Genomic DNA, 72089 nt, shown 5'->3' on the forward strand with positions numbered 1-72089 from the left:
GTCCATGCCGCTCTCCCTCCACTGGAGCCTTGGGGGAGTAGCTGCAAAAAAAATCCTGTGCTCTGGATTTAAAAACAAACAACAACAACAGAAAAGACAAGCAAGCAAAAAAACACTACAGTGGGGCCTTGCAAATTTTCTGTTGAAAAATCAGCTGAAAGTTGTATGGGCACTCCCTTGTAGGACTAACTGCTTTTCTCTTGCTGCTTTTAAGATTCTCTCTTTGTCTTTAGCCCTTGGCATTTTACTTATGATGTGTCTTGGTGTGGTCCTCTTTGGATTCCTCTTGTTTGGAACTCTCTGTGCTTCCTGGACTTGTAAATCTATTTCTTTCACTAGGTAGGGGAATTTTTCTGTCATTATTTCTTCAAATAGGTTTTCAATATCTTGCACACTCTCTTCTCCTTCTGGCATCCCCATAATTCGAATGTTGGTACACTTGAAGTTGTCCCAGAGGCTCCTTACACTATCTTCATATTTTTGGATTCTTTTTTCTTTTTTGCTCTTCGGATTGGGTGTGTTTTGCTTTCTCATATTTCAAGTCATTTATTTGATTCTCAGAATCCTCTCTACTGTTGAATGCCTGTAAATTATTATTTATTTCAGTTGGTTGATGTTTAAGTTCTGACTGGTCCTGCTCAAGGGAGAAGAAATTGGGAAAATAAGCAAAGTAATTTTTGACACACCTGTATCCCTAGCACAGGCTGAGATAAGTTGGAAGAATCTAAGAACAGAGATATTTGTGCCTCATCCTTATGGGTAGAGCCCATGGTGGTAGCCACCTCCTGGAGTTTCTAGGCACCATGGCCCGGTGTTTGTTCTGTTCTCTACACTGCATTCACATGGGAGGCTCCATGATGCTGTGCCCCGCCTACTCACTCAGATTCATCAGACTTGAATAGAGTCCAAGAGAAGGACAGAAGTAGCAAAAGTTTCTCCAGCTCTAAGGGTCCTATGGAATAAGCATGAAGGACACTGTAGCAGTGTCGTGAATGAACCAATGACCAAGGACAGAATTCTGTACCTATCAGCAGATCCAAGATATACAATCAAAAAAGAGCCTCTCCTGCACAGACCCAAGCTGAGATTCCTTGGCAATTTGGAGTCTCTGGAATGTAGAGATGCAACCTCAACAAAATGGAAGAAACTAGGAATTGCCTGAGAGGAAGGTTCTGCCACCTGAAGGAATGCAAGGTTGCGAAAGAAATTAAATTCAATTACAGAAAAAGAGAAAGTTGCATCCCACAAGGAACGTCAATAGTATCTATGAAGTTTTCCACCTTAAAAAAAAAAACTGAAACAAATAAAGTAAATTTATTATTTGATCAGGCTTGATGGCAGGTGTTCTTTACACTATTTGCTCTCTTAGATGGTGAACTATATTACAATAAGAATACTTTAAGGTAAAATATATATATTCTAATATTGAATCTGTGAACTGAAATTTGTACCATTAATTCTTATCTGTTATGAGCTAGGCAGTATCTTTAATGCTTTAAAGCATCCCTCTTGGGTAGATGTAAATTATATTTTTCACTTTACAAATTTATAAAGTAGAGCTAACTTAAAAAAAAATAGTATGAAAAGACTACTTTCTTAGCCACCTTGATCAGGAAGATTTTTAAAATATAGAAATTGTTTGTTTATTTTTTTAGGAAAATAATTTTTTTAAAAAATCATTTCAAATACAGTGGGGCCTTGACTTACGAGTTTAATTCATTCCGTGACGGAGCTTGTTAAGGAGCTCGTTAACTCAAATTACTCTGTCACCTCAAGGCAAAAAATCGGCGGAGAGATGGATCTTATCTCGGAAAAACTCGTTAGTCAGGACACTAGTAAGTCAAGGCCCCACTGTACTCAAAATGAAAAGGCTCAAACCAAGGAAGATTCCAGTGGGGCTTTCAAGCCAGGACAGAAATAGGAAGAGATCGGGTGATCAAGCAAGTCAATCTAGAAAGCAGTATCTTTTCATGTATAAAGTGGAAAATACTGAAGAAATATGGGAAGTATGGGAAGGAAGATGGAATGGAAGTGAATAGGGGTGACTAAAGGAAGGTATGTGAGGTGTTGATGGTGGTAATTACGGTAAATATTCAGCTGAACACACAGATTGTAAAAATATTGATGTTTGTGTACTTTCATGCAAATAGTCACTCTCTGACGTACTCCCCACCTCTTCCTCTCTCACCCTTCCCCAAAAGGCCCCCACCCTCCCAATGAGCCAGCAACGAGCCAGTAAGACTCTAAGGCTCAGCTCCAGAGCTGGGGCCCAAGTCTGGAATGACTGTGGGTGTCTCTGCCAGACTGGTCATTAGCTTTTTATATTATACACTAGAGGCCCGGTGCATAAAATTCATGCACTGGGGTGGGGGTGGGGTGTCCCTCACCCTGCACCCTCTCCAATCTGGGACCCCTCTAGGGATGTCTGACTGCCCATTTAGGCCTGATACCAGTAGGATCGGGCCTAAACGGGTAGTCGGACATCCCTCTCGCAACCCAGGACTGCTGGCTCCCAACTGCTTGCCTGCCTGCCTGCCTGATTGCCCCTAACTGCTTCTGCCTGCCAGCCTAATCACCCCCTAACTACTCCCCTGCCAGCCTGATCGACGCCTAACTGCTCCCCTGCCAGCTCTATCGACCCTAACTGCCCTCCCCTCTAGGCCTGGTTGGCCCGGTAACTCCTAACTTCCCTCCCTTGCCAGCCCAGTCACCCCTAACTTCCCTCCCCTGCCAGCCTGGTCCACCCCAACTGCCCTCCCCTGCAAGCCTGGTTCCCCCCAACTGCCCTCCCCTGTAGGGCTGATCGCCCTCAACTCCCCTCCCTTTCAGGCCTGGTCCCTCCCAACTGCCCTCCTCTGCTGGCCTGATCACCCACAACTGCCCTCCCCTGCAGGCTTGGTCCCCCCAACTGCCCTCCCCTGCTGGCCATCTTGTGTCCACATGGGGGTGGCCATCATGTGTGTTGGAGTGATGGTCAATTTGCATCTTACTCTATTATTAGATAAAATAGTAATAACCTTATTGATAATCTAAACTCTACTCACTTTTCTGAACTCGTTAACAAAGGCACATTTGGGCAGCCTCAGACTTTTGAGTGCTGGGAAGTATTGGAAGAATACCTACTTCTTAAAACCTGGATACCATTCTAAGTGACCAAACATTAGGTTCCTAATCCTAAAGTGGGAATCAGATGGAGCCACCTAAAAGTATGAAGAGGACCTAGATCAGGGGTCCTCAAACTTTTTAAACAGGGGGCCAGTTCACTGTCCCTCAGACTGTTGGAGGGCCAGACTATAGTTTAAAAAAAACTATGAACAAATTCCTATGCACACTGCACATATCTTATTTTGAAGTAAAAAAACAAAACGGGAACAAATACAATATTTGTATTTGCATGTGGCCCACAGGCCGTAGTTTGAGGACCCCTGACCTAGATGGTAGGAACTGGAAAAAGAAACTGTGCCATGTGCCTTGAGAAGATGAGAACACAAAAGGCAAACAACTTCACAATCTCACTAGACTACATACGAATCCGAATTCCAGGTCCTGTAAATTGTTAACAGGTGCTATTATTTATCAACTTTAAAATGTTCCATTACCCCCAGTTAACGTAAAAACATTCAAACCTGTAAAGAATTTTTGTGAATTTATTTGAGCCAAACTGTCGACAATTGCCAAGAAGCAGAATCTCAACGGATTGGGATGATGCTGTGGAGAATGGCAGTTCTTCACCTTGTTTTATAAATTACAATAAAAAAAGGAGACATAAGTGGGCTACATGAAATCCATTGGTGATAGATTAGGGAGGCCAGAGAAAGCTAATGGGGGACTTCTGGGATTGGATAAAATGTAAAATGATAGACACATACTTCTTTTATGTAGGTGGGTGCAGAATCGTTAACAGTAAACAATTAACATGACAATAATAACAATGACGGCATTTATGATCTCCTTCCTGGCGCCCAGGCACATTTGGTTGTGCCCTGAGGAGTCCAGAAAAAGGGAAATTACAAGTTACCCTGACATTTCATAGGTGTGTTATCTTAGATGCAAAAAGATGATAGACTCAGTTAACATAAAGATTGACCTTGTCAGGGAAGATACTAGCCTAGGACATGATACCCACTATAAACTGCTTTTAGTTAAAGTTTTAATTTCAGACCATCCTTTGTGGTTACTTTAGGCCTTTGAGTTTGCAAGACTTCCCTGAACTTGTCAGGTTAGCGTGTGGGGCCCCTTTTGTTGTCCACACCCCACAAAACTCTTTAAGAATCCTATATAATAAAGAGGTAATATGCAAATTAACCCTCACACCCTCACAAGATAGCTGCCTATGACCAGGCTGGCAGGGGGGTTAGAGGGACAACCAAACGACTGAACAGCAGGCTGTGTGGGTTGACCAGGCCGGTGGGTTGACCAGGCCGGTGGGGGGGGGGGGCGTTGGGGGCAACCAGGCCAGCAGGGGGGTCAGTAAGAGGTGACCAGACCGGCAGTGGGGGCAGTTAGGGGTGATCAGGCCTGCAAGGTGGGGGGGCAGTTTGGGGTGACCAGGCAGGCAGGCAGGTGAGCGATTAGGAGCCAGTGGTCCAGGATATTGAGAGGGATGTCCAACTGCCGGTTTAGGCCTGGATGGGGCCTAAACCGGCAGTTGGACATCCCTTGAGGGGTCCTGGATTGGGGAGGGTGCAGGCTGGGTTTAGGGGACACCTCCCCCCCCCCCCACACACACACAAGAATTTTGTGCACTGGGCCTCTAGTAAATAATATTCATGTATTTAAACTCCAGTTTTCTCATCTCTAAGATGACTGGTTTGCACAATCTGTGTCCCTTTATATTTTTAGTAACATATAATACATGGGCTAACTTCTGAGACTGCCTCTTTAAAAACAATAGAGGGCAAATGATTGCCATTCACCCATGTTTTAGTAAATGATTTGGAGAAAGTTACTAACTTGCCTCCAAGCCTAACATTATCTATCTGGGAATCAAAGAAAAAATATTTTGTTTTGTTTTTACATCATCTATTCGTTTCAATTCTAGTACTATGCTAACAATGTTCTTCTTCATCTTTTTATTTCTCATAAAGTTGGAGCCTATTCTCGAACTCAACTATTATAACCACAAAAGGATCTGTTTCTCTTTTGTGCCAGCTTCTTGTTGAGGCAGGTTAATGAAGGTTTGTGGTTTTCCCTCTCATTAGGAATTCATTTTGGCATTGACAACGCTTCACTGATCATTATGATTCTGTGTGCTGCTGTTGGTTCCACTTAGATGTAGACTTCCCCGTCAGGCTGCTTTCCCTCCTTTTAGTACTAGTTAAGCATTCACCCACAGGCCTCCCCAGAAAGTCTATCTCTTGCTGGAATGCAGGACATGCTCTCTCCCTGTTCCTGTTGACGTTTTCCACAGTCAAGATTACTCATCACAGCTGAAGACTGAATAACAATAGATGGGAACTGGTTTCCACATTTTTCCATAGAAGTTAACCCCAACTGCTTTGCAGCTAACATTTATGAAGGAAGACATAGATGAAGAGATTGGGTGCTACACAGGACACTGAACATGACAAGACCCTTTTCTAGCATAGCATGTTTAGTTAACACACAATTTATTCAAAGAATTTAGAAATGAAATTTGGTAGAAATACCATTTTAAGAAAAAAACAACTTTTGGAAGATCTTTAGTATTCTAATGATGATTAGCCGGCACAATTAAAGTCATGCCAATATTTGTGACATTCCCCCCACCACATGGTTTAAAACTCTTGTTTTTAAAAGTTGTATTGCCTTTTGCTATCAACAATAGGCGGTCTTTTGTAGTTCTACTTTACAGATAATCAACTAGGTAATCAACTCAAAGAGTTCCATCCTTTATTTTCCCTTTTCTCCTCTTTTTGTGCCCTCCCCATAGTCCCTTTTCTAGACTGTCAGCTCTTTTAATGTAACATGTGCCCTTTCGGGTGTATTTCTGACTATTTTTTATTTCAAGTCATAATTTGACTTTTGATTGCATGTGGAAACTTAGGTTTAAAAAAATCCTTTCCATTCTTGGATAGTAAATTTCCTAAAGTAAAAATGACTCATCATTGTTTAATTCATCGTGTGAGAGAAGCCCCAAATTCAGGAACAGATAACATATTTTAATTACCAACAATTTCAAATATTTTATACCTATGGCATAACCTGTTAGCATAAATTCCCTTTAGAAAAGATTCGTAGTAAATTTATAGAAAAGGTTAATATTTCATTTCTTATTTCACATTATTTGGAAGCCATTCCAGAAGCGATTGGGAAACATTCAATTATTCTGCATGCGTTTATCCACGTTTCCATCCACAGCAACTACTAGGAGATGTAGACCAGTGACACTAAAGCACGCCACACACGCACCGCCCAGATTCCTGCCTTGTGTTTAGATGTGAACGGCACCTAAAGGTTCCGAGCCATTTTTTTTTATCCCTTCCTCTGTGAGACAAGGAGATGGTAGTGTCTTAGACCACGATGGAACATGGACGACGAGAAGAAATGGCTTAGAAAGGGCAGAATCCTTTCTACAGCTCTGGCTTCCTTACTGGGCATCTATCTTGCAGGCGTGTAGGAAGTCTCCACTCTCCACGCCTGCTGCGATGATGCACCGAGCAAACATTCGCTCTCCTCGGGACGCCTCTCAGTGGTTCCCAGCTGGGAAGATGTTGCCCCGGGTTTAAAATATCTGCCCCAGCAGCCCAGCGTGGGTGCAGCGCTTCCTCACTGCTCTGTGCTCCCTGCGGGCGCTCCCCGCCCTCCGCATCGGGAACTTTGGGGATGTGCCTAGACCCGGCGCAGCGCAGGTCCTGACCAACCCGGAGCAGAACAAACCCTTGGCGGGCGGCCAGGAGGCTCCCTCCCAGCCACCGCCCCCCCCCCCCCCGCCCTCCTCCGCCAGCTCCATCCCCCCCCCCCCCCCCCCCCGGTACAATACAAGATCTTTCTTCCTCTGTTCCCTTAAATCACAGCCCGGGGAAATCTCAAGAGCCTTCATCCAGCCACGGGCCAGCATGTCTGGGGGCAAATACGTGGACTCCGAGGTAGGCTTGGGGGTGCGCGCCCGCCGGGCGCGGGGGTGCCTGCCTGTGCTATCTCCCTCTCCAAGCGTCCGGCGGCTCCTCCGGCCCCAGCCCTCTCTCTACTTTGGAGAACTCTCGCGCCGAGCGGCTGCGGAATGGGCCTGGGCGGGGAGGTGAAGAGGGGGCAGGAATATTTCAAGTTTTCCTCCTGGGAAGGACCGGGGGCCCTGAGCTAGAGGCGCCCGGAGAAGGTGGTCGGGGTTTGAGGTTGGGTCTCCCTGACGGAGGACGAGTTTCTCCACGGGTCCCGGTGCCACCTGATGGCGGGACCCCCCTGGCCGGCTGGGAGGCAGGAGCTGGAGCGCGGGGTGGGAGCCTGCTCACCCGCCGTCCCGTCCGGGGGACAGTCCCGGCGACTCCCCGCCGGGCGCCTGGCCCTCCGGGCGGTGCGCGCCGTGTTTGCACTTTGCAAAGCTCTCAGGCCGCCTCAAGGGCTCCTCCTGCACCTCGGCGCCAGGCAGGGGTGTTTGAAGAGGGACGCACCTCCCTCCCCGCAACTACCACCACCCCTTCCACCACCCTCCAGCCTGGGTGTGGAGCCTTCGTTCCCCCAAACGTAGCGGCCGTGGCGCCAAGGGTGGGTCGGAGCCGTGGTGCAGGTGAGAGATACCAGGGAGGTTAGGGGGCTGACACCGCTCCGCCCTGAGATTGGAGCGAGCGGAGCTGGGGGGAGGGGGGTAAGGGGGAGAAGCAAAGGGCAGAAGGAGGGTGGAGGGCGCGGGCAGGTGCCCGGGAAACGCTGCCGGGAAGCCACGAAATGGGGGCATTCCACGAGTCCGGGGGTTCAAGTTGAATCTCAAGGATGCAACTGGAATTGTGGAGAGAGGGGGAATAGGCAGGGGCCGGGGACGAGAAAGCTGAACAGGTGAAGCGCTCGGGGTATGAAAGAGGGGGGCTGCAGGGAAGTCAGGGGTCGGCCCCATCGCCGCCCGGGTCTAGGCGGGGTCCCTGGAGCCAGGCGCGCCAGGGCGGGGGCCGGGCGGTGCGCGGAGGGGGTTGCCCTGACCCCTGGCGGCGGGCGCGGGAGGCTGGCGCTCCCTGCCGGGTAAGGAGGGGTGTGGTGTCTTCTCCCCGATCCTCTTAAAAAGCTGGCGGCGCCGAGGAGTTGCCTGCGTGCGCCGCCGCTGCGGGAGCGGTTTGTTCGATTTTGAGCCTGGAGGTTTGCCCCGCCGCCAGGCTGACTTCTGATCGCTTGTTTTTCTTTTGGAAAATTTCTTCCAACTGTTGGTGCCCTTCTCTCTCTCTCTCTCGTGGCCGCCCGCCCTCTGCAGGGACATCTCTACACTGTTCCCACCCGGGAACAGGGCAACATCTACAAGCCCCACAACAAGGACATGGCAGACGAAATGAACGAGAGGCAAGTGTACGACGCTCATACCAAGGAGATCGACCTGGTTAACCGTGACCCCAAGCATCTCAACGACCACGTGGTCAAGGTAAGGGGAGGTCTGTCCCCGGAGGGGATGCTGTCAGGGCCCGGACAGCTCTCTTCTGGCCAGCAGCCTGTGCATCCTTTTCTGCCTTTACCGCGCGCGCGCGCGCGCGCACACACCCCGTTTTCTGGGCTTGGTCTCCCCTCCCCCAGCCTGCTGTTTAGTTCAGGTGGAATTTAGCTGACTTGGGCTTTGTAGGCGTTCGTGTAACTGCACTCTTCTCCTGGCAAATGAAGCTCCTGATCGCAGCGACAGACCCCCCTGCTTGAAAGGGTGAAATGGTTGTGCAACAGGTCACCCCCTCCATTCCCAGGTTGAAAGTCTAGTGAAGGGTGGTGCCCGCTGCACAAGTAATTGACGTACTCAGGTCATTTCTGAGGTCAGGTGCCAAAGGTTCCCCTCAGCAAAAATCAAGTAACTAAAGTGATTTTCTTAAACACAATCAAGTGGGTAGAAGTGCTTTCATCTAAAGATTATGCAAATATAATCATAGATACTCATATAGATCCATATATGAAGAGCGTTTTAACTGTAAAAAAACATGGCACTTGTGCACAACTGAACAAAACTACAAAATCACAAATAATGCAACAGCTCTGGGTTTCTCCCATTGAAACCTCTAGGTAGATGTGGAAAGTTGCTTCTTAGTGACTACCTGGGTCAGCTTTCGCTGAGCTAAAAGGACATTCCCGTTGCAATTCCCTTTTATACTTGCAGGATGTACTTGGTGAGATTAAACATAGGTTAACTGAACAGGTTATTGGCCAAACTTAGATCTGACTTGGGGGCTCAGTTTTTTATTTCATGATGTTATTTAACTTTGACCCTTTCAGAGGAATTTATTGTCTGCACCCATCTGGATTGTGAAATTATGGGCGTGAGCCATCTTTGGCAGAGGGTTTTCTTTGAGGGACCAGGAGGGCCAAGAATAGTCCTGGCCTGGGAGATAGGGTGTGAAGACCCAGTTCTGTACCATCCCAGAGCAGCCAGCGGTGTGAATGAACCACTTCGCCCACTGGGCCTCCCATCCATGGATGGAAGAAGCTATAGTTGAGACTGTTCACATTCATGAATAATAGATTTCAAAAAGGGAAACAATTTAAGCTGTAAGTAGGAGGAAAATGTAACTGTCAGAATGGACTTTCTTGGCTTGCTGGTGGAGGGAAAGAGGAAATTTGGAGCCTTCGCAGGTTTTTCTACTAGCCAGGTCATGGGATATTTAAAGGTAGCAGCAATAACCAGAGTAGCTTATAAACTGAAAATGGGAATTGCTATAAACTATTTACTAAAAACATTACCTTAAAGGGGGTAAAGGCATTTTTTGCTTTTTCCCCTTCTCCTGTAGCTTTGGGCGAGAAGGAGAGATGCCAGGAAAAGAGGCAGAAGTCAGGAAGGGCTGGCTGCGCTGGAGCCTCCCTGTTGTTCCACACAGTGTGAGTGGGGTTCCTGGAGCGAGCAAACCTCCCTGATGAGTCAGAGAGGCCAGGAGTGTGGATGTGGCTCTCCACACATAGCATGACTAAGCTGAGAAAGAAGAGCCCGCTGGGAAAAGAGACTTCAATGCGGATGGAAAAAGGGCATAACAGGCCTAGAGGAAATAGCAGTTTACAAAGTAGCATTTCAGAGAGCAAGTGTGGGGATCCTCATATTAGAGAAATTAAAAGGGAGGGCTAGGGCAAGCTCCTGCTGGCTTCGAGAGAGCAAACCCCACCCACTTGCTCATAGAACTGTGAGCAAAGCAAGACAGACGGAAAAGATCTGCCTTGAGAAGACTTGGGGAGGCCCACTTACTCAGATGCCCCACGTAGAGAGGACTTCAGGATGCCCTGCAGAGAGGGAGGGAGACCCAAGAGTGCCCCGTGCCAGAGGGCGGAGGAAGGGGGCTTTCGCCTTACAGAGACTCCTAGTCCTTTTCTTTGAGTACATGCATAAACACAACAACGACAGAAACAGGGTGATCCTCCTTATGTTACCATGACAATAAACAATGAATTTCCCTAAATTTTATTTTGATGGCACAGATTTCTTAAGATAATAAAGACATCCAAAGCCTCACTGTTAATGCATGGAAGCTTAAAACTTCACATGATAATAAACAACAATCAATTGAATCTATGATTAAAGGTACCAAATCAGGTAAGGAAAGTTCTGTTCTGAAGGCAAGCAGCTCTGTAAAAGCAGCTCTGTCCAATTCTGTAGCCACTTAGCCACTTGAAATTTAAGCGTAAGTAATTTACATAAAATAAAATTTAAAACTCAGTTCCTCCGTCACTCCAGCCACAAAGAGTTCCCAGCACATGAGACTAGGGGCTACCACAGGAGACAGCATAGTAGATGTAGAGCATTTGGGCAGCACCAGACGTGAGTGTTCCCTGCATTTTACAAAAGGTTCCTATGCCAAGTTTAGAATAATAACTCTGGATGTAGAAGAAATTAAACCCTGATGTACAGTGAGAAGAACAGCATAGTATGATCTACAGCAAGCATGTCAAACTCAGAGCCCGCGGGCCACATGCGGCCCACAAGGGATATTTTTGTGGCCCAGCCAATATAACGGTATGTAAGAAACGTTTTAATAAAAATTTAATAATCTAATTTTTACAATAGCCTGTTATAGGATATTGTACACGTTCACTAATGACTGATTACTATAATCGAGTTGCATTCATTTCCCTTACCCACCTTACACACAGGTGCACCATTTTAGCAGCCGATTGCCACGTCATTAGTCTTGTACTGACGTGTTTGGTGTGCGCAATAGGAAATATTTCACTTTCGGAGAACAAGAAAAATAGGTTTATTTGCATCACGCTTATTGATCTGTGCAGTTATTCAGTGTCTGGTAAGTTAATGTTCAAGAAAAAATATTAGTTTTTATTAAAATGTTCTTTTATTTTATGTTAACGATTACTCTTCATTTCAGCCCTTTGTATTCAGCATGTCTCCGTAGAAATAAACCTACGTTTCTATGAAAATTGAAGCTTTTGGGGTTTTTTGCCGCCACATAAACTTAAACCTTGTTTATTTGGCCTGTGTTGCCTTTGAGTTTGACATGCTTGCTCTACAGTATCCTCTCCATCCCACAAAACAGCTATGTAGGGAGGGGAAGAAAACTCAGAATTGGCTGTGTCATGAATTTATATTTCAAAAAGGTGTTTTACCACCTATTCCACTGGCTTTAATGGCATAAAGTAGTCTATACCATTTAGTTCCACTGAATTTGTTTCTTATATTACTAAAGGTTTGCTGCTCTATATTATGAGATATCTGTATTGATATTTATCTAAAAGGAGTGGGCTATGAATGCTTCTTTTTTTTTTTATTTATTTTTTTTTGCTTAAAGTATTACAAAGGGTATTACATATGTATCCATTTTATCCCCCCGCCCTAGACAGTCCCCTAGCCTCCCCTATCACCCAGTGTCTTATGTCCATTGGTTATGCTTATATGCATGCATACAAGTCCTTTAGTTGATCTCTTACCCCCCTACCTCCTGCCCCCCAACCCTCCCCGGCCTTCCGACTGCAGTTTGACAATCTGTTTGAGGCAGCTCTGCCTCTGTATCTATTATTGTTCAAAAGTTTATAATGGTCTCTATTGTCCACGAATGAGTGAGATCATGTGGTATTTTTCCTTTATTGACTGGCTTATTTCACTTAGCATAATGCTCTCCAGTTCCATCCATGACGTTGCAAATGGTAAGAGTTCCTTCCTTTTTACAGCAGCATAGTATTCCATCGTGTAGATGTACCACAGTTTTCTAATCCATTCATCTACTGATGGGCACTTAGGCTGTTTCCAGATCTTAGCTATGGTGAATTGTGCTGCTATGAACATAGGGGTGCATATATCCTTTCTGATTGGTGTTTCTGGTTTCTTGGGATATATTCCTAGAAGTGGGATCACAGGGTCAAATGGGAGTTCCATTTTCAGTTTTTTAAGGAAACTCCATACTGTCTTCCATAGTGGCTGTACCAGTCTGCATTCCCACCAGCAGTGCACAAGTGTTCCTTTTTATGAATGCTTCTTAAAATTTCCTCTAATTAAAGTGATCACAACTTCAGACCCTTCTCCCTCCAAGATTTCTATGTCTTCTTCTTACGTTCCCATTTTCATCTATATGTTTATTATTATGTACATATTTGGAATTTCTAGATAAATAAAATGGCTTCAAATTTATAATTCTGATATCACATTAGCCATCAATTAATTCACTTATTCAAGTCTTCTATGCTGAACTAAACACATACTACAAAGGGTAATCCCTAAAATAATTTCTAGAAATCGCAAAGATTAGAATTATGCGACAAGATACATACAGATGAAAAGTTTAAAAAAAATACACACGTACAATATCACAACAGTAAGTCACTGCCACATGGTAACTAAGGGGTTTTTTTTGGTTGGACTGCCAGGAAACATATAACTAGATATTAAGCTTTATTGACTCATGTTATTTATTCTCTCCCACATAAGGATTTTAATTTTCACTTTCATTTCCAATGGGCATGCTGTTTTATGCAGTTGCTATAGTGAGCTCTCTCATCATCATTTTGGAAATAGACCAAATATATATTACAATAAATCAAAAATAAGTGATAGTGACTATTGTATAATAAGGTTTTTAAAAAGTACATGATATGAATTATCTTGATTTTGGTAATCATCCTACAATGTAGATGTATTTCAAATGATCATATTGTTTACTTTAAATATATACAATTATATTTGTTAATCATTCTTCAATAAAGTTTAAGGGAATGTTATTAAGTGTTAGGGAGGCCCTACTTTGGAGAGGGCATTAGGGAGAGAGAAGAGGGATGCACTAGAGAAAGGTTAATGGAGAAGAGCATGAAGGAGATGCAGTCTGAGTTGGGTCACACCGGACAGATGGAATGCAAATATCTGAGAGAAGCACAGGGGGGCATTCTAAATGAGCAAAGCATGGGAGCGAGAATGTCTCTCCGAGGTCATGAGCCTGCAATGCCTCCTAGCCCATTTTTTATTGGAAGAGACTTTAGTGACAGAGTGGCCGGTCATAAGATGAAAAGGCTCATCATGGCCAGGTGGCGGAGTCCTGAACCCAGTACACATGATAAGTGTCCACTCTATCGGGTCAGCAGTGCAGTCAGGAGCACTTCAAGCACAAGGATGGATGCTGAAGGGAGGCATTTTGGAAGATGACTGGTAAGGGCACAGGATGTAATAAAACATAGCTAGTCTGGATGAGCAGAGGACAGTTACACTATAATTGCCCAAAATGGGGAGGGCAGTATGTGATAGCATTGGGAATAAAATCATATAAGCACAAAATGACGGAATTTTAGGATTAGAAGGGAACGGAATGGTTATATGAGACTAACTTCCACTTCCTCTTTTTTAACATTAGCAGGAATTTAGGGCTAAAGAAGTTTAAAATGTTATCCATGTTTTCACTTGGTTACTGTCTGAAAAGATATTTTGAAATGTATCACAAGGGAAGGAAAGACAAGGTTATGTGATTCCCCTGGACGATTGTCATGAGGAGAGAAATTAGTTGAGATCATTCTGATGTTAGTTCTGAGACAAATCAAGACATCTGAGAGGAGATCCTTGCTGGGAAATACAAATATGCGTTTGTAATTTTCTTTTCCAAAGCTTGAATGTAATGATTCTCAAATAGACATGAAATTTTTTTAGTAGTCAGCAAAAGGCATGCACATGGTAATCCCTGTGTTGGTTTCAAAATAACAGCCTCTGTGATTCCTTTCAACTTGAAATCATTCTAGGGTGATTGATGATTAATATCAGTATAATAGTAATTTTTAAGTTTATTCGATATAGCTATAATCAAAGCATAAGGTTTAAAACAGCGGTTCTCAACCTGTGGGTCGCGACCCCTTTGCGGGTCTAACGACCCTTTCACAGGGGTCGCCTAAGACCATCGGAAAACACATATATAATTACTTATTGTTTTTGTGATTAATCACTATGCTTTAATTATGTTCAATTTGTAACAATGAAAATACATCCTGCATATCAGATATTTACATTACGATTCATAACAGTAGCAAAATTACAGTTATGAAGTAGCAACGAAAATAATTTTATGATTGGGGGTCACCACAACATGAGGAACTGTATTAAAGGGTCGCTGCATTAGGAAGGTTGAGAACCACTGGTTTAAAAGATCAGATTATCTCAAAGAACTCAGCACATTGGTAATATTATCTTCTGTTGGGACTATTGTTTGTGTGTTTGTTTGGGGAGATGGTGATTAATATTCTGTCACACATGAGATTTTGCATGGAATTCAGAGTCCCCAGCTTATAAAAGAGCATTATAATCATCTTATGTGGGAAACTATCCTCACATCACTGAGCAAAGAACTATACTAAAATGGGGGATATTATTCATTCATAAGAATTTGAAACACTTTCAAGTTCAGCCAACAGTGATATACATTTTAAATGCTTATGGAAAGTCTTTTTTATGTTCTCTACCTCCTAGTTGTGGTAGAAAAAAAAATTGAAGAGTTAGCTCCATTTTGGTTCTAGAATAGGATGTCATATTATTTAAGACAAGATACACCAAATACCCTTGAACTGTAAAAAAGTTTGTAATGTGGGTAATTCTCCCAATTAATAACAGTGTTGGCTACATTTTAAAGGGGCTTAGCCCTGGCCAGTGTTGCTTAGTGATTAGAACTTGGGCCCTGAGTTGGATTCATAGTCAAGGACGTGTACTTGGGTTGCAGGTTCCATCCCTCACCTCAGTAGGGGCGGGAGTAGGAGGCAACCAATCAATGTGTCTCTCTCACTCTCCCTCCCTCCCTTCCACTCTCTCTCTAAAAATCAATGGGGAAAATGTCCTCAGGTGAGGATTAACATAAATAAGTAAATGCATACATACATACATACATACATATATGCATAAATGGGCTTAAAGTACGAACAGCTGCAATTGTAAGCAACATCTGGGAAGTCCAGTATGCAGCCTGCCCCCTCAAGTCCATAGAAACAACAGACACTTGCATATTTCAAGCGAAACTGCTTTTGAGTTTGCCCTAGTTTCAACATAAGTTCTCTGTGATGAAATGGTCAGAGAACTGGTCCCCAGGAGACCTGGGCTGTGTGCACCTGGGGGGTTCAGGGCCTTTTCATGACTCAGCTGGCTGGGCTTGCAGTGGAGAAAGGGCAGGGCTGCTATTTTCATACAAAGATGGTTTATGCCAAGAAACACTCTTCCAATGTCTGGACCTTGTGTGTGTATATATATATATATATATATATATATATATATATATATATATATATATATATAATCTTCGTTAATGTACATAGAGCTCCTAAAGAATAAATTCGCATGCTTTATTTCTTTTTAAAGAAGTTTCTAAAAAATAAGCCTTCGGTCCCTAGAAATATCCCTAACACATAGGTACTCAAAGGCACCCTGACAGAGTGGAAAGAGTATTGTGCCAGAATAAGAAAAGATATTTTTGCAACTTTTTTTTTTCTTCTAAAACTTGAGTGTGATAATATGCAGGCACAAAATTCTTTTTCTCTAACACAGCAGTTCTCAACCTGTGGGTCGCAGCCCCTTTGGCGGTCGAACAACCCTTTCACAGGGGTCGCCTAAGACCATCCTGCATATCAGATCTTTACATTACGATTCATAGCAGTAGCAACATTACAGTGATGAAGTAGCAACGGAAATAATTTTATGGTTGGGTCACAACATGAGGAACTGTATTTAAAGGGCCAGAAGGTTGAGAACCACTGCTCTAACAGTCAGGAAAATGAATGCATTTAGTAATCGGATCAGTTGGTTTCAATATAAGGGCCTAATGCTTTTGTGGCCTCTCTCAGCTAGAAAGCTTAGAGCAGGGGTCCTCAAACTTTTTAAACAGGGGGCCAGTTCACTGTCCCTCAGACCATTGGAGGGCCGGACTATAGTTTAAAAAAAAACTATGGACAAATTCCTATGCACATTGCACATAGCTTACTTTGAAGTAAAAAAACAAAACGGGAACAAATACAATATTTGTATTTGCATGTGGCCCGCGGGCCGTAGCTTGAGGACCCCTGGTTTAAAGTCTCAGTAGTGTGTACTGCACACCATGGAAGGACTGCAATAAGGAATAAGATGGATAGGAGCACCATCCAGAGTTTATGGCTATCTTCTTGCCTCCCTTCATGCAGTTTCCTTTGAAAACGTTTGCTGAAATTCCTTTACCAAATTTTGCTGTCTGTTAAAACCTTATAACCTTCAGGGTTTAGTTCAAAAATTCCTCATCTCTAATGCCTCCAGTTGTTCCTGAGCCAGTAAACAAGGCCTGGGCAAAATAAGAGGCATATTTTTTATGCAAGCTGCCCATGTTTGAGCCCTATAAAAAGTGCAATTCAATTATGGACCATATTCCAGTTCTCTAAAACTCTCTCTTCTTATTGAAAATTCGACATTTGCAGCCTTTTTAAAACCTCCTAGCATCTTTACAAATCCAAATTTGGCTGAGCAGCTGACTCACCAAAATTTTTAAAATTTTTAAAATTTTTTTAAAATAGTAATTTTTAAAAATACTGATGCCTGGGCCCATTACAGGTCTACTGAATTAGCACTTCTAGAGATGGGGCCTAAGAGTCTTTGTTTTTCAAAGCTCACCAATGATTACATTTGTGAGGTCAGGTTTAGAAGTAATTGTACCCAAGTTTGGCTTAAAGATATACACCTTAGATGGTTTCACCCAAAGATAACAGATGAGTCACCCTGTATAGTAGCTCCAGATGTTCTTCCTGCCAGGAAAATACTTGGGAGTCAGGCCCATTTAAACCGGAGAGTTTTGAAACACCATAGCAGCGGTTCTCAACCTGTGGGTCGAGACTCCTTTGGGGGTCGAACTACCCTTTCACAGGGGTCACCTAAGACCATCAGAAAACACATATATCATTACATATTTTTGTGATTAATCACTATGCTTTAATTATGTTCAATTTGTAACAATGAAATTGGGGGTCACCACAACATGAGGAACTGTATTAAAGGGTCATGGCATTAGGAAGGTTGAGAACCACTGCCATAGAGGGTTCCCAAACCAAACATGCTTAATGGTCCTCCATCCCTTGAGGCCACTTGGGCTTATAGCCAACTGCAAGCCCAGAGCCGCATGGTGACATAGGAGGGGGGTGTTCATATGTCCTAGGTTGTCCCGCATAAACCAGTTACTACTGGCCAGCCCTGAGTAACTAACTATTAGTAATGTCCCCATTCATGCCTAGAAGTGCCCAAGTTTGGAAGAAAAACCATATGGTCACAAATGGGTTGGCAATGACCTGCCACTGACTCCTATACCTGGAATCACAGGTAGCCCCTACATACACTATTTTTTTTAGCTGAATGAGCAAAATTTCCACACTCCAAACATGTTTTCTCTCTTCTCCACTCTCCAGTGTTACCTCTCTCCTGCCCTTCATCACAGCCCTCACGCTGCACTAAAATGCAGAGGAGGAGCCCTTAACCGCCAATCTAACCTCACCCTTTAGCTTCTTTCCTGGCAACCCAAGTTTAATAAAACTGACATCCTTTCATCATATATTTTGTCAACTACTCAATCAAAGATTAAAATGTTTAAAATAGTTTAAACTCTTTTTCAATGAGTTCAGGAAACAACAACAAAAAAATGGCATGCTTTCATATGAACCATTGTTTAGGGTGGAGGAAATGTTTTTTAATTTTGTCTTAAAGGAAATCTGCATGACCCATGTACTGTGCAAATACCCAGGGAATTAACTGGTAGAACAGATTGACACCTGCACAAAATACATACTTCCTGCCTCTCACGGGAACATGTTGATGGTTCAGATATAAAACACATCTTGTTTTCTTTATTGAAACTTGCGAAGATGTCTCTTATTGGTCATTATGTCAAAGCAGAGGAAGTGCATATTCCTAAAAACACAACTGAGCTGCCCCTTCGCCACTGTGAGCTGTTTAGGTCATTAAGAGGCAGGCATTTTGATGATGTGTCTCTGTGCTTAATCTCAGAGTAGGAATTTAACAGTCACTCCGCTCTGTACCTCACTTCCAGTCTTTGGGAATCGACCTTTCCTGCCTTGTTGGGATTTCACCCCGCATCTGCATTTCTTGAGGTTTGGGGTTTTACCTTTGTCTTTACATTGGTTTGGTTCAGTGGATAGAGCATTGGCCTGTGGACTGAAGGGTCCCAGGTTCAATTCTGGCCAAGGGCACATGCCCAGGTTGTGGGTTTGATCCCTAGGAGGGGGTGTACAGGAGGCAGCCGATCAATGATTCTCTCTCATCACTGATGTTTCTCTCTCTCTCTCTCTCTCTCTCTCTCTCTCTCTCTCTCTCTCTCTATCTCCCTTCCTCTCTGTCTGAAATCAATAAACTACAAAAAATAAAAAATAAAAAGTTTATCCAATTAATAAAGAAACCCAAAAGCATTCTCTCTCTATTTACTAACGTAAAGAGAAAACGTGTTCTAATATGTGTATATATTTATTAAGATTTTTAGTCTCCATGTTTAGCAGAATACAAATACATGTGTCCGGTGGCAGCCCAGGGCCTGGAGGACAAGGCTAATTTCCCAAGTATCTGGGAGCCAGGCAGGCAAGTTCCCAGGGTTCCAAGAGATGCCCTCCGGCTGCTTGGCATTGTCCCCTAGGTCCAGAGGTGTTAAGGCTGAGAGTTGTTCTCAGGCCACATGAGAATCCCCCTGCCAAGAAAGATATAAACAGACTCTCTGTTGAACCCCTGACATGTCTCATGTCTCCCCCCCACCCCAAACAATGGCAAACATCAGAGGAATGTCTAGGTCAGGAGACATCCCTGAAAAAAAAGCTAAAATCCTCCAAGCCTGAAGGAGACAAGTCTTGAGACCCCAAGCCCCTTCTTCCGTCTTTTTGGCTTTACTGCTTTTAGATATTAGGTACACAGACCTCTGAGATTTTACTAGCTGGAAGGTGGCGACCATTAATCCACTACTCCAACAAATAGAAGTCTCTTTGTACCTCAGAGGTGGTCTCGCATAGATTTCCGATCTCTTCTACAGAAAAAAGAAAAAGTGAAAATGCTTAAGTGCCTCTAAAAGGGGTCAGACATTATTCATTCCACTATTGATGATGCTTGTGCCAAGTGAAGGGACCACTAGCTCCTTTTGCAGATGTCTTTCTCTCATCTCCTATGAGAGGAGATGGATTTATTGTAATATGTATAAAAGTAATACTTGTCCATTTGACCCCAAATAGTTTACGTATCAACAAGCTAAGTATAAGAAATCAGGATTACGATTCAGTTAAGAATAGGCAGAACTCAGAAGTAGCCATCAAAAGAGGGTGGTGACGCGCAATGTGAATTTCAGGTGTGACTGGTATCTGATATATAGCCAAGACCATGGTTTTTGCACATTTACTATTTTATTAATGACTAGAATGAACAAGTTAAGAGGACTCTCAACTTACAAATGACACCAATTACAATGACCTTATTAGTATATGTGATAAAAAAAAACAAACATCAGCCAAAACCGGTTTGGCTCAGTGGATAGAGCGTCGGCCTGCGTACTGAAAGGTCCCAGGTTCGATTCCGGTCAGGGGCATGTACCTGGGTTGCGGGCATATCCCCAGTAGGAGATGTGCAGGAGGCAGCTGATCGATGTTTCTCTCTCATCGATGTTTCTAACTCTCTATCTCTCTCCCTTCCTCTCTGTAAAAAATCAATAAAATATATTTTATAAAAAACACAAAAAACATCAAAGTGATTTTGACAAAATGCAAATATCCCATAAAAATAAGATAAAGACTAATTCAAAGTAAGATAATGTTTTATGAGCAGAAATAAAACATAGAGATATTAAGTAGGAAACAAATAGGTAAACACATCCTACAGTATATAATAAAAGCCTAATAAGCTAAGTGTCCAATCGACCAGTTGGCCGTTCAACCAATCAAAGTGTAATATGCTAATGATATGCTAAGGCAGCTCAACCACTCGCTATGACATGCACTGACCACCAGGGGTAGATAGTCAACTGGTCGACCAGTCACTATGACATGCACTACCACCATGGGGCAGATGCTCTGACTGGTAGGTTAGCTTGCTGCTGGGGTCTGGCTGATTGGGACTGAGCAAGAGGGTCCAGACACACCCTGGAGCCCTCCTGCGGTCCCTCCCCAGCTGGCCAACCTCCCACGTCTCTCCCTGGCCTCGATCGTGCACAGGTGGGGTCCCTTGGCCTGGCCTGCGCCCTCTCGCAATCAGGGACTCCTCGGGGGATGTCGGAGAGCTTGTTTAGGCCTGATCCTACAAGGGGAGTGCCGCTCAGCCAGAAGCCAGGTTCACGGCTGGCAAGCACAACGGTAGTGGCAGGAGCCTCTCCTGCCTCCAGGGCAGCACTAAGGATGTCCAACTGAAAGCTTAGGCCCAGGGAGCAGTCCTAAGCTTTCAGTTGGACATCCCCCTAGGGCTCCAGGACTGTGAGAGGGCACAGGCTGGGCTGAGGGACCCTCCAAGTGCGTGAATTTTGTGCACTGGGCCTCTAGTGAAAAATAAAAAAAATACGAGAAGAGGGTTGTCATTTCTGTAGGAGCTTTTGATGTGGAAAACCAAGATGCTTCGTGAGCATAATGGATATGGAAAGCCCTTGTAATAATTCCACAGCTTCCAAGACACCAAGATCTCCAAGGTGAAAATCACTATTTTAAATTCATCCTTAAATGAATCCATCACACTTCATACCCCTGGGGCAATAGAGAACCCACACTAAGTGTATTGATTGTTCCTGACCATTAAACATCTAAAGAAGTTAATGATATTTTAAAGGAAGTCTTAATGAATGGAATCAAAAGGACAATGTGATCAAAAGAAGTGTCATATACAAGATTCTCTACTTTACTAGTATTTGCTGTTGGTTCGACATTAAAAATGGATTCCTGATTTGATCTTATGAGGGATGTAGAGATGCTGGAAAGAGCAAAAGGAAGATGATAAGGGATGGAGAGAAACCCCCAGCTGGGGCTGGGGCAGGACTTTTTTGTCTGAATTATTTGTTAGAAGAGATTGAAGGGAGCATGGAATGACAACTGCTTCTGATTATTGCCAGGTTATTATGAGACAAGAAAAATACTGCTCAGACACAATCACCATTCAGACAAGGGAAAAGGGAGGCAGGGGCGTACCCTTGTTTAAAGTGTTAATTTACATGGGAAAAGGGATTCCAGGTAAGGACTGGGTCACAGGAGGTTATTTTGTAATAGTTGTGTATTAAAATCCCTTCCTTGTCTGTGTAACTTCTCAAATCTTACCTCTACAATTACAATTTAGTGTATAACAACATTGACACACGGCCTCATAATTAAACCTAGGCATAGGTATGAACACTTTCCTCTATTTCCTCAAGATACCTGGTGTGTTTGGGGCAAAGGGGGGTTTATGTGGCAACGCAGCTGTGGTTGAGAATGCAAGTGGTAAACATCTGAAAGCAGAACACTGCACTGTATGTACCGAAAGGTCAGTATGAAACGTTGTCTTTATGGTCAGCGTGCCCGTCCACTCCTACACGCTGCACATGCACAGTTTGCAGCTTGCATAAACCCCTATTGTGATTTAAACTCATGAGAGAGTGCGCTTTCTGCCGAGGTGGCTGTTTTGTGACTTTAGACCAGTGGGTCTTTACTCTGGCTGCAGATCATCTGGGCAATGTTTATATATAATGTTGTAGATGCTCTCTCCCTAGAAATTCTGATTGTATTGACCTATGGTGGGGCCCATGCCTATGTATTCTCTTTCTTTTTTTTTTTTTTCTGTTTTGAAAGCTTCCCAGATGAGGCTAACGTATAGCCAGAATGGAGTCTGTTTCAGACTCTCAGAATAAAGAAAACCATGTGCCATGATAAAACTTTCAGGACCATAAAGGCCACAGTGAGGAAATTATTACTTCTCATTTCGGGGACTAAGCATTTTTATTGGAATATTGTATTTGTCATTCAAATTCCCATAACAACAACAACAAAATACTTTCTGGAACTCTGTTGTATGTGAGGTAAACCTCATGTCCCTTATATAATCTAGTCCTGTTGTTTTTCCCTTCTCATCCTTTCTATTCCCAAAGAGGAAGATTGGATGGCTAGAGTGTCAGCATGCCATCTCTATGCCCCTTTCCTACCTCAGTCCACGGCTCAGGCATCCTAAGAAGGGAACTCGCAGCATGCACTGGTTATTTTTCCTAATGGTGCGTCAACGCTCCTGTGCTGCCAGTGGCGACGCGAAGTTTTCCTGGACCTGGGCACAAGCAAGTGTCCTTTGTGTCTCCAGTGCCTGGCACAGAGAAGAGACCCCAAGTCACTGAGAAGTGCTTTCCTGATGCCAGTCCCTCCTCAGAGCAGATGGGTGAACTACGCCTCCGAGGAAGTTTCCGAGGCCCTGACACCGAAGGTGACTTGGGCCTTGGAAGAGTCACTGGGCCCTCCAGACAGCAGGCTCCTCATCGAGAGCCATGACGAAGCTGAACCTAAAGATCTCTAGGTCACTTTCATTTCCAAAGTCTTTGGTCTGATTGGCTAGTATTCGGAAAAGAACGGAAGGCTGTAAAAGACCTTCTTCTTAGGCTTTACCACTTGCCATTCTCAAACTTCATGTTCAGGCTGTTGGGCTCAATTAAATCGTCTTTGAAATACTGATTTCCCAATGCATGCTGACTGCAAATATGCCACAGACAAGCGTTTGGCACTGAGGAAGGTCAAGAACTGGGGTTCTCGTCCTCTTCTCCTCTGGGCTCAGGACTCTGTGGTCTTCCCTTTTATTGTCCTTCACTCCAAGGTGGCGGCTTGTGTTCCAAGATGGGTCAGAAAGTCAGAATCGAAGTTGGTTACAAACTGTCAGTAAATTTTTTGTAACCAGACATTCTTAGTTTATTTAACAGAGAAGTGCATAATTACTTGCAACTGTAGTTAGAGCGATGGCCTTAAAAAGGTCTAGCTAGCCAGAAAATGCTCAGACTTTATAAATGCTGACAGTTGTCAAATTCACCTAGTTCATGGGGCCACCCATTTCTGAAGTCTTTTTTTTATTTTTTTAAATCCTCACCGGAGGATGTGTTTATTGATTTTTATTTTTATTTTTAAATATATTTTATTGATTTTTTTACAGAGAGGAAGGGAGAGAGATAGAGAGTTAGAAACATCGATGAGAGAGAAACATCGACCAGCCGCCTCCTGCACATCTCCTACAGGGGATGTGCCCGCAACCCAGGTACATGCCCTTGACCGGAATCGAACCTGGGACCTTTCAGTCCGCAGGCTGATGCTCTATCCACTGAGCCAAACCGGTTTCGGCTGTTTATTGACTTTGAGAGAAAGGAGGAGAGAGATATTGACAGAGAAAGAGAGAGATAGAGAGAGAAACATTGATGTAAGAGGGAAACACCAATTGGTTGCCTCCCATATGTGCCCGGGTGGAACCCAAAACCTAGGTATGTGCCCTGACCTGGAATCAAACCTGCAACCCTTTATGGGACGATGCTCCAACCATTGACCCACACTAACCGGGCTGAAGTTCTTTTAACAGGCCATCTGTGAGCAATAGGATCAAATGACTAAGCACTACAGGGCAGAAACACTATTACTTTGAGCAGATTTTCCTATTACCCGGCTGTAAAGAGTTTGTTTTTCTGACTTATATAGAGTTTAGCGTTGAGGATCCTGTATGATTTTAATCCCATCACTTGGCACCCCAGCTGTATGATTCTGTAAACATAAAGTTGTTTGAATTCCAGACCACCAAAACATTCTTAGGGAACTCATCAGCTCCCTAAGCAAAGCTATGTCAAAATCTACAGGTTTGAATCCAAATTTCATGATAAGCAAAAACCGAATTGATCTGTCGTCCATTTTATCAGTCATCTTTTGTCCACTCTTTTACCAAAATTACTGTGACTGGGTTAAAATAAGTGAATGCAATCAATGCATGCAATTACTAACCCCTCAGCTAGATAGTAACATTCAGAGCTTTCTTTTCTAAAGGAGATTTTATCAGGCTTCTGCTCTTGGTAATAGAACAGGGAAATGTAACTTAGCAAAAGGTAACAGTCACTAATTCATTCATTTGGTCAACAAATACTAACTTAGTACCTACTACATTCCAAGGAGCTTACAGTCTAATAGCAGGAAATACACACACACACACACACACACACACACACACATCACATTACTATGTGTGTCATAGGCTGGATGAAAAAAAAAAGTCCAGGTGAGAAAAGGGGTGGGGACCAGAAAGAAGTCTTTGAAAAAACATTTAGGTTAAGACGTTACAAACAACTCAGACAAGTGAAACATGATGGAAGGAGTGATCCTTGTAAAACCAACAGCAAGTGGGGAGGGCCTGAAGTAAGAAAGTTCTTGGGGCCATTGTCCCGGGAGACATTATTCAAGATTCCAGTCTAAATTTAAGAGGTCAGTGACGTGGGCAGGTGCAAGAAAGTGACTTCCTCTATGACCTTAAAAGTAAGGGAGTGCAGCAGGGAAGGCCATCGCCCCTCTGGTCGTGATTCCTGGGTGAGCCGCAACAGCCAGAGGCTGTCTCCATGTGATTGGCACTGTCTCCTTTCCAGTGACATGTAGCCAGTCCATCAACCTTGTCCTGGCTCTGTTTTTTCATTTCACTATTTCATCCTCTAAAAATAGGTGCTTCATAAATACTGAATGAATGAATGAATTTACAAGGCTACGTACTAAAAACAAAAAATTTCTGCAATAAACAAGCAAGCATTCTAGGCTATAAATATTTCTACACTTCAGGTCCTGTCTCATTGCATCATATTCTCATTTTCTAGAGCAGTTTTCCAATCTGGGATAATTACCTCCCATTCCCTCTTAGGGAACATTTGGCAAAATCAGGAGAAAATTTAGGTGCTTCTACTGGCTTCTAGTGAGTAGAGGACAGGAATGCTACAGCACACGGGACAGCACCCCAACCCTCACCCTGATGACAAAAGGCCTGTGGAGCTCAGAGGAAGAAACTTGCGGCAGAGGTTGTGGGCTGTGATTGTCTTTGCTTAGACCTTACAAGAACCTTGGTGTAGATCCTTTTCCTCACTTGCAACGCAGTGTTCAAACCTGCAGAGATTTTTATCACTCACTTTCTATCTGTTTAATAAACAAACTCAAAGCACTGAAGGGAACAATATTCCAGTAGTGACGTACGACAAAAGCTACTAGTAACCCTGCTCTGACTTAACTGAATGGCAGGAAACCACCTCTGCCCTCAGGAAGTGAACTGTAGAAACTGAAAAGAAATGAAAAGTGTTAAAGAGCTCCGGTTCAAACAAATGTCTGTGCGGACCAATTGGTAGCCTGAAGATGGGGGAGACATGTCATTTCTTGTGACTTTTGATAGACTGGAAAGAGCTTTTATTATCTTTAGTGCGGTAATCATTCATATTTGTCCCATGACACACCCAGAAGTTTAAAGAATAACAAACTCCCAAGTATAAACACAGAATTTTGTGAGCAGATGAATCCTTATAATTGCATGTTTGGATAAAATAAGATTTCCATGCATTAAACAATGCGGCTGCCTAGAGCTTCAGGGAGAGGGGGGCTGACTGGGAGTGACTGATAATGTGTATAGGGTTTCTTTTGGGGGTGTTTAAATGTTCTAAAGTTAGGTTGTGGCAATGGTTACACAACTGTGAATATATTAAAAAACACTTTAAATGGATGAAAAAAATACAGGACTTTTCCATTTGGAAAGATAATTCTCAAAACTTTGAAGGGCTGTAGTTATTTCTCCTCAGGGATAGCAACATAAGTGCTCCCCAAAGTATCCCTCCTCCCTGTTCAAGTTCAATGCTGCTATCACTGGCTTTTGTGTGGCCTATTTTTGCACTGTTCACAGTTCCATGTCAATTGTTTGGTGACACTCAACATCAACAAGTGCCACCAAATTGATACCAGAAGACTGAAGATTAAAAAGGGGATCAAAAGGTATGCAGCCTGCTTTGTACTGAGCCATCTGCTTCTATTTTCTTTTTTAAGAATAGTTTTTTTGATTTTTAGATAGAGAGGAAGGGAGGAGAGAGAAACATCGATGTGAGAGCATAACATCCATCAGCTGCCTCCTCCACGCCCCCTCCTGGGGACCCAGCCCACAACCCAGGCATGTTCCCTGGCTGGGCATTGAACCAGCAGCCTCTCTGTGCACAGGATGACACCCAACCAACTGAGCCATGCCAGCCAGGGCACCATCCACTTTTGTGATAATAACAATGTGAGACTGTGTGGACAGGAGAGATGGTTCCGGGCTCTTGATGAAGGCCCCTGGCCAGCTGATCTGAAGTACCCCAAATGCGGCTTTAGGTTCCCGCCTAGGATCCCCACAGAAAAGGTGGGCAGCCTATTCAAGGAGCAGAAACCCTCATACCATTGTGCCATGGAGGATGGTTTTTAGCTGTTTCAAAAGGATGCGCACGTATTCATTACCCAGGATTACCTTCAAAAGGAGCACATACTGGGTCACTTAAAACAACAGAAATGTACAGGCTCCCTGTTCTAGAGGCTAAAAGTCAAAAATCAATGCCATGCTCCCTCTGAAACCTGTCGGGGAATCCTTTCCTCGTCTCTTCCCTGCTCCTGGTGGTTTGCTGGCAATCTTTGATGTCCCTCGGCTTGTAGAAGTATGACTCCAATTTCATGGCCTTCTCCCTGTGTCTTTACACTGCCATCTTCCTCTCAGGATGCCAGCCACACTGGATGGGGGGCCCTCCCTACACCCGTGTGACCTCATCCTAATTCTGGGGTGCTGAGGATTGGGATGAGGCCTGCAGCGTATCTTTTAGAAGGGGACCCATTCAATGCATGACTAGATGTAAACTAGGAGTGTATATCAATTTTAACTTAAATTTTTGAGGTATAATACAAACCCCAGGGCAGTGGTTCTCAACCTTCCTAATGCCGTGACCCTTTAATACAGTTCCTCATGTTGTGGTGACCTCCAATTTCATTGTTACAAATTGAACATAATTAAAGCATAGTGATTCATCACAAAAACAACATGTAATTATATATGTGTTTTCCGATGGTGTTAGGCGACCCCTGTGAAAGGGTCATTAGACCCCCAAAGAGGTCGCGACCCACAGGTTGAGAACCGCTGCCCTAGGAGAATTCATACTCCTTTCCAAGAACAAATGATGGAGAAACCTAGTAGTTACCTTCAAACAAAAGGAAAGGGAAAAATAAAGCAAAAAGGAATTAATCCAAAGCAAATAGAGCCCCATCTAGTTGGTGCGGGTGCCCCTTTCTGACATGTCCAGGTGCATGGTCAGCTGGGGCGTCCTCTGCCCCAGGGCACATTTGGTCGCCTCGTGCCTCCTGTTTGTAATACACTCCGGAAGGCTGACCCACATGCGAGAGATGAGCTCATCTTTCTTGCTCACTTAAAGGCAGGATGAAAAGTAAACAGCCACCTCCACGAAACCATTTCAGGAATGCCAAGAGGTTCTCCTTTTCAAAACATCTCCTCTGTCCTCCCAATGCTGTTCCTGAAATCTCTGACATGTTGCCACTTCTGGTCCAGGCACCTCGGCCAAAAGCTTCTGATGTAGCACTACCCATTGTCCCAGGCACTGCCCTCAACATTTTGTATAAGTTATGTAAGACCCAGAACAACCCTATGAAGTAGGTACTCTTATACCTGCATTTTACAGGTGAGAAACTGAGGAAAGAGAGGTTTAGTAGCATATGTAAGATAACACCACAGAGCTGGGATTCAAACCCAGCCCGCCTGCTATCAAGCAGGTCAACATATTGCTTTTCAAAAGTAGCAAGTAAGTCCCTGGCTGGTGTGGCTCAGTGGTTGAGCAGCAACCCATTAACCAGGAAGTCATGGTTTGATTCCCAGTCAGGGCACATGCCTGGGTTGCAGGCTCGATCCCAGTGGGGGGCATGCAAAAGGCAGCTAATCAATGATTCTTCTCACCACTGATGCTTCTATTTCTCTCCCTCTCTCCCTTCCTCTCTCTGAAATCAATAAAAACATCTTTTTTTAAAAAAGTAGGAAGCAACACAGTAACTAACCTAGTATCATGTCCATCAGATTTTCACATCTAGCAGAGAATGAAGCCTGAGGCAACTTTCTGTTTCTCAAAGTGTCCTCCCCAGACCAGCTGAATCAAAAGGGGAGGGAGGGGGAGAAGGTACAGATAACTGGACTCTTCCCTTAGAACACAATACAGGACCCCAGGAATCTTCATTGTAACAAACATTCCCCAGAAAATTCTTGAATATATGAATGTTCCAGAACGACTGGCCCTGAAGGAATGGAAGAAGGAAAGGGTACAATATTATGATAAACCTGGAAAAACCAGGGAGAGATGAAAAGGCAATGGGGACCCTGGTCAGTGAAGCGAACCAGGAGCCCTGGCCAGAGAGGAGCGCCTTTGCTGGGAGGGAGAATAATAATGAACAGGAGGTTTGACGGTAGAAGAAAGCAAGCTGCATCCTCTTGCTTGGATCACACACCCTTTCCTGGTAGAAACGGTTATTTGCTGAGACAGGGACGGCATTTTCTATTGGTTTGGATGGGAAGCTTGGGTGCAGGCAAGGGAGAGCACGTGGATTCAGAAACCCTTACGTGAGGTTTGTATGAGCAGGGTTGCAGAAACAGAATAAGGTGCGGCATTAAGAAAGGTGGTGTGGCCCTAACAGGTTTGGCTCAGTGGATAGAGCATCGGCCTGCAGACTGAAGGGTCCCAGGTTCGATTCCGGTCAAGGGCATGTACTTGGTTGCAGGCACATTCCCAGTAGGGGATGTGCAGGAGGCAGCTGATCGATGTTTCTCTCTCATCGATGTTTCTAACTCTCTATTCCTCTCCCTTCCTCTTTGTAAAAAAATCAATAAAACATATTTTTAAAAATTTTTTTGAAAAAAAAAGAAGGGCGGTGTGATGGCAGTAGCACTAAAGGAAGAGCGAAGAGCTCTAAGTCCTGTTTGATCCAGTCACTGCCGACAGCCTCTCAGAGTCTCAGTCTCCTGGTCTGTAAAATGAGGAAATAACGCCTGCCTTCCAAGTCCTCACAAACAAGATGTGATGTGAACTCCAGAAAGCATCCGGGGCCTACAATATAGATGGTTGCGAGTCTAGACCAAGATGGGTACAAGTGCACAGACGTGCCCTAAGTTCTGGTTTGGTCCAGCCCTTTATTAGTTAAGCGAATCTTTCCTTCGTGGGAAAATAAAAGACTATTTTTCGTTCTTATTGTGAAAATAACCTAGAACTTCTCAAGCTTGAAGAAAAGCAGATGAGTGGGCACTATAAATGTAAACCATCATTTATTAGGCTTCATGCTAAAGCCTCTGTTATGTCTGGAAAGCAACAAGAGGGAGGCCAGTCCAAAGGGCGAGACTCCATGCTTCCAGCTGGAGACCCAGGCGGGGACTGCAGATCCCCAGGCACCACTCCTCCGCACCCAAACCTCTGCTCTGGCTCACAGAGGGAGATAAATGCCTACATTTCACCCTCTCCTGCTTGAAACCCAGCCCTCCTCCTTCCTCCTCAAGCGACAGCCCTGAGCTCTTGCGCAAGGCCAGTTGCCTAGCACCTGCCACCCCAGGCAGCCCACGACTATGCCAGCGCTGCCACCCAGGGTTCCATGTTTCCTAAGGCTGCCTGTGGATCCTCTGGGAATCCAGGCAACGCAGGCAATAACAACACAATTCAGGCTGCCTGTTTCCAGCCAGGGCTGTGGGCACACTGCAGCCTTTTCCCCAGTGGTGCCAGTTGGGCACCCAGTAAACACATGGGTATTTGCCCTTGTCCCTGACAAAACACATGGGCATTAGAGCAAAGTTTCTGTGTTCTGGAAGCATTTAATTGTGCTAGTACACCCCCTCACACACACATTTATTCCATGGACTTCAAAGGCTGCTCCACATGTTGGAAATACGCGTGGGATCAGCGAGGGGGGTTTGAAATGTCTAATCCTTCCTTCTGTGTGACTGGGTTTGGTACACACATACCTCGGGATTGTAGAAGTGCGTATTGGATTTTTTTTTAAACATGCATATTGTCTATATGGGGCTCAGAATGATGAAAATGAATCAGGATTTCTATTGCCAGTTTGTGTGTTTCTCATAATAAATAGTAGTCATTCATCCTTTTCCAATGATACATCTTCATAGGCTTAAATTAGGAAAAGCTTTTCAAAGGGAATGTCCATTCATTATTCACCAACTTCCAGATGCCACCCAGCACCCGAGGAACTCCCAGAAAGAAGCAGGAAGCAAACCTGCTTGGAGGCATAGAGGAGGGAGCAGCGTAGACCAAAATAAGAGTTGTCGCTAAATGGAAAGGAGCTTGGCTTACTTTTGACTTTTGCATGAAAAAAAGGAGAAATTTTGTTAAAAATATAGACACCGCCCCCCCCCCCCCCCCCCAGATAATCTGCTCTGAATCTGAAATGGGGCTTTAGTGTCTGCATTTTAACAGGCTCCGCCCACTCACACCCACAGTTGATCCTTTGCCACACTGTCCCTGCTGAGAGACTGAGAGACGCTGGGAGCCAAGAGCCCTGTGCCAGTGCATTACAGCCAGAAGACCATGTTCATGATGGATTTTCTAGAAGGAGCTGGCTCCTACTCTTTGGTGCATATCTCAGGATACAACCAAGCCACTTCAGGCGTATGAACAAATTGCACGACCAATGGCCTAAAATTTTTCTAATATTCTGTTTGATGTGAATGGTAGAAAGCTGAAAATGATGTATTTCCTCCTCATATATTTCTGGACTTTGCCCCAGAAACAAATTCCTGGGTATTTAGGCACATTCATTGTATGCATTTTTCTATACGCATGAAAATCGAATCCACTAGTAGAAAAGAGCAAGAACATAGAAAACAAGAAATGATTCTAAGAATAAAAGTGGTTGCTCTGCTAATTGTATTAGTTTTCTATAGCTGCGTAACAAATTACCCTAAAATGTAATGACTTAAACAAACAAACATTTATCACCTGACAGTGCGTCAGGAACCCAGGTGTCACGTGACTGAGTGGTCTGGCTCAGGGCCTCTCGCAGGCTGCAATCCAGGGGTCAGGGCTGGACACAGCCCGGGGCCAACAGGGAGAGGCTGTTGGACTGAGGGTCTCAGCTTCTCACTGGTTGGTTTTTGGCCAGAGCCCTCCCTCGGTCCCTCCATTCCTCCCACACAGACCTCTCCATAGGACAACTCGCCAGGTGGCAGCTGGCTTCTAACCGAACAAGGTCCCTAGAGAGCAAGGAGGGACGCAAGATGGGTGCATGGACTTTTATAACCTGACTTTGGAAGTGAAACCCCACCAGCCCACACTCAAAGGGGGTGCATTACACTGGTCATGAATACCGGAAAGTGGAGGAGGGGGAAACCATTGGGAGCCATCTTAGATGCTGTTATAGAATACATTCATTTGTTTCTTTCATAGTGAGTTTGTCATTCTATTTATTTTTTGCTAAAACTAAATGTTAATGTAAAGGAAACATTTTTTCATACAAGTCAGGCAGCATATTCTGGAAGAAAGTCTAGTATAGTGATTTTCAACCAGTGTGCCCCAAGAATTTTTAAAACATGCAATACCTGACTATTTAGTCAGGGACACTGACCTCTTTTCCCTTAGATTGTCAAATTTTAAAAAATGGCAATGATCAATGCTACAATGAGTGTGAATGAGTCAAAATTATACCTAATTTTTTTCTGATTGACAAAAAATATACATTTTTGGTGTGCCACAGAATTTTAATAATTAGTTTATGTGTGCCATGAGATGATAAGGGTCGAAAATCACTGGTCTAGTAGTGTTGAAAAGATTCATTGAGGTTAGACATTGAACTCGGGTTTCTAAATGAGATGTACACTTTCTATGCCAACCAACAGGAAAGAGTGCTACTGTACCACGTGGGAATGCTTTCTGCTATAGGCAACTAAAAATCTGAATAGCTAAGGCTTAAAACTAAGTGTGTGCATGTGTATGTGTGTGTGTGTGTGTGTGTGTATATATATATATCAATCACATGAGGAAAAACCTAGAGATGAATAGGTACTGGCATTGTTTTTACATCTTGATAATGGCAAAGGTAGCACCTTTAATTCTCTTGGCCTTTTAATCGGGCATGTCACCACGAAGTCACAAGATGACTTCTGTGCATTAAGGCTCTACATCATATTCTAAGCAGGATTCAAGAAGCAAAGGTCCACACTATATGTTTCTGTCTCTTTTCATAAGGAAGATAAAGCTTTGTTTGAAACCCCATCCAACAGACATCCACTTAGATCTTATTGACCAGAACTAGGTCACATGCCTACCATAAACCAATCACTCACGAGGGAGACTAACATTACTATAGCCATCTAACCCAACTATGACTTATCTGGGAGATCAGAGAACTATTGCTATTACTTGGATAATGAAGATTCTGGGCAAAGAAGTAGAACTGTGGATGTTGGACAGACAACACCCCAGTCTTTGGTAAACATCTTGTGTGTTGTTATTTATATGTTCCATATATCCAATACAATCACAATTTCCACTGAAAGTCTAAAAAGGTATCTTCCCATAGAAACAGAATTTGCAAGCATCATTGCTAATGAGTTTCTAGATGTACTTAAAGTTTCCTTCTTAAAAAAATTCCTTATTCAGAAATAAAGTGTCTAGATTTTTTGGACAAAAAAAAATGACCCCATGTTTTTATAATATTGTGTTTTTATATAAAATATTTTTAAAATATTGCCATCAGATATGTTTAACAAGATGAAATCTTCTGAGATTTACTGTATTAGCCCAGTATTATCAAAACACAACAAGAAAGATTGCTTTTCCTGACGTCTGCTGCTAGGTTTTTGTTAACTTATGTTTCTGAAATTGTAACATCATAAGTCAATGTTGCACAAAGGTATTTAATGTCATTTATAAAAATCTAGTAATATAAACTGTTGACTCCTTATAAAGCATCTATTAAGACACAGGCATATCACTAAAGCCACATTTATGCCTTTGATCCTGAGCTACATAATGATTCTTGCCAGAAGGACAACTTGTTCCATAGACTTCAGGACAGAAAATCAGTTCTTGGACCAGTAGCTCAACATCATCTGAGGGATCCCATTCTAAGAAACTAAATGGCACATGCACTTTTGTGTTTTTGTTTGTTTGTTTGGGGGTGTTTTGTGTTTTATTTTGTTTTAAAGCAAATCTCTAATTCCTGTTCTCCAAATCTAAGCAGGTAAAGTTCAGGTCCAGCAAAAACCTGCCTTCCTGTAAAGTATAAGAGGAGTGAGTCCTTGAGTAAATGGAACTCCGGAGTGATAGCTTTGCGATGAGGAGTAAATCACACCAATGATGCATGGGAGCCATGAGCTCCCTGGGGATTGTCAGAGAGAGAGACACTATCGTCTGTTCAACAGTAGACCTGCAGGACCCCTGGAGAACAAGATGGTGTCCAAGTTCAGAGGCAAGCTAGCCTCGCTGCCTTTTGCATTGGCTATGGAATGTAGCTGATTGAAGATGCGCAGTGCTCGCTGAGGCAGGAGTGGAAGAACCCGGGTTCGTTCCTTAGCTGAATTCCAATCCTGGGTCTGCCATTACATGGGAAGGTATCCTTAATCCAGTCATCTGACAGCTTTGGCCATCAATGTTTCTATCTCAAATGAGACTTCATTTTTTTAAGGATCCCTTCAGCTTTCAATATCTGTGAATCTATTGATGCCACTATACTCAGATTGCTGTGGAATGATGAACTGCCTTTACCTGGAATGACTGGTCACTAGCAGAACTTAGTTGGGTTCAGTACATTATCAACATATGTCAAAAGATACAATGAAGGTATTTTATTATATAACTAGGGGCCCGGTGCACGAAATTCGTGCCTGGGGGTGGGTCCCTCAGCCCAGCCTGCACCCTCTCCAATCCAGGACCCCTCGGAGGATGTCCGACAACCAGCAGTCGGACATTCTTCTCGCAATTTTGGACCACTGGCTCCTAACTGCTCACCTGCCTGCCTGCCTGATTGCCCCTAACCACCTCTGCCTGCCAGCCTGATCGCCCCCTAACTGCCTTCTCCTGCCAGCCTGATTGCCCCTAACTGCCCTCCTCTGCTGGCCTGACCGCCTCCTAACTGCTCCCCACTGCTGGCTTGATCGCCCCCTAACTGTTCCCCCTGGCCTGATCTCCCCTAACCACCTCTGCCTAGGCCCCTGCCACAGTGGCTTTGTCCAGAAGGACATCCAGAAGATGTCCAATTTAATTAGCATATTACCCTTTTATTGGTATAGATTCCCTCCCGTTTTATTCGCCTTGAATAAATGTATGGAAACGTCCCTATTCATGTTGTGAAAGGGACATTTCTCCTCACTTCACACAAAGATATCTTTCACATCAGTGTCTCTTAGAAAGCAATGAGAGACTTAGATGAGACCTGGAGATATGAATGGGGTAGGTGGAGAAGGGATGTGGGAGAGAGATGTAAGTTTCTGGGGAATTGTGAGGAGCAGACCTGGGAGTCAGGAAGTTAAAAGTCTAATTTCAGCTTTTCCACTGATTCACTTGGGACCTTGAGAATGTCAGGTCCATTTTAATTGTTCTGTGCCTCAGTTTCCTTACCTGCTAATTAGAGTGAGAGTCCTTGGCTGGGTGCCCAGGATTGTGAGAACATAGTGTGCAGGGCCATGAAAATACAACCATCACCAAGAATGGAAAACATCCTAGTTACCAGATGTCCTGACTTAAAATGGAAATGTCAACAAGGCTAATTCCTTTAATAACCAAAATGTGAATGTTTTAAGAAGTATGTCTATCTGGGTGAAAATTAAGCAAATACCTCTAGCGTGAGGGCTTGTCACCCTAGGAATGCATAAGTAAAAAGAGATCAGGCTTGTGTGACCTTGAGTAATTTCTTAACCTCCCGCTCTTTTGTCACCTGTATAATGGGGATAATGGCATTCATTTCAGAGGGTTGTGGTCAAGATGATTACAATTGCAAGTTAATTCTTCTGAGCCACTGGTGGGGTTTGAATTCACAGCCACTATGTACTTTGCAGCTGGTCGTTTCTCTTATTACAATTGTCGCCCAGATGAGCTTAGTCACCCAGAAGGAATTTTTAATGTTACTATTTTTTCAGCATTTACTATATAGCAGTGTTCTAACCCCATGTTAAGCACTTTACATAAGTGATCTCATGTACTCCTCACAAAAACCTATTACTGTGCCTGTTGCAGAAATGGAAGTAGAGAGAAGCTAAACTTTATTTCTGGCTCCTCTGTGTTTTCTTTACCGGCCTTGCTTTCTTTTTTTCAGCTGTTCTTTCTAATTGGCTGTTCAGGTTCTCTTAAGCCACCTTCAAGACTAAAGCAACAGCTAACTGAATACATTTATATAAATGTTATTTCTGTCATGTTGCTGTCTACCCTTGGAGATCTGCTCTAAATTCACTTGGGTATTTGAGGATAAATCATGCTCACCGGCAGTTTCTGGAAAGCACTGGAAAAACAGCTACCCTGAAATTTTCTAAGCAACTAAGAGCTTATGAATTTCCATTATGTTCATTGAAAACAGCATTTATACTTACCCTTAGAAAAACAGAGTTATTATCAAGAACTCTTACGCAGAGGCATATGCTTGTAGATCGTCACTAATAATCAACTGTGTATACGATGTATATGACCTTGCCATGTTGCTGTACTCAAATGCCCTGCTGCGGAATTCTAAGTTACCAGGAGGGTTAAATTCAGCAAACTTTTTGTTAATGTGCCTTTTAATTGTGAAATACTAAAATTGCCTTAGAGAAACTTTTAAAAGTATATCTTTTTTTAAATATATTTTATTGATTTTTTTACAGAGAGGAAGGGAAAGAGATAGAGAGTTAGAAACATCGATGAGAGAGAAACATCGATCAGCTGCCTCTTGCACACCTCCTACTGGGGATGTGCCTGCAACCCAGGTACATGCCCTTGACCGGAATCAAACCTGGGACCTTTCAGTCCGCAAGCCGACGCTCTATCCACTGAGCCAAACCGGTTTCGGCTAAAAGTATTTTTTTAAAGCGATGTGGTATTAGAGAAAGGATTGCTTTTTTCAGACCAGATTCAACACTCAAATCTACTCCTTATTTACTGGCACAATTGAACATTTTGAACCTCCCATTTTTCTATAAAATGGAAATGCTATATTACCAAGTTTCTGTGGGTTAAATGAGAACAGCGTCTGATCATAACAGCCAGTCAGCAAATGTTAGTAATTTCTCTTCCCTTGGAAAAGAATCTCAAGGCAGATGTGCTTCAAGTCTGTCCTGTAAAGAGCAAGGAATCCTCTGCTTCAGTAAAGTCCTGCCCAAACTCCATTGGTAATAGACTCGTTATTTTCAAACAAATGTATTGTACTTTTGTACATTGTACCCTCAAAACACGTATACCCATTTCAGAGGATCCATGGACCATCATTGCCCATCCTTTGATCCAAATTAAGAATGCCTGCTCTAATGTATTAATTCTGATTTCACCAAATCCTCTTACAAAACAAGGTTATCTTTTAAAAATAAAATAATTCTTTTGATATCTTGGAGTTCCATGAAGGAAAACTGAAGGCCTTTAATTTTATTATTTTTTAAAATAAAATTTTATTTTTAAATATATATTTTTTTTATTTCAGAGAAGAAGGGAGAGGGACAGAGAAATAGAAACATCAATGATGAGAGAGAATCATTGATTGGCTGCCTCCTGCATGCCCCACACTGGGGACTGAGCCCACAATCCGGGCATGTGCCCTGACTGGGAATCGAACCGTGACCTCCTGGTTCCTAGGTCGATGCTCAACCACTGAGCCACACCAGCCAGGCCAGGCCTTTATATTTAATAGCTTTGGGAAAATGCCGCGTTAGAACAAAACCCCGTAGTAGACAATTAAGTAAATTTGCACAGAAACTTCATTGAAGGATTGATCTGACTTGCCACATATTTTGTACAACCTTTTAAAACACACAAGTTAATGCTTACTGCTGAATCTAGCTCTGAATGAGCAAAGAAAAAATTAGAATGATGATAAATCTATAAGTTCATTTACATAATTGTGGACATACCATTTTTACATAGTACATCATTAGGACATTGGACAATAGATCAAGGTACAGGATGTTGTAGAAAACATACTTTATTAGGTAAATATCATGCACTTCTTTCAAAAGTGTTGACTTCAAGGTGGCTCCTTGGCACGGAGAGCTCCGTGGAATCACCTACCTAGTCCTGAGCGTGGCTGTATTGCTGCCAGCGGTAATCAACTTGTTTGGGGACCTGCTTTAGATTTCTTCATACATCTGCCAACACCAAACAGTTGAGCTGGCTCTGTCCCACTCTTTGGGGAGTAATTTTTCCCCAATGCTTCAGTTGTTGTTTATATAAATCCTTCCAGAGGGATAAAAGCTCTTGAGAATTCATTGCTTATGTGAACATGTGCCGTGGGAGACAATGCTGTTGGGGAAGGGGCCACGTTTGCTTTCTGGCCCCACTTTTGTGATATGACAGCCTACCTCTCCACATGGGTTTGAAACACCAGATCACGTGGAAACAATGAATGGAGTTGCTACTCGGTAATGGTTGAGTGCCATGTGACTGCGAACTCATTTGATTACTACCTGGTGGCCACCGAAAGGACTACTACAGGATCCATCCGGTGTGGACCACTGATATTTGCATCTGTCCTTAAACTTTACTGTTTCCTTATCTGCCAAATAACGTACATATAGTTCAAAAGTGAAGCTCCCTCTTAACATTTTTTTAAAAATATATTTTATTGATTTTTTACAGAGAGGAAGGGAGAGGGATAGAGAGTTAGAAACATCGATGAGAGAGAAACATCGATCAGCTTCCTCCTGCACACCCCCTACTGGGGATGTGCCTGCAACCAAGGTACATGCCCTTGACCGGAATCGAACCTGGGACCCTTGAGTCCACAGGCCGACGCTCTATTCACTGAGCCAAACCGGTTAGGGCGCTCTTAACATTTTTAACTGCCTTCCTTTCTCGCTTTCTTCTTGATGTTAATGTCACCTCTGTTCTCCCTAGAAGGCAAATTGCAAGTTCAGAGCTCACTTTAGGCTTTTCTCTCTCCCAGCCTTGAGGTAACCAAGTCCCATGCATTCTTCCTTTTACATGTTTAAATTCATTCTTTCTTTCTTTTTTCTTTTCTCCATGGCCACTATTCCAGTTTGGGGCCTACCACCTCAAACTTGGGACACAGCAACAATCTCTCTGCCTTGAGTCTCTTTTCCCTTTTGCCCAGTCTCCACACTGCTATCAAATCAATCTTGATAACCACTGGTTGTGGCTGCAGGCTACATTCTCCCACCTCAACATCTTCAATAGATTTCCTACCCCACACTGTAAGTAAAAAATATTGCATCTGGCCTCAACATGCCTTCCCAGCTGTGGGCACACAGGTTTCTCTGTTTGTGACACTCACTGTACTATCCTTCCTCATTCCTGCGTTCTTGCTCACACTATTTCCAAGGCCCCTGCTTCCTTCCTCTCCAAATCACACTCCATTTTCCAAGCCCAGCTCAAGACCCACCACCCCATGAAGATTTCTTGGGTCTTCGCTGTTCACCATGATCTCATGTATCAAAGAAATTCTAACAGTGGAGGGTTGAAAAAGCTAATAATCAATTAACTAACTCCCCCTTGATATTTTGTGTGTAGTTGTCTCAGAATAAGGTTAACTTAAATAGTATTGTTTATTGAGTGTCTTGCATATTTATCCATGTTGCTAGGTTTTACTTGAAGGCAGGAATTGTGTAATATCCATTTGGTTTCCCCTAGAGCAGTGGTTCTCAACCTTTCACCTGGTATAGAAACATCTGGAGAACACGTTAAAAATCCTCCTGGACTCCACCCCCAGAGGTGCAGTAAGATCTGAGTGGGACCCAAGTATCTGTTTTTCCAAGAAGTTCAAAGTGCTGCTGCTGCTGCTAAGGCTGGGTGCTTTCAAGCCTCTCATGCTGTACATAAAAGCTAATCTGTACTTATGGAGACTCAGTAGTGAGGTTTTTCTCTTTTCTCCCATTTCAACTTCACATTCTGTCACTTCCTCCTTTCAGATTGATTTTGAAGATGTGATTGCCGAACCAGAGGGAATCCACAGTTTCGATGGCATCTGGAAGGCCAGCTTTACCACCTTCACTGTGACGAAATACTGGTTTTACCGCTTGCTGTCCGCCATCGTGGGCATCCCCCTGGCACTTCTCTGGGGCATTTACTTCGCCATTGTTTCTTTCGTGCACATCTGGGTAGTTGTGCCATACATTAAGAGTTTCCTGATTGAGATTCAGTGCTTCAGCCGTATCTATTCCATCTGCATCCACACCCTCTGTGACCCACTGTTTGAGGCTACTGGCAAAATATTCAGCAATGTCCGCATAAGTGTACAGAAAGAAATATAAATGACATTTCAAGGATAGAAGTATTCCTGATTCTTTTTTTTTTCCCCTTTGAATGTTCTTGGTGCCAATATCAAGTTTTAAGTTGCTAGTACGGCAACAATATATGAGTGAATTTTCTTGGTTCATAACAAAGAAATCGCTCTCTTAGTTTTCATAACTATTATGTGTCTCTTCTGAGCTATTTCATCTAATTTTTTTTTTGGTCTAAATTTTTAAACCCACTTAAAATGTTTTCCTTGCATTTTTATTTGCATGTGGGGTCATTGTTTTATTGCCTGAGATATGAACGAGAGAAATATGAAGAACCAGTGACCTCAACTGCCTATTCTAAAATGTTGACCATTTTATGGTAAGGGAAGAATTCCGGGCTATGGCCATTTGTTGTACAAATATGTGGCTGGTTTTAAACAAATTCTTCCCTTACCATCTGCAGTGTTAGTGGATTGCTGTCACTCATTTTAATGATCCAATGGGATCAATGATATTTATCAAATTAGAAAACCTACTCTGCATTCACACAGTCTGACTGACTTACTCTTCTTAAAATGTGATACTCTCTATCCTGAATATTTGTTACATAGATAATGAGACTTAAGTGCCTTCCTGTTCATCATACTTTCCTTCTCAAATGGGGGTCTCGCTGGTCAGTTTTCATTAAGTCAGCAACCTCTCTGGAGACCAAAATTAGAGAATCCATCACCTAGTTCTCCACACTTGTTTCTGACTCTGAGAACGGAGTCGGATGAAGTTCCTGTCTGCACCTGCTCACACACCATCTTTATCCATATCGAGTATGGTCCATCTCAGCCAATGAGATGAATTAAGGAGGACCAATGGGGCCGAGTCCTCTCTGGACTGGCAGGCGTGGAAGCCAGCTTTCCTGCCTCTCTTCAGCTGAATGAGGCCAGCATGTCTATTCAGCTTCATTTATTTCCAAGAATAATCACACTTTCCTGACTCCAAACTAATCCATCACCGGGTGTTTTAGTGGCCGAACATTGTGTTCCCTTTTCAGCTGACCGGTGGGCCTCCGGGGAGAGGCTCATAACATGGAGGCCATTGTGTGAGCCTGTCAGAGTTGTCGCACATGTGACCCCTGCAAAGTGAAGCACTGGCAGCCGCCTGTTATGCTGTGACGCGTGGCCCCGCTACCTGCCAGGAGCTTTGGACCTAATCCACGCATCACTCTGCGCAGAGAGAAGATGGGGGAGGAGGCGGTCATACAAGATTGGGATCGTTTTGCTGGAGTAAATTCAAATTCTTCTAAACTCAAACTGAGGAATGTTACCTGTAAACCTGGGTCACGCAGAAAGCGGCCTGGTACACCTAAAAGCTTTTTATTCCACCTGCTCATAGTAAGATTCTGCCCTTGGGGAATTGATGTTTAACCTTCAGGTATGCTTTCACTTTTAGTTTCATACACTTGTTGGAGCTCTGCTTGATGGTTTTTTTATTTGTTGTTGGGGTTTTTTTGTGTTTATTTTTGCCTCTTCCAGTTTTTCTGACACTTTACTTACCACCTTGTTACCGACTTTAATGCTTTGCATTTAAAACAGACACTGGCATGGACATAGTTTTACTTTTAACCTGTGTACATACTGAAAATGTACTACACCGCATACTTTTTAAGTGTAAAGATATGCTTATCTCTATGTGAGGAAGATCACTTGGGAAATGGCTTTGTGATTCAACCTGTAAGCTGTGTATCCCAAGGCATGTCTGTTCTACATATACGCTTAGTTTCCTGTGCAAATCAAATGCTGGCCCAAAAGAGTGCTGAAATTTTATATGCTTACTGATATATTTTACACTTTTTTATCCTGCATGGCCTGTAAAGGTTATAAGTCTACACAATAAAAATGTTTAACAGTTCTACAGTCAGCTTTATTATTTCCCCCCCAAAACAAATACATACATGTCAGGGCCTGTGGGCGTGTCTGTGTAGTACATAGTGTGTGCACATGTTTGTAGGGCGTTTGTGGGAGGGTGTAGTCTTCCACTTTTCAGATATTTTAGTCATTTAAGTGGGATCGTTCTCCTAAGGCCATTGCCTGTCATGAGTTACTTTAGAGAAAAGTTATAATTCATAAGAAAGATTTGTTTCACAGTTTACCCAGTGCTTTATTATATGTCATCTAATTTGAGCCCCTAATAACTTTGTGTGCTGGATATTAATAGTGTCGTTTAGTAAATGACGCATTCAGGGAGTATGCCTTGAATTTTGCCCTGTCGTAACTGGAATTTCTTTAAAAGGCATATTTTACAAACAATTTATTTTTTGGCCTTGGGTTAGATTGGGTAAGTTTAAAAACAGAGTTTCTGTATTGGTCAAAGTTCTCCAGAGAAATAGAACCAATAAAAATGTATGTATATAAAATATATATGAATATGTAAGGAATAGTATGTATTTAAAGAGGTTTATTATAAGAAATTGGTTTGCACAATTTATAGAGGTGAAGAAGCCTCAACGTCTGCAGGATGAGTCAACACACACACACAAAAAAAAAACAACACAAAACAAACAAACAAACAAAAACTCACAATGTTCCAGTTCAAAGTAAGTCAGACAGGAAGAACTTATCTTACTTAGAAAAAGATCAGCCTTTCTGTACTATTCAGTCCTTCAACTGATTGGATGAGGCCCACCCACACTAAGGAGAGAAATCTGCTTTACTCAGTCTGCTGATTTAAAAGTTAATCTCACCCAGAAACACCAGAATAATGTTTGGCCGGATATCTTGGCATCCTAGTCAACATGCATAATTAATCATCACAGTTTCCAAACACAATTTTGCAAAGGTGATCTAATTTCTCTCACCCTGAAATTCCTTTCATGCGGTCCCCTCTCTTTGCTGGGCTATCAAGAAAACACTAAGTCTGCTTATTTAGTAACCCTGTCTGGCATTTCTGTTAAAAATCCATTTCTAGTCTGCAGCGTGGAGATGTGCTTCTGACTCAGACCTTCTCTGATGCAGGTGCTGATATTTAAATGTCTGGCTTATAATTATAATTCGTACTTATAAAATTGGGAGTGGAGAGGAGAGGTAGAGAAAGACACTTAACGTAACACAAAAGAGTGAATGGCAATCATGAAAAAATGTATTAGTAGTGAAATAATAAAAATCAGAGTAATGAGCTATAATTTTGCTTAAGGTTGCAGTGAACAAAAAAAAAAAATAATACCCAGATTGGTGAGGGTTCAGGGAAGCAAGCACATTCATCAGTGCTTTGGTGAGTGCAGTTGGTACAAGTCTTCTGGGGAACAATTAAATGTACACATGATGGATCCTACAATGTCACTTAATAAAAACAACAGAGGCATACCAAGGTTCATCATCAGGGGTGCTCATTAGTTGATTGTCAATACTAGAAAATATTGGAAACAACATATTTAGAAATATGGAAACAGTTAAATAAAGGATGGTATATACATTTAATAGGCTACTAAATAGGCTTTTAAATATCTTTATGTAGTAGAACACTTAATGACATAGGAATATGTTTACTTTTTACATTTTTAAAAATTTTATCTTTATTGTTGAAAGCATTATAGATGTCCCTTTTGTTTGTTTATTTCCCATTGATCCTTTCCACCCCACACCTGTCCCTACCAGGCCTTCACCACTATATTGTCTGTGTCCATGGGTTTATGTTATAATGTTAATTTTAAAAGTAAAGTTAAAAACTGTATGTGAAATATGCTGCTACTTTTTTGTTTAAAAACAAATGGGGGGGGGGGGTGGGAGAGGAATCATTATATTATTTCCAAGAGCCCAACAGGCACTTTCCAGGCGGTATGTCATTTATACAAGATTTCAAACTGGAATTGCTGTCCTCATTTCACAAATGAGATATAGGCTTAGAGATCACCAATTACATACCATAAGCATTGGAGCTCTTATTTAATCCGGTGAGTCTGAGACCAAAGCCCTGACCCTCCCTCTTCTTAATCCTCCCGCTCTGTGTGATTTCTGAGCCCTAAGCTTGCCTCCTCTTCTGGAGGCTTCCTTTTCCTGCTGGCTTGTGGAATCATAATCAGCAAGTAATGTGAGCAGAATTGGAGTAAACTTTAGCAATAGTTACATAATAGTAGTTAAAACGGAATAATCTCTGCATGCCAAGCATTATTCTATATACTTTAATATATTTGTTCATTTCATCTTCCCAATAACCCTAGGTGGCATGTATTATCATTATCATCTCAACTGTATGGATAAGACATTTAGGCACAGAGAAGTCAAATAATTTGCCCAAGGTCACACAGTCAGTAATTGACATGGAGACTGGCTCAGAGCCTGGAATCAGAACCACAGCAATCAACAACAGAATTACTGTCAATGCCAACAACCAGAAAGCAAGTTGTGTCTCTACTGAGAACAACTAATTTAAATGAAAACATTTTACATTTAAAATATTTAAAAAAATCAAATTTCTCTCACAGATTACCCCAAATTTTGATGTAAAGATTTAAATATACATAAAATGTGTTTTTGTAATAGTGTACATTCAATCACATTTTGGTTTAATGACTTTTGGGACAATAGGGTGACCAAGTGACAACAATGTACAGACTCCAGAACAGACATTTCAATTGTGGAAACAAACCTTTGAAAGTAATAAGATGGCAGGATGGCAGCTGAGTGGGCGGATGTTACACTCACCTCTTCCCAGGACAAAACTAGAATTACAACGGAAACACAGAGCAAGCAAACTAAATAACAAACTGGAGGCTAGCTGAAAAGAAGCTTTATAACCAAGGATTCATAAAGGAAAACACATCAAAACTGATAGGACAGGTGGAGACGGGAAAGGGGCTGGCCCTTCTCCCACGGGTGGGGGAGGTGGGGGGGTGGAAGGGCTGGGGACAGGGGGCTGAGATTCTGGAGGGATGTCTCAGCTGTGTGTGTGTGTGTGTGTGTGTCGGGGCGGGGGTGCTCCCACCAAGCCAGGCTCCCCAACCCAAAGCACCAGAGATAGAAAAAAGCACCCACATAACACCTGCCTATGAAAACCAGCAGGGAGCCTGTCTGCAGAGAGAGACAGGAATTCTGCTGGAGACACAGGCCCCCTACTGAAGAGCCAGTACACAAAACCTCATTTGAAGCCACTCGCCCTGAGCTCCAGGGCAAGGAGGGCAGAGTGGACTACAGTTGCGTGAGGAAAGTTAAAAAAATAAAATTGTTGGATGGTTAGATGGACAGATGAATGGTTTGATGGTAAGACCATACTAGAAACTATGAAGGCATGAAGTGACAAATTTCTGCTTTAGCACTAAGAGTGTCATGAAGAAAGTCACCTAACCCATTGTGAAATAAATCACAGCATTATCAACAACATACTTGCCATTTTTTCCCACTTCACCTTATTTTTCCATGAAGTTTTCCCCCATCAAAACTTTCTGTAAGGTACCCATTTGAACATTTTTATATGTCAAAACATTAGTTTCCCCAATGAAAACTTTAGCAAAGACTATCATGTATATTTGACATATATATTTTTTTTATTTGAATGATAGCAAACACATGTTAATGCAGTTATTAAGAGGGAAAATGATTTCCCAGCAGCTGCTGATTTCACCAGTTCTACTATGTGATGAGTCATTCAAACTTCCACAGAGTTAAAAGTTACAAGTGAGGAAGAAGGAGGTTTTTTTTATTATGATGAGAGAGGAGTGGGAAGAATTAGACCTGGCAAAGTGAATAAAATCAATTGAAATGAGAATTTGATGCTATAGAAAGTTAAAAAATTTGTATGTCAAATGAAAAAACAAACAAACAAAAAAATCACTGTACACCTTCCTAGTATTTTAACAGAACAACTGGGAACAAACAAGCTAACATGTGAAAAGTGGCATAGAGGGTGGGGCATTTGCAACAGGAAGAACACAGTCATTTTTGTTGTTGTTTTTTAATAAAAAAGGCAGCAGCTGCCAGTCCGAGCTACTCTATGAATGGGTAACAAAGAAACCTCCTGGCCTTCATTTTTACTAATATGATGCCAACTATTAATGAGATGATCACTGTCCCAAGGCATTAGTCAGAACCCTTTTTGAAAGTCTGTTTCTTAAATCCTTCATCACATTGCACAACCTCTTAGGAAAGGTCAGATGTAGTTACCTGCCAACTCCAAAACAGGAAGTTCTGTCCACTGCAGAGCAGTGGGGAGAGTCCTGTGAGATGCACAGCACAGTGTTCACACTGACGGCTAGAATTTGTGTTGACACTGACTACATTTTCACCATGATTATGTTATTTGCTCCATTGCATTCATGTTGCCCTCAAAATAAAAATAGCTTTAATTTACTAAGCACATACCATATGCCAAGCAGTGTGCTAAGCATCTTACAGATAATACTCCTAACAACAGCCCAATGACTTACATATAATTATCTAAATCAAATGAACACCATTATTCTGTTTTCAGGTCAGAAAATAGAAGCTTAGAGGAGTTAAGTCATTTACCTAAGGTTAACTAGCAAGTTTAACAACCATGACTATTAACTCCAAAGCTCTTGTTTACGAAGAAACTCCCTACGCTCTTGAGAGAAATTGAAAATGCGGAACACCATTTCGAAAGGATTACAATAGCCCTGTGTGTCATCCCGGAGAAAAAAACACCCAGTAAATGGTAAAAAGTCACGTATGCAAATAATTTATTCCTTATCCAAAGTTCTTTTCACAGAGTTGTTCACTTTATTCCTTCAACGAACTTTTATGGAGCAACTATTTGGCATAGTAGAGAAAAGAAAGATACGTAAGACAAAGATGGGTAAGACAAAGGCCTTTGTCTTCAAGAAGCTCCCTGAAGCATCAATGAAGGCAACTCCAGGATAGAGTTAATACTTTTCTATTCTTCTGCTGAGAAGATAGCTTTAGTAAATAAAAACTATTGACAATAAATGTTATGGTTTAATGCTGCAGCTTTAAAACTATGTCCTATAGAAACTAAAAGGAGCCCTGGCTGGTGTAGCTCAGTTGGCTGGGCATAGTCCCATGCACCTAAAGGATGTTGGTTCAACTCCCAGTCAGGGCACGTGCCTGGGTTGAGGGCTCAATCCCCAGTTAAGGGATGTGCAGGAAGCAACCGGTCAACATCACCAGGATGTTCTCTCTCTCTCTCTCTCTCTCTCTCTCTCTCTCTCTCTCTCTCTCTCTCTCTCTTCCCCTCTCTCCCTCTCCCTTCTTCTCTCTGTAAAAGTCAATAAAAAATATTTAAAACAAAAAAAGAAACCCAAAAGTAATAACTAACTCCCCTAAAAATAGAGATGGGCTAGGGGTAGAGATGAAAAAAATAGCATCTACCACTTTCCTTCAAATAGACAAGCCCCATTTTAATTGCTTTTCATATTAATTTTCAGCATCATATTGTCTTTGACTATATAGTTCCATCATTAAGAAAATTGATTTAAAACCATTGATTGATAAAATAAAAAAATTGATTAAATTGGTGAAATAAATGCACATTTTATACCAACTTAGATCTTAAATAAAATGTCAGTGCTTGTTTTTATGATTGTCACTCAAATATGTTCCAACAATGTTTTGGAAGATGCATTCTCAACTGAGATAACCAAACTCAGAAAATATCTATAAAAACCATGAATAAATACCAATTAAAATATATAATAGCTTTGCAAAATCAAGCTTCAGTTCTAACAGTAATGAGTAATAATTTGAGTGGAATGAGTAGGAAAAAATTAGTAATGTCATTTTTATTCCTGTGGAGGGAATAATTTACCAGTGAAGTTTTGGGCATTAGGAAAAATATCCAGATGATGTCAAATATTGCTCAAGGCAATTTACAAATAGAATATAAGCCTTCAATATCTACATTGGACTAGAACAATTTCTTTAGATCTTTCACCCTCAATCTTAAACAATAATAAATGTAAATAACAAGTCAACCTATAGCAAATAACAAAATTTTTTTAGCTTAGAAGCAGGAACCTATAATTAAGTCCTCAGCCAAACTCAGAACCATCTGTGTAACCTTGGATAAGTCTCAAAACTACATGCATTCACTTAAACTGGCTACCATCATGCCTCCTACCTCATTAGATTGTGGTTCAAATGAAAATGTGAAAATGCCTAAAACAGAGCCACATCTCATGGGAATTATAGGGGGGATAGATGGTGATTGAAGGAGATTTGAATTGTAGGTGGTAAACACACAACAGAATATGTAGATGGTGGATTATAAAACACCTGAAACCTATGTAATTTTATTAACCAATGTCACCGCAATAAATTCAATAAAAAAGAAAAAATCTATAATAATAAAAGTGTAATACGCTAATTAAACGGGACATCCTTCCGGACTAACTTCCAGACGAAGCTGGGGCTGCAAGGGAAGCCCAGGCCCCGGGTGCCAGAGGGAAGCTGGTGCCAGCAGCTGGGGGAAGGAAGGCCTACTCTTGCATGAATTTCGTGCATTGGGCCTCTAGTTAATTAATAAAACACAATAATCTTAAAAAATGAAGTTACAGACAGCCCCTTACTTCATCACCCTGTCATTCTCTCTAGTGCCTCTGGGTTCCTGTCCTGCTCTTCATAACACATTTAAGCCATTCTCTAGTGTGTCTTCACAGACCACATCTCTACTCATGCTCATCCATGTGGACTAAGTCAAAATGCCAGGACATTTGTCCCAGACCCTGAGCACCTACCCAGAGCTCAGGCGACATCTTCTCCTAATTTGTTGTATTGGCCAAGAAATCCTGGCTTAGTTTCCACCTAGGATTTCCTGAGATCACTTTGGCTTCTCCTGAGACTGAAATCCATTTGGGTTTAGAGGATTTGGCTGTGATCTTCCACCCTGCAGCCCTGCATGGTCCTTCTAAGCCTTCTCTTCCCATCCACAGGGGCCTGCACCCTATTCTCCATGTTCCTGCCACTCGCCTCTTCAAACCAAACCTACGCTCTCAGAGCAGATACAACTCACCATCTTACTCCAAGACTCCCCATTGCTTGGAGACCAGCATCTGTGCTGAACCCACCAGATCCCTGGCATCAACACCAGCCACACTGGAGAGTGGACTTTGGTCGCTGGGGCAGACACTGGCTAGTTTGTACAAAAAAAACTCATTTCTCTTCCCTCCTGGACATACAATTAGACTACATTTCCCAGCCTTTCTTGCATGGCCATGTGACTCAGATCTGGCACTGGAATTTGGGCAGAAATTACATGCTTTATTTCCAGGCCTGAGTCGTAATTATCTCCCATGTGTTTCTCCATCTGTTGGCTGGATGTCTAGACCAAGGGCATCTATGAAAACCATGTGTTCAAATGGCAAAGCATCTCTCAGCTTGGATCCTCCAAAGACGGTGTAGAGGAAAGTGCCATGCCCCACCCTAATCTCCAACACTCATGGACACTTAAATGAGTAGAAGCTGAGCAATTAAGATTTCAGGATGTATCTGTTACAGCCACTGCACTTACATTAACCAATGCGGCCACCCATGGCAAAGGCGAGGCCTGCCTCCAAGCTGATTCCCCGCGTGTCTGCAACCTGTTTCTCACTTGCAGTGGTGGAGGTCCCAGCTTTCTTCGCTTCCTCAGGGTGTGTAGATGGGTAAGAGACACTGTCCAGAAAATGTTTCCCAAGGGAAAAGCTTTGACTTTTCCATGTTTTGTAATCAGCATTTTCCATGGTCACAATGAGTCAGAGGCAAAGCAAAGAGTCCTGTTCTCCCTCTGCTGGGGTATCTCTCTTATGCAAAATGGGGTCTAGAACCTGTGCTTAGGGAAGTGGAGAATCAATCACAAGAAAGGTCATGAAACCAGGGTCCTACTTTCCAACATAGACTATTGAGGAGACATCAAGCCCACCAACCTCCAACAAGCAAGGAAGTTTAAAATCAGCTGCACATGCCCTGCCGGTGTGGCTCAGTGGTTGAATGAAACCCATGAACCAAGAGGTTGCTGCTTTGATTCCTGGTGGGAGCTCATGCCCAAGTGGCAGGCTTGATCCCCAGTAGGGGGCATGCAGGAGGCGGCCAATAGATGATTCTCTCTCAAATGGATGTCTCTCTCTCTCTCTCTCTCTCTCTCTCTCTCTCTCTCTCTCTCTTTCTTCCTCTCTCTCTAAAATCAATAAAAAAAAACATACAAGAAGAAAACCCTTTACATGAGCTGTATAATCCCTTTTTAGTTTAAATATAGTACTGTTCTCTAACCCAGCCAAGAGACTATCTCATCAGTATCTTTTTGCCATTAAAAATGCACATCCTCATTGTTCAATCTGTAAACTGCATTGTCCAATTCCTTTGTACAAAGAAGCAAATTAAAAAGTACCACCCTATGGTGTCACCGCACTGAGCAGCTAAGTGCTGCCACCCAAATGCATAGCAAATTAGTTTAAAAACTGGAAAAAACATGTCTTAACAGGATGTCTTGAGGTTCCCTACTCTGCGCTTGGTCACCACAGCCGGCTTGTTTGCTCCGGTGGATAGTTCACGCAGCTCCCGCAGGGAATTTAGGAACTGCTCCCTGGGCTCTGCCCTGAGGAGAAAGATTCCTCAGAGTAGTGCAAAAGGCACAAGGCCGGGAAAGGGGAGGAGGCTCATGACATGTAGCAGGCCTCTGTCTGCAGAGAGATGGCTGGGCCTGGGAGGCCTTGCAGGACCTATATATAGCTCACCCTGTGACATCTTTGCACCTCAGCGTCATCTCTCACGCTAGCAAAGCTCTGTGAGACCAAATGTTTTACTCATTGTAGCAAGGCTCTGACTCACTGGTTTAAAAAGAAAAAAATCTTTTTGAGAACAATAAGACCCATGGGGACAAGAGAGTTCCAAAAAATAATAATAATAAAGGAAACAGTTGAGCATTACTGCAGGCTAAATAAAAATATGAAGGTCCTGGAAAACTTTTCCAGAAGGCTTCCACTAAGTTATTATTATTATTTTTTTTGCTACAGCACAAGTCCAAATTGAACCCAGCACTAGTTTATAATGTCCAGTGTGTTCTGAAAAACACAAGCCCATTCTTATAATGAGTGTTTGCAAAACGAAAATGTGAGTGCCGACTACAGACCAGCACTGTCTCACCGCCTTTGAGGGGCTGGCTCAAATTGCAGAGGCACCACATTCAAGTGGCGGCCTGTTTTGGTTTGGTCTTGACAACACCTTAAAGACAAATTTAATATTTGTTAACCAATTATCTTCTAAATCTGTGAATAACTTAGTACAGGGGTTGGCAAGCTTTTTCTGAGCCAGAAAGTTAATATTTTTAGGCTTTGCAGAACATGTGGTCTTTGTCACAGCTAGTCAACTTTGTCATTCCACACACTGACTGTGTTCCAATAAAACTCAATTTATTAGAAAAAAGTGGGTGGAGTAGTCATAGTTTGCTGACCCCTGACTTAGTGGCCAGAGCCAGTGTGGATGAGGCCAGACTCACAGATGCTATCCAAGGCTTCACCCTGTCCTATGGCCAGAGATGTCCCCATACCCCAACTGAGCAGTCTCTTTCAAAAACCCGCTCCTGGCCAAGAACACCAAGCAAGAGTCAACGAATCTATCCCTGTGTTTCTATCAGCACCACAGGATTATTAACTCAAACTCTATTGAAGAAACAGAAAGTTACTAGAAATCTAAAAATGTCTCTTTTCATAGGGCAAAAAGCACGATGGAGTTGGGTGAGAAAGAAGAAGTCTTTTTTTTTTTTTTTTTTAAGTCAGGATAACTTCTATAAGACAAGAATTTTGGAAGAGACCAGGACCTGATTTTGATCCAACCCAGTTGTGAAGGGCAGGTACAGAGTTGAGCACAACAAGCCTCATATGTAAGTAAGACATGACATCAGGGGAAGAAGCAGGACAATGGCATTTCTAAACCAATCTGACCACCTGTCACCAGTACCAGTAGAAGTGAGCAACAGCATGGGGCTATGCTCATGGTGATCACTTGAGTACCTTTTCTCATCGCTCCATCCTTGCTCTCAGTCCAACTTCCTCAGCTCTGCCCATCTTCTGAAGGTGGAATTGAGTAGCTATTAGAAAAGTGGGCTTTAGTGCAGTGCTTCTAACCCTCAGGTGGGACTTCTGATCAAGATAGCAGAACCGTCAAATGCTGTGCTCACCTCCGCCCACGACCACAACATTATGACTAAATTATAGGACAAGTGCCCGTGAGCACCACCTGAAGACTAGCTGAACAGAACACCTATAACTAAGGATATAAAGAAGCCACAAGACTGGTGGGAAGGGTGAAGATGTGACAGGGTTTGCCCCCACACACGTGTGGCAGTTGAGAATCAACTGGGCAGCACAGGTTCCCACTGAGAAGTAAGGAATACTAGATCCACACTAGGCTCACCAGCCATAGCACCAGTACTGTAAAGAGGACTCCCCACAACATCTGGGTGTGGAAATCAGTAGAGACTCAGGCCAGGTGAGACAGAGAGCTGCTGTAAAGCCAGGTATCCTCCCAAAGGGGCTGAGCACAGTCTCACTTGTTCACAAACACTCGTCCTCAGTTCCAGAGAAGGAACAGTATCTCAGAAAGCACCAGGGACATATGGGGACGAACTGAATTGTGTGGCTTCAGGGAGAAGGTTGGAGGGGCAGCCCTCCAGGGGACTAAAGTGCTGGCAGGTGCCAGTGTTCCTCTGTTGAGGCCTACTCCTCCTCCCCCGCCGCCCCCCTCCCCCCTCCCCACCCCTCAGCCTGCAAGTGCAGGTGGGCATGAGGTCTGAGTTTCCATTAACCTGGCTAGCACTTATTGCCCCACCCTGGTGATTCCAAGACCCTGCCCCACCAATTCACAAACCTCTTCCAGAGGCTAAATCACACAAGCAGCCAGTCTGGGCCTGCACTGTGAGTTTTCCTAAACTCTCTAAAAAGTCCACAAACCCCAAACAAGGAACCTCTGGTCTTGGCATGTCCTGTACCTCTTGCAAAGTGGCCCCAAGCCAAGCTCACAGCAAAACCACTGCCAACAGGCTGCTAATAGCCGCAGATCACTTTATCGCTCCTACCATGTGGCCCCAGGCCGGACAAAGGTAAGGGCTGACATTGACCAGCACTGGAACCACTCCCAAGAGGCCCCAGAACCAGCATACCTAGTGGCCTGTTTCAGACCACACCAGAACAGAACCCAATTAGCACCACAAGTAACAGAATTTCTTCCTTTATAAGGCTGGATAATCCTATATAATAAAGAGGTAATATGCAAATTGACCATCATGCCTTCACACAAGATGGCCACTCCCATGTGGTCATAAGATGGCCACACCCATGTCATCACAGGATGGCTACGACCATGTGGTCACAAGATGGCCACCACAAGATGGCTGGCAGGGGAGAGTAGTTGTGGGTGACTGGGCCTGCAGGGGAGGGAGGGCAGTTGGGGGCAACCAGGCCTACAGGGGAGGGAGGGCAGTTGGGGGGGGACCAAGCCTGCAGGGGGGCAGTTAGGCGTTGATCAGGCTGGCTGGGGAGTGGTTAGGGAGTGATCAGGCTGGCAGGCAGAAGTGGTTAGGGGCAATCAGGCAGGCAGGCAGGCAGGCAAGTGGTTGGAAGACAGCAGTCCCAGATTGTGAGAGGGATATCCGACTGCCTGTGGGAATGGGCCTAAACTGGCAGTCGGACATCCCCCAAGGGGTCCCATATTGGAGAGGGTGCAGGCTGGGCTGAGGGACACCCCCCCCCCCCAGTGCACAAATTTCATGCACCAGGCCTCTAGTATTCTATAACGTGTATCTGTTACCAAATCCAAGGTCAGCTGCCTGCTACTAAGACATGTGAGACAGGTGCTGGTGAGGAGAGAGGTTTATTCATGTTCTGGTGACCTGAGAAGATGGCAGACTTCAATCCTAAAGACCATCTTAACATCAAGGTCAAGCCAGTAATTCTTATAGGGTAGAAGTAAGGGGATGCAGACATGTAGTCTGTCTTCTTGGTGGTCCCAATATAGATGTTTAATGTCAGCATTCTGGAACTAGCCTGCATCAGATGAATTTCTGTAGTTGGATGATTTGTGCCAGCAGGAGTCGTGTGATCAGGCAATTTCTTGTTCATATGGGAACTGGAACTCTGAATCCTGCAATGTGCTTGTAAACAAACTTAGTATAAAATTTCCCTTTTATGAGTTTTGGTTGTGTTAGTGCATTATATTCTGGTTCTTGTTTTATAGTTAGTTGGAATAATATAAAGTTTTCATAATTTTATTGCAAGAGCCTAGATGACTCAAGTTAATATAGTCAAACCTTGGTTCTCATCTCGAACAATTTGGTTCTTGACAAAGTTGTTCATGGGAAAAAATGTCTCAGTTGTCAAACAAAAGAATCTGACAACCCTTTCATGCTGATACCTGTGTGATCAGACACATGTCTCCCAGGCAACAAAACAAATGAGAGAATGTGAGAGTATGAGTCAGTTTACTTGTTAACATCTCAGGAAATTATGCTGTGAATATTTTCATGCTTTTTTGCTTTTGTTGTTTCTTCTTATTATTAAACTAGAAGCCCAGTGCAAGAACATTCATGCACTCAGGTAGTCCCTCGGGTTGGCCTGCCCCCTCTCACAGTCCTGAAGCCCTCAGGGGATGTCCTACTGACAGCTTAGGCCCACTCTCTTAGGCCCACTCCCCCCGGGGAGTGGGCCTAAGCCGCAGTCTGGCCTCCCTCTGTGGGAAGCAACTGGGCTTATCAGGGGAAGGCGCCGCCCCCATCACTCCACTGCTGCTGCCACTGCTGGCTGCCATGGCTGTGAGGCCTGAGCCCTGGGCCTCACAGCTGCCTGAGCCCACAACTGCCTGAGCCCACAGCTGCCTGAACCCCAGGCCTCGCAGCCACTGGGGCTCACGGCTGCCCAAGCCCTGGGCCTCGCAGCCGCCGTGTCTCATGGCTGCCTGAGCCCACTGTTTCCTGAGCCCCAGGCCTAACAGCCACCGAGGCTCAGGGCTACCTGAGCCCACGGCTGCCTGAGCCCCGGGCCTCGCAGCACTGTGGCTTTTTCTGGATGGACATCCAGATGGATGTCTAGAAGATATTCACTCTAATTAGCATATTACCCTTTTATTAGTATAGATATGTACAGTAAGTCACCATAGGTCCCAAGAAGGTTAGTGTAGCAGCAAAGTGAAAAGGAAAGTTGTCACAACAATGATAGAGCTTTAAAGAGAAATAATTGCAAAGTATGATAAAGGTGCTCATGTGTCTGATCTTGCTACCTAGTGTGGCATGGCAAAATAAAAAATTAGCACAATTTTAAAATATAAAGAAGCCATTGGGAGTGCTGATGTTGCTAAAGGTATGAAAATGCTCACGAAATAACAACCACAGGCAATTGAGAAAGGTTAAAATAGGGAATCATTTGGGCATCTGAAACAGATTAATTCAATGTACATTATTTCTAATGGGGAAAAAGTGATTTGGTTTTCGAACAAATCACTTCTTGAACAGCCTTCCAGAACAAATTAAGTTCGAGAACCAAGTTTCCACTGTATTATTCTAGTTTTTCCTAAAGTTAATATAGTTTGTCTTATGTGGTTTAAAATATCTTTCAGCTATAACTAAATTCATGTTAGGATTCCCTTTAACTCTATATTCTAACCAAGGTTAGTATTGTTAGTCCTATACAAGTTAAAGACAAGTATCACATGATCTCACATCTATGTGGAATCTAATGAACAAAATAAACTGATAAGCAAAACAGATCCAGAGACATTGAAACATGCAACAGACTGACATATTTCAGACAGAGGTGGGGACAAGAAGAGCTTAAACCAGTGATGGCGAACCTATGACACGCGTGTCAGAGGTGACACGCGAACTCATTTTTTTTGGTTGATTTTTCTTTGTTAAATGGCATTTAAATATATAAAATAAATATCAAAAATATAAATCTTTGTTTTACTATGGTTGCAAAGATCAAAAAATTTCTATATGTGACACAGCACCAGAGTTAGGTTAGGCTTTTTCAAAATGCTGGCACGCCGAGCTCAAAAGGTTCGCCATCACTGGATTAAACAAAAAACTTATATGCATATATGCATAGTCATGAACAAACAATAGTGCAGGGAAGGCTGGAGAGGGGTAGAGAGGGTCAAGTGGTGGGGGATTTGTAACACTTTCAACAGTAAAGTTTTAAAAGAAAGGAAATGAAAATAGTCTCTCAAAGAGCTATCAGCATTCCCATGTTCATTGCAGAATTATTCACAATAGCCATAATATGAAAACAATCTAAATGTCCATCAATGGATGAATGGATAAAGAAAATGTACAAACAAAGAACAGAATATTATTCAGCCTCAATAAATGGAAATTCTATCATTTGTGACAACATGGATGAAACTGGGGGACAACATTATGCTAAGTGAAATAAGCCAGATACAGACAGACAAATATTGCATGATTCATTGTAGATGGAATCTAATAAAAGCCCCAAACTCAGAAACAGAGAGTAAAATGGTGGTCTCACCAGAGGCTGCAGGAAGTGAGTCATGGGGAGGTGTTGTTTAATGGACACAGAGTTTCCATTTTGCAAGATGAAAAAAATTCAGGAGATGGATGATGGTGATGATTGTACAAGTTTATGAATACATTTAATACCTCTGAACTGTACACTTAAAATGGTTAAGACAGTAAATATTATGTTATGTGGATTTTGCCACAATAAAAAAGTAGAGAGAAAAAGAAAACAATTCAAAAAAGTCAATAAATAAAAATGCAGTATATGATCATGGTTACATATATACCAGACATTGTTTATTCACTCAAGTTTTAAAAGCATTTGGGTCACTTCCACCTTTTGGCCATTGTTAATACTGCTGCTATGAAAATGAGTGTACAAATATCTCTTCAAAACCCTGCTTTCAAGTCTTCCTGACAAATATGCAGAGTGGAACTTCTTGATCTCTTCTTAAGCTCTTCTCCTGGCCTCCATGCCTCCTTATGGTGGCAAGAGCTGGCTACCCTTTCTATGGACAAGCTCTCCCCTGTGTCTCTTACCAGGGTTGTACTTGCTGCCTTGTTGTGTCTTCACACTTTTAGTCTTGGGATAGTCCAATAATTTTCTACACATGATCATTCATTCACTGATCAAATAAATATTTACTCTTAGGTTGAGACATGAGGACTGAGCATGTGCTGGCCTGGTGGAAAGTGGAGGGGAGAAGAGCCTTTGGAATCAAGCTAACGGCACGTGTGAAGACTTAACCTTGAGTCTTCTCCTCTCACTTTCCCTGACTTTTACTACATGCTCTTCTCCATCAGGCCACACACCCCTTGGCTTCCAACAGAACCAGTGGCCTCTCCTAGCACCTTCCTGATTCTTTGACCGGGAGTGGTTCTCCTTGACCTTCCTCTGGCTCAGGGCAGCCTCACCGCCTCCAGCAGCTCCACACTTGCTTATTTCACAACAGATCTCGGAATGCACTGACAGCTGGAAGCAATGATTTTTTCCTCTGTGTTCTCCGGTGGACAAGGCCAGGTTCTTTCTCTTGCCTGGGTCTTTTGAGATAGAAACAAACCACCCCCCAGGCCAAGGCTCCCTTGGACATTCCAGTCCCTTAGGGAAAACATTCCTTTTTCTCTCCTTCCCCCCGCCCCCCCATATATTTCCCCTTCAAAAAATCAGATTGGCCGTTTGGATAACAGCCACCTTGCGGTATTGAACATTGATACAGATTCCTACAATCACTCATCAGTTGCTTCTTCAACAGAGAGAGGGAACTTTCTAAGAACAAAGCATTCCCTGGTATGCTGGTGGTCACATTTAAAGGGCAGCGTCTCGGCTGCAAATCACATCCTCCAGTCTGCTCCTCTTTCAAACACGAAGAAAACGGACAGGAAATTGGCTCATTGCTTTGATCCATCAGGGCTTGGGGATGTTTTAAGTTAATCATTTCTTTTGTTTTATTGTGCCAAAATCTTTTCCAAGTAACCTGAACCAAGAGGCAAATATATGTTCCATTTATATTGGTTCTTTAAGGATAAAAATTAAGAGCAAAAGTAGCTTAGCATTGTGTTTCACATCACTATGTGAAACTTTATCAAAGTTTCCAACATGCAGATTTAAAAAAATTAACTGCAGTTAGGATTTAAGAGGATGTTCTGTGGATCATAGTGTGCATGTGCTGCCATCTACTGGACATTTAGGATATACAACGAGTTAAACTAATAACAAAAGCAGGATTGTGGAAGAAAATTATGATACAAATGTAATTTTTATAATGAAGAAAAGTATCTGGATGGATGCATAGAATAAATCAATGTGATATTCAGTACAGCAATATTCTGTCTGGAAATACTCACTACTAAGGACTTTTCATTTTAATCTGAAGAGTAATGTTTGTTTTCCACTCTGGTGAAGATAGAATCACGGCATTCATGCTAGCAAAAGGATTTTCAAACGGTGGTTCCTTGATATGGTCAGAGAGAAGAGAATACTCATGTCATGCTCCATGTGGTATATTAAAGGTAGATATGTGAAACTCCTTTTTCCAAAATGTTGCAGCATAGGGCAATCTATCTAATCACACTCTAAAAATATTTACTATAAATTATGCACATACTGGTATGCACAATTATGTGTTTACAGAAGCTTGCTGGTTTTTAAGGAACTGAACTCAATTACAGTCACAATGCTGAATTTTTCATGAGTAAAGCTCAATCTTCATTGCAGAAGGCAGTTCAGTGTTTTATAGTGCCTTACAGTCATTACTGAAAACAATAATTACCTTTTTACGGTGTTGCACACAATGCACTCTATTGAGCTCTGACCTATAGTTACTCAGGAGAGATAAGTGCTATTCTTTGATTGGGTGACAGAAAAACACATGGGATCTGCATTTTTAATGTACAAAGTAACTCATTCTGATTATTTGACGTACACATGGGAATGACAAGACTTTTGCATAGTACTTTTAAAATAAAGCAGAAATCAGGAGTAGAACAGGCATAGGTGTGGAAAAGATAAAATTCATTACAGGTTTTAAAACCAACCTTGATAAGTCACGTGTCATTTTTCTACTCATTTTGGGCCAGATCCCCCTATGCATATGCACCTTGCTGAGAGAGCCCCTTTCAACACCAAAATGCTAAAAAATTGCTTTCAGTCACCTTACATTTTAGAGAGATGTGTATGTGTGTGAATGTATATGTATATGTGTGTGAATATGTTTGTGTATATGTGTGTGAGTGTACATATGCGTGTGTTGTTGGAAGAGTTGTTTATCTGGCAATAGGGGTTAAATAGAAAGTGTCTTCTATGTTGCCAAGGAATCAAGACAAATTATGTGCTAATAAAAGAGACTAGTGGGTTTAATTTTAACTGCAAGAGAACAAAAGAAAGTATACCAAAAGCCCTAGCTGGCTTGGCTCCGTGGATAGAGTGTCGGCCTGAGGACTGAAGGGCCCTGGGCTCCATTCTGGTCAAGAGCACATGCCCAAGTTGCTCGATCCCCAGTAGGGGGCGTGTAGGAGGCAGCTGATCAATAACTTTTCTCTGATCATTGATGTTTCTATCTCTCTCTCCCCCTCTCCCTTCCTCTCCGAAATCAATAAAAATATTTTTTTTAAAAAAAGAAAATATACCTAATAATAAATAATTTGGAAGGAATAAAATGGAATGAGGTTTCTATCCAGAATCCTTGAGTTTTCAGGGTGGACTTTAAGGAAGCTAAAATTTAAGTTTAATACAATTGAAAGAACTTGTCTAAGTATTTATTTTTTTAGACAGCATAATAATAAAAAAATAAATGTATTTCAGTATCTTATGAGATTCCTGGCTTTTTCTTTTTTAAGAAAACTCTCAAATGTACAAAAGTAGCTTACAAAAATAATTGTGAGGGTAGGCTTTGAATAAGTCATTAAAATCCTGTTTTAGTTCCTTGTTATAACTGTAGCATCCGTTTTTGTGTTTATTTTAGCAAAAACAAAATAATAATAACCATGCTTCTTCAATTAATAACTTTGCTTTTATTCAGTGAACAACATATTCCAAGCTTCAAAATAGAGCTTGCATATACATCTGTTAAAAGACATCTCATAGGGTGCTAAAATTTGAAAAGACCTAAAATAAGTAAGATATTCACATTTTACCAATGATAACTCTCAGACAGACTCGAAGAAGAAAACAAACTTAACAAAAGTCATAGGAGCTAGTCAGGGCCAAGACTGGAGCCCAGCCTCCTTACTGTGAGTCCCATTGTTTAACTTGAATACCAAAGAGTAGGCTATATCCATCCTGAGACTATGTCGTAACCTGAACAAACCTCACAGGGTATGTAAGAAAATGAAGTGGAATTTTTAAAATGGATACTCTCTTAATATACTTTGTGAAAATTTAGCAGTACTCAAAACTAACACTAGGTGTCATATCATTCGATGAGAAAAGTTACACCTGCTGAACACAGTTTTTGTTTAATAAAAAAAGTATCTTCCTAAATTCATTGCAAAATATGGAGACTCTCTTAATATACTTTGTGAAAATTTAGCCGTACTCAAAACTAATACCAGGTGTCAGATCATTAGATTTGAAAAGTTACACCTGATGAACACAGTTTTTGTTTGATAAAAAAATTATCTTGCTAAATTCATTGCAAAATTGCATTTCATGGTAAGGGAGTGTTGCTTGTCCCTGTGGATTGGAGCAATATAACCAGGCAGCCCCTACTTCTGATCTGTGTTCCAAGAAGAGAATAATATTTACTTTTCATAAGTCTAAATCAATTTTTGTTAATTATTTGGGACTTTTAAAATTGTTTCTTCTATGCATTTTAGAAGAAACCAAAATAGTCCAAACCACTTAACTGTAAAGACACGGAGAGTGGCATTCTACTTCATCTTATGATGTGTGCTTACTATCTGAAAGTGATGTAGCTCCGGTGCAAATATAAAAGCCTTTCCTTTAGCTAGCTTAAGTGAAAGACACAAATATCAGGTGAGAAATGGAGGTTGAATCTCAGCCGGCAGAAGACAAGATAGCAGTGTGAACCCAAGGAAGGAGAGCGTTCTTGGCAGTGCATTTCAGAAGGCAGGTTCCAGCATGAGGGGTGGGAAAAGGCTCAAGTCCACGGCCAGCTGAGGGACTGAGAGGGCAGAGTGAACAGGGAAGCTTGGCAAGAGAAGGGAACAGGAAGGAGTGTGGGTAGAGAGATAAGAGCTACACTCCAGCTAGCCATGGTTCGGCCCCTCCCTCTGAAGATGAGAACCTGATAGAAGGGAAACCGGGGGCAAAGTCAAGGAAAGACCTTGAAAGGAAAATGAAGCCATTGTGATTCTGGGGGAAATGGGAAGAGTGAGATGAAATAAGTCAGAGTTCAGAGCATAAGAGAAATTCAGTTGAAATTATCCGACATAACATACGCACATATGATACCACTTCTTCTGAGAAGAAAAGGGATTCTGCAATCAGTGATAAAGTCAATGAGACTCAGTAAGCTTTGCAGCAGATCGTGCTGCTCATGCTCCTGTTGTCTGACTTGTGGACACCCTGAAGACATCAGAGTCACCTCAAGCATGTCAGGAAAAGGTGCCAGAACTGATGTCCCAGCACCCTGAGAGCTTCGGTGGGACCCCCCCAGGACCATTTTCAGACACTGCAGGAAATACGCAATGCCGTGCAAAAGAAAAAAGAGCAAGTGGACAAAGTTTGCCCGTGGGTAGCTACCCTTTCATGGCCCCTCTGCTTTTTAGGAGCCCATCCAAAGGTCTGCTGATCATTTAAACCCGCCTTTCAGTAACCCTTACCCTCCACACGTTGCAACATCCCAGCAAATCTTATTCCCTCCCAGTCTCAAGTTTCCAGTCTAGCAAACTAAAAAAGTAACATGCTGATAGGAAGTTTTGGGGTGTTTTCACAACATGTGAACTTATGACTACACGTGGGGCTGGCCTGCATCACAGGAGAAAATTCACAATTCCGTGAAGGACATTTACAAAGCGAGGAAGCTCGCTGTTCCCAGTGTTCTCAGGCTGATCCCTTTGGCATTGCAGTTTAAAAACAGCCTCATAAAACCAAGGGAAATCCTGCTGTTTTATGTCTGTTCTCTTAGGTCTAGTAACGGTTAGAAGAATCCAGTCATAGCGTGAGCAGAAAGGATTTTTTCCCGGAGATTTTTAAATCCTATGGAATTATAGAGTGCCACAGAGATGCCTTTAAGCCCTTTATGGGGAAAGGGCATGCACTAGGAAGGGGAGAGGCAAAGAGGGTATAGCTTAGGGCCCCATCCCCCTAACTCAGTCTTCCTTTGTTTTATACACTAGAGTTTACTAGTATATAAACATATATATATTTTAATGGTTCTACTGATAAATGTTTAACAATCAGCTTTCCAGAGAGCACAGAATGCCCTGATTTGTAGTGCTTTCCACTTTCCGTGGTGGAAATGGCCGGTTTCAAGCTGCCAACACGAAGTCCCTTTATGCCAAGTTGGGAAGAAATGTGCATAGGGAACTCTCACAGACTGGTGTGAACTGGTTCCGGCATACTGTTGCACAGCTCATACGCAGAACCACCACAGTAAAATACAATCCCATTGCACATTACACACTACCAACCATCTCAGTCTACATTGCCCAGATCCATGTTGAAATCTCATATGCCCAAATTTGAGTTTGGGCCATCTTCATCATGCTGATTCCAATATTTCACAAGTACCAAATGTTCAACTAGACACAGAAACGTTAGAATCACATAGTCAGGATTTCCAGTTTCAATGCAAGCTTAGAGGTTATTAATGCAACCATACTTCCTATGCCTAAATTCCTACTATAATTGATCTTTCAGCTTCTGCACAAATACCCCAGACAGAAAATTTACTTCCCCTCAGATCAGCCATTACAGTTATGCAACACCATTTCTTAAAGTAAACTAAGTGTCTCTGGCCTTGATGCTCTATTCATTTTTTATCATCAAACACATGGAGCCCAGCAGAACAAGTTAAAGTAAACTTTCACATTAACAGCCTCTTGGCTGGACACTAAGATGTCTGTGAGTCTTGTCTTTCCAGTCCAAGCACCCTTCGTTTCTTGACTGTTTGCATGACATGGTGTCGAGTCCTGTCACCACCCTAGCCACTCTCTTCTGAGCTCTCTTCAACTTGCTTGTCTCTCTGTTTCTCCATGTGGTGAGTGCCAGTGACCAGATCAGAGTAAATCAATGACTTGCTTTCTACGTGACTCCCACATTGTCATCTTTCTCACGCAGATGACTCTCGTATATGCCATCATTAAGACATGTCTGCTGGATTCATGCCCCTCAGAATCAGGTTCTTGAACCTCAGCTACAGATTTTTACCTTTATCACCATCTCCTTTAATGCTGTGCTAGTTGGCTCGCCACTCCTTCCCGTCAGTATTTTTTTTGGTTCCTGATTCTTTCAGGAACCAAAAGGATCTATATTTATTTATTTTCCTGAGATGCAAGCAAAGGATAAAATCATATGGTAACATCTGGGACTTCTCTTCCAGGGTATATCAACTTATTAATCAACATCATTTGGGTATTATTATTCCAATTTCCCTTTGGAGAGTTAAAAATTACACATTGATTTAATCCTCTTGGTGGGTTCCTAAATGACCTTCAACTGATCATTATTGCTAGAATGTGAGAGATCTAGAACAACCCACAAAGGGGATTGACCTCAAAGTACATGTGCCTTGTATCAGTGGGATACTCTTGTTTCATTCATAGTGTCATTAAAGGAAAGGACTGGGGAGAGAAAGTGGGTTTCCTGATACCTAATCTCTGTCTAAGGTTATGTATGTGTGTGTAATGTTCTTCTTGCTTACCCAGATCAATGTGTAAGTCTCATATGCCAACATTTGAGACTATGACACCAAAAGTATAAACAAAATAAATAAACAAAATGGACATTATCAAAATTAAAAATTGTGCTTCAAAGGAGACCATAAAAGAGCAAAGATAGCCCATAAAAATGAGAAAATATTTGCAAATCATATGCCTAATAAGAGACTTGTACATAAAAATATAAAGAACCATGATAGATTATTAATAAAAAGACAACCCAACTTTAAAATTGGCAAAGGATCTGAATAGAGCTTTCTCCAAAGACAATATACAAGTGGCCAATAAACATACTAAAAAGAATAATTGTTCTAGGATAGCATAGGATGGGTCAACATCATTGACCATCAGGGAAGTAAAAATCAAAAGAATAATGAAATAGCACTTCATACCCACTAGGGTGGCTGTAATAAAAAAGACAGACAATAACAAGTACTGGTAAGGATTTAGTTTCTCCGTAATTGTAAGAGAAACCTTGATAACAGACCCAGATAATGAAATCATCTGTTCACAGTGTGAGGCAGTGTCTTTCATTCCAATGTCATTCTAACACTTTTCATGCCCCACAAGTTGTCATTTGAATGCTTAAAATACTCTTATTTGAGTTCAATACCAAAATAAAAGACAGAGGAACTGCTAGGCTAAGTTAGAAAATTGTGCTGTCTCAAGGAGCCACATTTGGATAGGAGCTAAAGCGAAGGCAACAAGTTGGATTCCCATTGCTATCAATTACATGCTATATAGCAAATCCGGCCCAATGGTAGGGTAAATATGGAAAGCTCATGGATCACTGCTCCTGAAGTAGAGTTGCTCTCAATTCAGGCGAACCCTAGAGTAGGGGTTGGGACCAGGAAAACTCTTGGAGCCCTTGGGTTCAAGGGCTTTAATCATAGGGAGGCCTTCATTCCAAGTCACCCAATAAATACTGTGGCATATGCTGAGCACTTGGGTGCTTCTATGGGATACCTAATTGTTTTCATGTCCCTGATGGTAATAACACTTTGCTATCTAACTGGGGAGAAAAAAAAACACTCAGTCTTAACCCTGTGGCCTATTTACTCCTCCGAGGTGGGAGTTCAACGATGAACATAAAAGCAGAGTAGGCCTCAAATGGACACATTCCAAAATTTACAGGAGGTAACCTTGTTCTGCATAGAGGAAGGAAGTGAATAAGGCCTCTTGGGTGTGCACTCCGGGATATTTGGGGAAATTCAGTGGAGGAAACATGGGTGGTCCCACAGAAATGGTTATCAAGGCCAGTGCCAACCAGGAAAGGCAGAGAAGAGGCATCTGAAATTCCCTGAAAGGTAGAACTATAAAATGGACATGAATTTTTGTTGAGTGTGTGATAAAGGAGAGATAAGAGACATACATAGGAAAAGGGACAGAATCATCTTATTCAATTTTCATAACTTTATTTTAATTTTACTAAACTAGTGAAATTATTTTTCAACTGTTTTACTAATGACAAAACTAAGTCTCAGAAAGTTTAGGAGGCTAGCCGAACATTACAACTAGCAAATAAAGGAGTCAGAATTTAAAAATCAGGCGTGTTTGACCCCCAAATCCACGCTTTTCCCCTGTAAGAAAGAAGAGCGAGAGATGAAAAAGGGAGAAGAATGGGAAGGAAATAATGCTAATTTACTCCTAATAAAGGCCAAGTACTATGCTGGCCAATTTGCATATATATGTATTTTTATTTATGTAGTCTTTACAACAACAGAAACAGTGCTATCTTTGTTCTATTTTACATTTGTAATTATGGTTTCTTGTATGTGTTCTAGGGTCCCGTGGCCTGCCACTTTTCACCCACCCCAGACTCCATTCTCTGATATGCTCAAGGTTTCAGCCAGTATCTAAAGCAGCGGTTCTCAACCTGTGGGTTAAGACCCCTTTGGGGGTCAAACGACCCTTTCACAGGGGTCGCCTAAGACCATCCTGCATATCAGATATTTACATACGATTCATAACAGTAGCAACATTACAGTTATGAAGTAGCAACGAAAATAATTTTTTTTAAATATATTTTATTGATTTTTCACAGAGAGGAAGGGAGAGAGATAGAGAGTTAGAAACATCGATGAGAGAGAAACATCGATCAGCTGCCTCTTGCACATCCCCCATCAGGGATGTGCCCGCAACCCAGGTACATGCCCTTGACCGGAATCGAACCCGGGACCTCTCAGTCCGCAGGCTGACGCTCTATCCACTGAGCCAAACCGGTTTCGGCAACAAAAATAATTTTATGGTTGGGTCCCAACATGAGGAACAGTATTTAAAGGGCCAGAAGGTTGAGAACCACTGAAAAAGGATTCAAAGGCCCAGACCTATGAATCCCTCTGAAGCTACAACTCAAAAGAGTCATCTTAAGGCTGAGAAACCTCATAATTGACACCAGAAACACATTTACTCTTCAACCAGGGCTCCAGGAGCTGCCTCAGAAATGAGGCAACCACAGGGACAGCCGGGAGAACTTCTCTTCCACCACTAGAGGGCATCGTTCTTGTTTCATCCACTTGGATTTCTGGCAGTACCAAATGTCCCGCATCCTGGAGCTTTCTCCGGGAAAAGCAGAAGATACCTGCCCTCTTCTCTCCTGGTGCAAAGTTCAGTCACCGGGGCTCCGAGCAAGAGTAGCCCAGGCACAACCTTGCAGCCCTCTCACGTGGTTCACATAGAAAGCAAAAGCATGTTTCCTTTGCTTCTCCCAACCAGTAGTTGTGACCAGCCCAGTCCTCTCTTTCTACAATCATCTTTTATTGTATTTAGGATTTGTATCACCTATTCCTGTCCCTGGACCCTGCTCAAGGCAACCCGGTCCACTCTGACAGGTTTGCTGACTTGAATCATAGAAAAATTGAAATGAGAGAGCAGTCAAAAATCCTGGCCTCTTCCCTCCCAGGAGTCTTCTGGCTCCTTATGCAAAATTGCAACATTACCTACTCTATTGCCCAATAGTTAATTATTCATCTCACAGAGGGAGAAAGAAGTTTACATTCCATTTTGCCACACTATTCACTGCACAGATGAAGAAACTGAAACTCAGATAAGTTATCAACACAGAAGGAAGAAGAGAAAGAAGAAAACATGCTGAGTTCTTTCACGTAGTGGGAGAGCAGAGATTTAAACCCATGCCTGACCCCAAGATGCCATGTGCCTCCAAGAAAATGATTGTCTGAGACTCAAAATGTGGAACCTTCTTTCTTGGGGTGCTTCCTTGGGAAACTAGCCAACACGCTGTGAAAAGCCCAAGCCACATGGAAAGGCCATTGTGAGCACGACAGTCCACGGTGCCAGCTGAGCCCAGCCCAGGTGCCCAGCATGGACCCTCCCTGTGATTCCAACCCTCAGCCATTCCAGTCAACCTCGGCTATTTGAGTCTTCCCACCTCAGGTCCCAGGCACCAAAGAAAACAGAAGCCATCTCTGCGTACACCTGTTTGAACTTCTGACCATGGAATCAGTGAGCACAATAAGAAGGTTGCTGCTTCATCCCTTGAAAGTTGAGGTAACTTATTATGTACCAACCGATAACCTGGGGGCATTCAGGAGAGAAGTTTCGGTCATCTTGGGCAAACAGCATCAACATGTTGGAAAGTGCATTGTTACAAAGGCCATCCAAGTGCAAGTTTCTCACATTTTAATGTTTGGCTGAGAGACTTGGTATACACATTATTATGTTATCATTAACTGAGTATTGTCCGTGTTGGGCTGGGAAAACCTTTATTGGCGACATTTGGATGTGGAATTTGGAACATTTGGATGTGGAATTCTGTGCCATGGAAAAATAGTTCTTTGGTGAAAAACACTGATCTTCTGGAAAAAGCTTTATCAGTATTTTACTAATGCTTTTTATTTTCTTATGAGACAGAAGCAATTTTTTTTCCTTAGGTCTAGGTTACATTGGAAACTTTTAATAAATAAACCCCATTATGCAGATGACACTGCACAAGAGATGAGAAACTGTCCAAATTGTCGAAAATATTAGATAAATCTAATAGTATAAGACAAAGACCCATAAATATGGGATTGACTTTTATATTTTTTGTTTGTTTAAATAGAGTGTCATATATCAAATAAGTGGAAAAAGAGAGAGAGAGAGAGAGAGAGAGAGAGAGAGAGAGAGAGAGAGAAGAGGGGATGGAGAGTAAAATGAATTTTTATGGCTATGAAACTAAATAAACAAAATGAACTTCTATTAAATCTCTTGGATCTAAGGAACTAAAACATGATAAAATTGCCCTAGCCCAGTGGTCGGCAAACCACGGCTCATGAGCCACATGCGGCTCTTTGGCCCCTTGAGTGTGGCTCTTCCACAAAATACCATGTGCAGGCGCACACATACAGTGCGATTGAAACTTCGTGGCCCGTGCGCAGAAGTTGGTTTTTGGAAAGGAGATAGACGAAACAAGTATACAAGACGAGTGTGGATGGGAGAGTTGGAAGGGGTCGACCTCAGAGAACATACCTCAATCAGATTGAGGACGTTTTTAGCAAAGGCCAGCTTAGGAGTACCCTAATTAAGTTAATAACAATGTACCTACCTATATAGTTTAAGTTTAAAAAATTTGGCTCTCAAAAGAAATTTTAATTGTTGTACTGTTCATATTTAGCTCTGTTGACTAATGAGTTTGCCAACCACTGACCTAGGCATATGCCATCACCGAGAATCAAACCCACAACCTTTTTGGTGTAAGGGATGATGCTCAACCAACTGAGCATGCAAATGGGCTGCAGTCTTTCTTGAAAAACCTTGATAAATTCCATGCAAGCTCAGGGGATGCCAGAGACACACAGGGAGAAATGAAGTTGTGGGTTTCAGGGCGAGGGCCATCTCTCTGCATGCCCAACGGGCACCAACTTTTCTTTAATGAGCCTTCCCCCCACACAGCCAAATCTGAATTGGCTTTCACCTGAGGAAATTTATTGGCCCCACCCTGACCACTCTCTGAGACCCTGCTCCACCACAAAGGCCCACATGACCCAGGCAATTAGGAGCTGGCCTTGGGGTAGTCTGAGGCTTTGGCCAAGGGGCCTCAGATCAAGCACTGGTGCTGAGTTTGCATCTGTATTAACCCGGAGAATGCTATTCGCCCTTACCTGGTGATTCCCTGAGAACCTGCTTCATATACCTTGTGTTCCACCGAAGACCCTTTGAGTGGCTGATTCTAATGAGCAGCCAGCAGGTGGTGGCAAATCTTGGGGACAATGGGCATTTTGCTGACGTGCCTCTGGCCTGGTCCTGGTGGTAGCCGCTGTGGTACACAGCTTGGACCCTCCCACGTGCACACAGGCACAGCAGAAACAGCCACCAATCATGGACTATTTTGTAGCTTCTAACAGGTAGCTCAGGGCTATTCATAGGCAGGGCCTGACATTGACCTGCACCAGAGTCCCTCCCAAGAGGCCTCAGAAACAACGCAAACAATGGCTTGCTTCCTCCGACCACAGAAGAGCACACCGTATTAGCTCCACAGTAGCAAGCCCGAAGAGAGGTCTCGGCAAGCTCCAGCCCTGCTGGGGTGAATTCCACTTCGTGGGATCAGCGCCTACCCAGCAGCTCAGACACTGCGGTTGAAACCAGTCTTCAGAGCCAGCCAGTCTGAGAGTCGACCACACCCATGGACATGCCAACAGTAATTTAAAAATAAAATTAAGAATAAAACACAACTTAAATTTTGTAACATTCGCCCTCTCCAATTTATCCATCAGTCAAGAGAACTACTTCTGCTCATGGTGGACAAAGAAGCCGGAAATCATGCACCTTGGCTGATAAGGGAAAATGGTAGCTTTTAAAATTGATGGTCTCGCCAATATCATTTGCTTTCTTTCCTCCTAAAGTTTTTCCCAGTCTACTCCTGCCTCTAGGATATCATTGACATCCTCACATGAATTCTTGTTTGATTTATATTTTATGATTAGAGGTTTCCTTGTCTCCATAACTAGGCCCTTCAGAGCAGAGATTATGCTTTACACTCCCTCAGGCCACCCCCAGTGACCCCTTAGCGCCCTGCCTGTTACTTGGTTATGGCCTCTAGGGCTGGTTGACGTGCAATGCCTCAATGAAAGAACAACTTTCAGTTTGAGAATTAACACTGTTACTTTTGATAGTAGTGACTAGTTTGATTTATACAGCATCTTTCTCCCAATGAATTCTAAACATCTCAGCACATTATTTTATGCATGGGCAATAATTTTTTATCAATTACTTGCAAATAGAAGCCAAATAAAGACAAAACATTTCAGTGATTTTTCTCCCATGGACCGAGCACTTAAAGATAATATGAGAAAAAGGCTATAATTGTCATTATTTTCAGTCAGTTCTGTTTTTACGATTCCATCTGTGTGGTTGATAGATAGCTTTTTTTCTTTAATTGGTACTATCATTTTGTCAATTCTTGAGGTGAAGATAAAAAAGGAAACTGGAATGTCTGCTCACATATCCCTGGCTGACAGGATAAAGGAGAGGTTAGAAGGGAAAGTACTATGAAAGTGTATGTGAAGGGGGCATTCAAAGCTATTCATTTCTATTCAAAAGATCAGGAGAGAGGGGATCAAAGCAGCCAGAAGGAGACTGAATTCATCATCTTTTACCCGCCAACTCCATGTATTGTCATGCAGAAAGAAATCAGGCAAAGCACTGAGGCATGAGCTAACGGTCTCCAGGCTGAACTCAGCTAAGGCGTGATATTTAGCACATTAATAACAAAGACCTCTTCTTAGGTTCCTCTTAACACAGTGATCGTTTTAAAGCTTTCCTAACCAGGAAAAAATATTTCCAAGTCTGCTCCAGTTTTCAATACTTTCCATTAGACTGAAGTTAAGTTTGATAGTCAGAAAATGAGTCTTTCTCTTACTTCGATTTGTAATTTTCTAGTTTTAGAAGATGGTACAGGGAAATAGCAACAAAACAGAAGACTTCAAATTCTTAAGTGTAAATTGCTATCTGTTATTTTCATCCAATCTCAATTTTTAATTAATAAAGTATTAAGTATATAGCCAGAAAGATAAAAGGATCAAGTTGGTAAAAATTACTAGTGCAGAACCTAATAATAGCATGATAGCCCTGGCCAGTTTTGTTCAGTGGATAGAGCATAGGCCTGTGGACTGAAGGGTCCCAGGTTTGATTCTGGCAAGGGCATGTACCTTGGTTGCAGATTCCCCAGCCCTGGTCAGCGTGTGTGCAGGAGGCAACTAATCGATGTGTTTCTCTCATCAATGTTTCTCTCCATCTCCATCTCTCCTTCTCCCTAAAAATCAATGGAAAAATATCCTAGGGTGCGGATTAACAAAATAATAACAATTATAATAATAATGGCATGATGGTCTTATGTAGACACAAAAACAAAAAATCCAGCTCTCATTGTTTTAAACTCTCTTCTTTGAATTTATTACTGAGACTATTAACTTCCAAACTCAGATGCAAAAGACAATGAGACAATAAAGGTAAAATTTAAGGCAGCTGAAAGCAAACTTGGCTTCTCGTTTAACTTTGCCATTAAATTACTATCATCACAGACTCATTTTCACCACAGTCCAAGTTACTAGCTTGTACTAATAGACTCTGATAGGCAATGCAGGAAAATTCTTGTTCTACAGAGCTCCAGACATGGAGATTACAGCAATTTGATGCGTCACACACAGAAAGAGCAGCCACAAAACCCATCATGAGCAGCATTCTGCATGTGATGTCTAAGAAGTGCTGTCTATACAATGTGAGTTTCTGTGATTGCTTAGAACATGACCAAAACGAGGCACATATGAAATCAGCTCTTAAAAGTGGCATTTCCAATTTTTATCTAGGAAGCAACATTTATACCTCAGCTTCAGGTGTGGGAGGGTCACTGAGGCCTTGGACAAGTCACTTTACCTCTGGAGCTTCAGTGCTTTCGTGTGCAAAAGGAAAATGAAGGTGATGATAATAATAAGCAAGAGAGAGAGAGAGAGAGAGAGAGAGAGAGAGAGAGAGAATAAAAATATCCAACACTTACATAGCAGTTACTATCTTACAGGCACGGTGCTGAGCAATTCATTAATACTCAGAACCGCCCTATGAGATAGGTCCTGGTATCACCTTCCCTACCCTTAGTGGCCTCAGGTCTCGAGCCATCCTAACTTCACCTCTCACAAATACATGAAGTTGATCTCAAATGGTGCTGGCAAAGAAATAGGCCTTAAAAACCTAGGAAATAAAATAGTGTTACAGGATAGGAGAGGGGCTCATCTCCCCCAGGTGCTCATGGAAGTGAGGTTTGGGAGGGTACTGCTGGAATAAGCATTTCCAGAGGCCCCCACAGGAGGATGAAATATTGTAGAAAGCTTTAATTCCATGGAATCACACCCCTGGGTTTCCA

At 42.5% G+C, this 72089-nt stretch overlaps 1 protein-coding gene across 3 annotated transcripts; it reads left to right on the forward strand.

The window, feature by feature from the left end:
- The first annotated feature begins 6811 nt into the window (after positions 1-6811).
- CAV1 (caveolin 1) lies at positions 6812-41854 on the forward strand. 3 transcript variants are annotated; one of them, XM_059711610.1, is made up of 4 exons: positions 6812-6830; positions 6996-7067; positions 8378-8542; positions 39641-41854. In XM_059711610.1, the coding sequence occupies exons 2-4, from the start codon at positions 7038-7040 to the stop codon at positions 39980-39982; spliced, it is 537 nt and encodes a 178-aa protein (XP_059567593.1). In that variant the 5' UTR covers positions 6812-6830; positions 6996-7037; the 3' UTR covers positions 39983-41854. The 3 variants fall into 3 exon arrangements, with proteins under 3 accessions (XP_059567593.1, XP_059567595.1, XP_059567594.1); XM_059711612.1 differs by lacking the exons at positions 6812-6830; positions 6996-7067 and adding an exon at positions 7181-7313; XM_059711611.1 differs by lacking the exons at positions 6812-6830; positions 6996-7067 and adding an exon at positions 7491-7705.
- The last annotated feature ends 30235 nt before the right edge of the window (positions 41855-72089 follow it).

This window comes from Myotis daubentonii, chromosome 10, assembly GCF_963259705.1.
Source record: "Myotis daubentonii chromosome 10, mMyoDau2.1, whole genome shotgun sequence".
NCBI lineage: Eukaryota > Metazoa > Chordata > Mammalia > Chiroptera > Vespertilionidae > Myotis > Myotis daubentonii.

What these genes read in the sequence shown, in the direction of transcription:
- CAV1 (XM_059711610.1), top strand. Translation starts at nt 7,038, where the DNA reads ATGTCTGGGGGCAAATACGTGGACTCCGAG. An exon ending in GCAAATACGTGGACTCCGAG is followed by an intron (nt 7,068 to 8,377) that starts GTAGGCTTGGGG and finishes CGCCCTCTGCAG; the next exon opens with GGACATCTCTACACTGTTCC. An exon ending in TCAACGACCACGTGGTCAAG is followed by an intron (nt 8,543 to 39,640) that starts GTAAGGGGAGGT and finishes TCCTCCTTTCAG; the next exon opens with ATTGATTTTGAAGATGTGAT.